Source organism: Pinus tabuliformis, chromosome 3_2, assembly GCF_031772625.1.
Source record: "Pinus tabuliformis cultivar Carrire ecotype Pingquan chromosome 3_2, CPIR1, whole genome shotgun sequence".
NCBI classification, from domain to species: domain Eukaryota; kingdom Viridiplantae; phylum Streptophyta; class Pinopsida; order Pinales; family Pinaceae; genus Pinus; species Pinus tabuliformis.
The window spans coordinates 491,138,363-491,210,451 of NC_142302.1; positions in this window are offsets into that span (position 1 = coordinate 491,138,363).

Consider the following 72,089-nt stretch of genomic DNA (forward strand, 5'->3'; position numbering starts at 1 on the left):
GATCCATTTCCAAACCTAGAGACTAATCTGGTTGCTATCGATCATGCTTCTCCATCCCAAGTGCTTATGCTATCCATCTCAAAACAACAAAATGATGCTTTGATATCAACAAGGAATAAATATTATGGGAATCAACCATCGTCAAACAACAAGGCTACAGATCAACCCATTAGTTCAACAACGACTTCACATGAAGTTGTTCCGCCCATCATTCCTGAATTAACAATAAAGCCACCAAAGGGAGTCATTCATAAATTGACATTTAATCCTTGTGCACGAGCTGCACATAATTATAATATAGTGGAAGATATGGCTCAATCGCCATCCGCTATGTCGACACTTGAAGTACTGCAAAATTTCCCCTCCCAAAAGCAGGCTTTGTTAGTAGCAATAGGTGGGATTGACCCAATAGATTCCAATCTTGTGGCCTTTAACCATAAAGGATATACACCTCAGTTACCAACCCAACTTGCTTTCCTTATATAGGTAAAAGCCCTCAATAAAACTGTTCATCGAATAATCATTGATGAGGGGGCATCTACCTATATTATGTCAATGAGTTGCAGGAAAACTTTGGGTTCACCACCCCTGTCGCGATCATCAATGACATTAAAGGCCTTTGATGGAAGAACATACATGCCATATAGGATTTTAAGTAACTTGCAAGTTGAACTGGGGGGCAAGACAATAGAGATTGAAGTCGAGGTCATTGATGGAAACCTTGATTACAATATCTTACTAGGAAGGCCCTGGATTTATGCTATGGCTGCTATTGTGTCTACATATTTTAGAAAGATGGCATTTCCCTTCCAATGCGGAATTACAATTGTTGACCAACTAGCCTTTTTTCCTAATAGTTCACAAGCTACTAGAAGCATTCCATTGATCCATGGAAACTCTTAATCACTTAAAAATGTCGGAGTAGGTCTCCTGAAAGACCCTTCCTTAATGGGTACTTTTGCCCTCCCTCCTCCACCTGGACTTGCGGAAGTGGCCACAGTGGAAACCTATAATATGATCTCTTCTACATCATCTAAGACTAAGAAGAACTCTGACCATTTTGAAAGTGTGGATTACTACGAGGTATTGCCCCCAAGCCCCATAGAATCTTTGTAGCAATCAATTTTCTGGGCCTAGACAGCAAACCCAAATCAACACTCAATGAGTGTTTGGATAGACAGGTCTCTAGAGTATGGTACCTCTTCCGATCCTTGGTCTCATATACATTCTAAAAATGAAGGAATCATCCATTCAATGATCATAGGAGAGATGCCGTGGGAAGATTACCACCATCGATCCCACCTTCAAGATAACAATGAAGATTATTCAAGCGACCTTAATCATCCTTCAGTTTTTGATTTTTTATCAAATACTGTAAATACAATGGATTCTGAGCGAAATCTGGCCAATATTGAAGAAACTATTGCCATTAATATCTCGAACAAAACCTAATGTTGTAGAGAATATTCACGTTGGCAAATCTTGTTCTACAACAGAACTAGAAATTTATTGCGCTCTCTTTCAGGAATTTAGAGATTTCTTTGCATGGTCATATGAAGAAATTCCAGGCATTGACTCGAGAATTGTTGAACATGAAATTGAAATGTATCTAGATGTCAAACCAGTACGACAACGGATTCGACTTGTCCATCCAAAGAAAGCTGTTGCCATTAAGGCAGAAGTTGAAAAACTTTTTCATGCCGGTTTCGTTTACCCTGTTCCTCTTATTGATTTGGTGTCAAACATTGTTACTGTAATGAAAAACAAGGAACAATTAGAGTGTGCGTCGATTATAGGGATGTAAATCAAGCATGTCCGAAGGACAACTATACTACACCCTTCATCGACCAGATAATTGATGAATGTGCTGGATGCGAAATGTTTTCATTCATGGATAGATTTTCCGGATACAATCAAATCAATATCCGCCCACAGGACCAGTCCAAGACTACATTTATATGTCTGTGGGGCACATTGACATATTGTAAATTACCTTTCAGTTTGAAGAACGTAGGGGCAACATTTCAGAGGGCAATGAACTATGCCTTCCATGACATCAAACACATCATTAAATCGTACCTCGACGATCTACCAACTCATTTGCGAAAGCGAAATAATCATCCGCAACATTTGAGAGCCATATTTCTACGTTGCCGACACTACAAGATATGACTCAATCCACACAACTGTGTGTTTTGTGTTAGTTCTGGTCAACTACTTGGTTTTGTAGTTTCTAACGATGAAATTCGACTTGACCCATTTAAGGTTCAGGAAATCCTTGACATGCCTCCACCTTCAAATTTACTTCAGATTTAGAGACTCCAAGGCAAAGCTAACTTTTTGAGGAGGTTCATTCCACATTATGCTGAAATCGCTAAAGGTTATATGCATCTTTTGAAAAAAGGAGTACCCTTCCATTGGGATCAGGTTGCACAAGCTTCCTTTGATGCTTTAAAAGATTCCCTGATAAAAGTGTCATTAATGTACGCTCCTAACTATAAAAAAGACTTTAACCTGTATCTCGCCGCTGTAGATATGACCATCGCCATGGTTTTAGTGCAAGAAGATAGTGGAATTGAACATCCAATATATTATTTAAGTCACAATCTTAATGATACAGAAAGCAAGTACTCTTATGTTGAAAAATTGGCTCTAGCAGCCGTTCAAGCAGTACAGAGATTTCGACACTACGTTCTCTTTCGCAAAACTAACATTGTGTCAGATTGTAACCCTATGACCTAAATTCTGTCGCGTCAATTGCTAAGGGGAAAATATTCCAAGTGGATAACAATTTTGTAAGAGTTTGATATGGAATTCACCAAATCCAAATCAAAGAAATCTCTCGTCTTTGCAGAGTTACTTTGTGACCTTCCCTCGTCATCAAACGATTTAACATCCAAAGCCTCAATCGTGGATGAGACTCTGTTTCTGATATCATCAAGTGATTCGTGGTATGGGGATATATTGGTATATCTCCAAACCCAAACTTTTAGGGCTAACACCTCTCGCTCTGAACAGCGACGTACTCGATACCAAGCCAAAGTCTACCTGATCATTGGCGATACGATTTACCGCCGTGTTGTTGATACCGTTCAACAAAGGTGCCTCACACATGATGAGGCTGAAAAAGTTTTGAATGATTTTCATTTAGGTGCTTGTGGGGGGCATCTATCTAGTTACGCTACCGTACAAAAGATCTTATGAGCAGGTTACTTCTGGCCCACCATATTTAGAGATTGCATAACTGCAGTCAGAAGTTGCCATGCTTGCCAGATTTTTGATCGCAAAACCAGATTACCACCTGCACCACTGCATCTAGTAGTTGCTGCTGGGCCATTCGCTAAATGGGGCATTGATTTCATGATATGTAACCCCACCTTGGCTGGGGGGCATGGGTATATTATAGTTGCTGTCAACTATTTTACAAAATGGGCTGAGGCAATGCCTACATTAAACAACATCGGAAAAACGACTGCTCTTTTCTTTTTTAATCATGTAGTTTATAGATTTGGTGTTCCACAGTCTATAGTCACAGATCATGGATCACATTTTCACAATTACATGATGATTGAATTGACTGCCAAATTAGGATTGTCCCACGACAGTTCTACTCCATATTATCCGTAGGCTAACGGACAAGTTGAGGCAATCAACAAAGTACTAAAGCGCATGTTGTAGAGAATGATTGGAGTCCACAAATGGAATTGGCATTTAATCCTATACTCAGCTCTATGGGCATATAGGAATTTGGTGAGAAATGCGACCGGATTTACGCCTTTTTAGTTGGTGTATGGTCTAGAAGCTGTCATGCCAATTCAGTGCGAAATCTCATCCCTCAAGCTTGCAATTGATCTGCTTCCTAAAACTTTTGAAGAAGAGGCTCGTTTCTTCAAACTAATCCACGTGGATGAAACCTGTCGTGATGCCATGTTGGCTAATGGAGCACATAAGAAACGTGTCAAGGTGCAATTTGACAAAAATGTCAAGCCTTGTGTCTTCTCAGAAGGTGACTTGGTCTTGCTTTACGATTAGGACTCCGACAACTTAGGAGCGGGTAAATTCGAACCATTATGGATGGGCCCCTATATTGTTAAATGGGTATTGACAAAAGGAGCCTAAAAGCTGGTCGATTATGATGGGATCCCACTATCACAGCCCTGAAATGGGTTGTATCTTAAACGTTACTATGCTTAATTAAGTGTAGCAAACTCATCGTGCATATGCTTTTATCGCATTTTTTGTGTTTTATTTTAGATTTGTCATTTTGTTAGGTAATCTGCTTCGCATTTTGTTGCAGATGTAAAACTTTTTGGAAACATTTGTTGGGTACATCGACAGAGCTAGTCACAGTACACAGAACCTATCTTCTATGGCCTGGGCCATTTTGCTCCAAGCAACGAGTTAGTGAGTTTCAGGGGGATATGTATTGGCTGATCGACGAACAACATCACTGAGTATAACGCGTTGATTGAACTTCTCTCTGATGCCGTTTCACATGGCATACACCGACTCGTTGTCAGGCTAGATTCACAACTCGCCATTCTACAACTTATTGGCATTTATTCTGTTCAGAACCCAGCTATTTATCGCATGTTCCTAAGAGTCAGGATTTTAGAAAGACAGTTTGATTCCATTCAATATCAACACATTTCCAGAAACTTAAACACATTGACTGATTCATTAGCAAACTATGTGTTAGATAGACATTTGCAGCATTTGTAAAGAAAGCATTTCACATTAAAATTTGCATTAGGATTGCATAACTTAACCGAAATAAAACTTCGAAAAATAAAAAATATATAACTGTTTATAGTTTTTACAAAATGTTTTGTGTTTAAGACAAAATCGGTCATGTGACCAAGAAACTGAAAAAATAAATGCAAAAAAGCATCCTAGACTAATGATGCTGGTGATAACATGTCACTACCTGTGCGATCATGCACAAGAGCCTGGTCCAACAACTCGGCACACTAGTAGTATGGCGCTGTAAGCTCAAAGGTAACTCATCAGTCCTGACATCCTGAATATCAAGAGTGAGGCCCTTGATATGATCCTGCAACACTACCAGGGTCTCCAATATGCCCAAATCCCAAAGGACGACCCTCCCTACAACCTCTCGTGCTGGAGCATCAGCTGCCGCCCATGGGCGTGCTGCTGGTCGCACTAGCCCAATATTTACACACACATATGAGTTTGATTAGTCTTGATAACATTAAAAAACACAAAAACATTATAAAATTGATAAGCAAATATGTAGTCGAATCATTTTACCTATGGCACTCCATTGTTCGCCCGCTGGTAACGCTAAATCTGGGTCGCCTCGGAAATCCATCTCGACATATGGATACTCTGCAAAGACCATCTCCTGATGGTCGAACCACTCGAAAAAGGCATCAGAGAAGGAAATCTGTGACTGACCAGCATGTCTGGCCATAAGATCAACCCATCTCTGCATCCGTGGTTCCCTCGGTGCTGAAAATCCCAGTGAAATGTTCTGAGGCTGCATCTGTGGAATCCTCTCCAAAGCAAAAGCAGTCAATATGGAACCATAGCCAAAATTATTGGATCTTCCATTCTTTACTTTAGAGAGCTGTTCTTTTATGGCAGGAAGTACCGCCTTGCACCAGTTGAACACCTTCGGTTCTAGGTATTCCAGGGAGTACTGCATGTAAGATATGTTTGCCAAGTGTAAAGCCGCGCTACCAACAAATATAGCAAAGGTAAATAAAATGGTCCTCAAGGGTCGATCAGTGACATCTCGGATATTGATCTTGCCATCTCTGCTGGACTGAGATCCATCTCTACAGAACTAATGAATGTAATCTTTCACAGATTCACCTCCACGGGCGGATCCTAATAGTGAAAGAGGGGCACCACACCTCGATAACCCCCTCAGAAAGTAAATATCCTCGACTGTCAATGGAATAGATTTACCTTTGATTTGGAATACCTGGTCGATCAGATCCCAAGCATCGAGAAAATATTGCAACAAACTGATGTGTTGCCTCATGCTGGATATGCAGAAGAACTTTAGCAAGCCACAGTTTCGTAATACAACAAATGTGCCCTGGTTATGTAAGGCAATCATGTCCTCTTCTTCATGTTCATATTCACGCCATGTGACGACCATATTGATCCAACAAATATCTGAAACACAGACAAAATATGAGTTAGGATCCAAATTTGAGCAAAAATAGGCAAAAATTTGATGAAAAATCACTGTGTAAAGTTGCCTTCTACGCCCATCGCACCCTACCTTTGAGCAAGGTGGGATGCATACTGACTGGCCTATTGGTAGCTCAGTATGAATCACACCTTTCGATATAGGCTAGGTGCGATGATTGGGGAACGAGATATTTGAACCCCAGTGGCCCAGAAAAATGGAAAAACTAGCTCAGAATCAAGAAAAGATGGAATGAAAATGAAGAGCTCAAGGTTAGCTCCTACCTGGTCCTGATGGTGCAGAGAATAGTCCACCAGATCTCCCGAAATCAACTGATGAAATTTGAGGGGGAAAACCACTCCAGAGCTCCAAAATCCCAAATTTGAAATGAAATGATGAAAATGAAAGGTAAAACTACTTTTTATGTTTACTATTCACGTACTTCAAGTAAAATGTTAGTTTTAATTCATTTTTCATGCATATATATGTATTTCTAATCAATTTGTTGGAGTGATTGAACAGGTTAAACAACCGCCGAAAAGATCTCATGTGCTAAACAGTGAATTGAACATCTTTGACCACTTGACTGAGCATATGTTGTCACATGGTTCAAGCTCGTTAAAAAATAAACCTACCACTGAGCATAGTTTCTGCAAGGTTCAAGCTCATTAAAAAATGAACCTGCCTCCACTGAGCATATGTTGTCGCATGGTTCAATCTCGTTAAAAAGTAAACTTACCACTGAGCATAGTTTCCGCAAGGTTCAAGATCGTTAAAAAATGAACTCGCCTCCAGTAAATAACCTCTCTGATTGCCATGCTATCAGCCTTTTGAGCCTTGGTTGTGTACCACCCATCACCTCCATCCTTTTGGCCGATCATACACTTCCACTTGGTTGTTTACCATTTTTAGGAACAACTGCGATGAATGGTCTTGTTAGCCAACCTCTTCTCATCACCATGTTTTAAGAAGTTCCAAACTTACCTTTAACCAGTTGCTACCCTAGACACCACTCGTTCCTAAAAAATGAGTCCTCTTTAAACCCTTTTTAGACTTGCTAAATATGAAAAGATTGTCAAGCAATTGGCCTTTCCATCTCGTTAAAGTGATGGGAAATGCCATCCCTCTTGTATATTTTAATCTTTTTTGGACCTATGGGATTATCTCACGAAAAAGTTCGAGCACTTCTCTTTTTCGGCTCGCTAAAGTGATAGAAAAGTCATCCCTTTTGTACTATTTTAATATTTTTCGGACCTAAGGGATTGTGCTATGAAAAATAACTTCTGAAGTTTCCTTTTCATTCCTTTTCAAACTCTCTAAACATGAAAAGGAACGAGTTATCATTGTCGTTAAAATCGTTAAAAAAATAGCAACAAACAGTAAACTTGTCCACCCGAGATGAGACAGAGTCCCCTTTTCGTCCCTTTTCGAACTCTCTAAACATGAAAAGGACCGAGTTGTCTTTGTCGTTAAACTCGTTAAAAAAATAGCGAAAAACTTGTCCACCTAGACGAGAATGAGTTTCACTGTCGCTAGACTCGCTAAAACATAGCGACAGGTTTGCCCGAAGGGAAAATTATAGAACATGCATATGTTATCCTCCTCAAGCTTGACAAAAATAAAGAGGTACTAGTCAGAATGACTGGGGAAAAAGGAATAAAACTTGAAAACTTTATGGTAGCAGGTCGCTCTTGAACATGACACTTTCACTCCATCACCATGATTGAGTCGGGTTGGGTTATTCTGTTCACCGGTCATTTCACCATTGGTCTTTCACACCATCCATTTTTGGGGTTAACGCTACCAATCCACCTCAATGTCGCCGATATGTTCAAGAGGAGTCATTCAGTCAAGAATTCACCATCCAGTTAACGTCTCATCCACTGCAATACCTTCAACCTCCATTTTTCATGACCGCTATTCTTGAACCTTGTGTCATCGATCGTTTTCACCTCCAGAAAATCATTTGCTTCGTTTCATGTCGTAGATGTGGGATACGTTAAGGCCCTCCTACGATGGGTCATTTCTTTTCGAGATCAGCTCATTAACCAGGAAGTTGACTTAGAAACAACCCTTTTAGTACTTTGAAGCTTGCATGCCTCAATGGCAAGTTTCTCACTTCCGGTGACAGGTTGACATCAATGGCCTTCGACCGAATGATTTTACGTGGTGTTCAACATCAGATCATATATTCACACCACGTGAATTGTACTGTAGTACCTTGAGGGTCATTATCATTATCAGTGATTCCTCTTGCGCCTGTTAACAGCTTACATTATTGGTTGGTAATCAGGCGATGCCTTTCCACGTTCGACTTCAAAAATTCTTTTCACATGGATTGACTTGTACATCGGGTGAAGATTGAACAAGTTTGAAGGCCCCAGATCTAGTTTCATCCATCCAGGCTGCGATATATTCAGGGATATAAAGACATCAAATGTACATAGAAGCTGCACAGATGGTCATCCATGCCAGGGACGATGACCCTACATATAAAGAATCACCAGTCCGCAACTGCAGACGATTATCTATTCTATGTACATGAAATGAATTTATAAAGCTGAGCATGGGAATGCCCACCTCAGCTAGATCATGAAAAATTATATTTTGATGATGTATTGTATTGTATCTTATACAGTTCACCTTCCAGTTTCGAAACCTCGGATCCTCATGATAAAGCATTTCACCGAACATCAAATATTTATGACTTCATGCTTTAGGGGGCAACTGTTATAGACATATTTGGGCACTTCAACCCCAATATTATATGTTGATAAACTAGGGCTCTTTAACCCCTAAAAGAGTTGTTTCATACCCTAAAATAACATGGTCATCTGATTACATCATTCCCCAAAAGTTCCACTTGAAAAACCATCCAGAATTGGCCTAAACTGGACCATACTGACTGCTCCACTATCAAGGTGCGATGCATACTAACTTCTACACTAGCCAGGTGTGATGCATACTGTTTGGGCCTTCTAATGGGTGCGATGAGCGAGGATGGACAAATGTCCAGGACAGTTTGCTAAGTGGATGCTCATAGAATCTTCTAGAAACTTCCCCTCTGACACTTGCCTCTCTGCATTCGCCCCAAAGATGAGTAAGAGATCTAAACTTCAGTTATCTCCCCTCTTGTGGAACCAAATGTAACAAGTGGAATGACACTAATCAAACCCCAGAGATGACTCACACCCTTGCACACATCTATAAATGGATCCCTCATCTAAGAGATCCAGAGGCTGGAATATTGTGAATTGCAAGTAAGTGCTGGTAGTTTGAGGAAAGAGCATTGTATTTTTGGTATTATCTTGCTATTTCATGAGGTGAAGAGAGCTTGATGTTGGGAGGATGATGCTGGATCAGACAACTAGGTTGTAATTCTCCCTTCTATATAATAAGTTTCTTTGAGTTTTCTTCCATATAACTGTGCAATTGTGAATGTTATTATTTGTGAGTGCCATTGTATGTTCATTATATTTCTGATTCCGTAATGATTATGATATATTAGATTAAGATGCTTTGATGGTTCTTTGTTATTGTGTTTCTACAGGTACTCTCCAAGTGGGATAATTACGGAGAGGAGTTGCAAGCTCTGTCAAGGGGGAGAGAGATCAAGCAAGGAGTTAAGCGAAAGATCCAGGTTGGTTCCTTTTGTTGTTCTCTTATCTATTATACATAGAAGAAATCATGAATTGCTTTAAACTGTTGTTTCTAGGGTAGCTGCCAAACCTAGAGGGCTAGTCGCTCAAAAAGACACTAGTTTTCCCAGAAACAGGGAGACCCCTCTAGGCTGTAATCCTTTTATCCTTAGGAATCCGAGTTGGCCGCCTTGAAAATGTGATACACCAAATACAACATTCGGGGAGATTACCTACTCGTACTTCTTGGTTCGCCAGGAGGTATTCTGCAGTTCACGGTTGCTTGGTAATCCTGTTTACGTAGATCATCCAGAACAGTCATTTGATATTTTTGACTCATTAAATTTAAAATATCATTAGATCACTTGTCCTTTCAAGCTTGTTTTCAATTGAAAGGGATAGAGTCATCTTTTTTTCTTTCTCGAATCTTAAAAAATGAAAGAGCACCAGTCTTTTATGTGTCTTAATAATTGATTTCCTACGATCCAAAAACATCCTGTTAGTCTTTTTTGAGACCAAATCATGAGTTTCCTTTAAAAGAAAATTTTAAAGCCTTGAAGTTAATTTTTCTGTCGACTAAGACAAGGTCAACGTGGCTGAACCATCTGGTTCATCCAGTTCCTTTTCCTCTCCTCCATCTGAAATATTGTCTGAGGAGCCATTTCCTAAGTTACCAGAGTCACTTGAGGACCAAGGTGTTGAACTTAGAATTGTTCTGAGCATTCAACCTTTGTCATCTCATCCTCTGCCTACTTTCGATACTGGGTCATCTGTTGATCTTGGTCCATAATCTTCGAACAATCCCATTCAAACTCCTGAGAACTCGCCGATCACTGATGGTCAGCTTGGACTGGTTATCTACCCTCTGAATCCTCTATTTGACCCTATTGTGATATCACCGTAGCATCCTTACAGTCCGTATGACCAGCCAGGTGTTCCTTTGGAAATATCCCCTCGTACTTCTTCGACCATTTGCCATCGTTTGTTTCCAAACATGGAACCCAAAGGCGATGCTCCAGTCACCTCTCCAGATGAGTCCAAAGTTTATACTCCACACACTATTGAGGGGGAAGAATTACCTTTTCTTCCTAATGGTTTCCCCTATTCAGGGGGCATTACCACCAATTTTCCACCCAACTATGTGTCTTTGGCACAGTTTGTTTCAGGTACACCTAGTTCCTCATCACTTTACCATAACCTTGTTTGGGCATCAGGTGCCATGCCTACTTCAGCTCTGTTCGTTACGAACACGACTTCCCAACAGGTTGTTACCCCAGTCCCTGTGCAACCCACCATTCCAAATACCCTTGTATCGTCAATCCCAGTTACTCGTTAGGCACAAACGACAATTTCAAAGAATGTCTCTGTCAATTCCTGCATCCCTCTACTCAGTGGCCAATCTGTGCCACCGCCTCGGGGGCAGAACCTAAATGTTTCTATGGTGTCAGGTGCCATTAATGTGAGCAGCTCACAAGCTCACATGCTTGGTATAAACCAACCTTCTTCTGGTATTATTCATAACCCTACCAATCTTACTGGATCAAGCAATGTCCAGTACCAACAGGTTCAGAATCCCATTAGTCCGTCTGGATCGAGAAATGTTCAGTATCAACAGCCCTATGGGGCTTAGGTACAATACCAAAACCCTTACGTCCCATATGGTTCTCAAGGAATGGTTAATCAACCTTACACCCTCCAATCTAGGCAGTACATCTAGCCTGGCTATGGCTAGGTTCAGTTTGGAAATTTCCTGGGAATTGTTCAAGTACCCTTGTAGCAGCAAGGATAACCTCTACAACAACAAGGGCAACCTTTGTTACCGCAAGGGAAAATGATCCCACAGTAAGGTCAACTTCAACAACCGAAAGGTAAACCCTTGCAATAGTTGCAGAAAACCGCGCAACAGAAAATGAAATATGCTCCGCACACCTCTCAATCCATGTCCTCACAGGCCAACCTCTGCAGCCCCAGGGACAAATTTTTCAACCGCAAGGTCTACCCTTGCAATAAAAAAACCAAATAGGGCAGCAACAACCCTTGTATACATATCAATAAGGTCAACCCTTGCAGGGGCAGGGTCAAGGTCAAGTCTTGTAGCAATAGGCTCAAAATCTTCATGTCATAGGTCAACAGGTTCAGAATCCTGCTAGCCAAGGGCATCAAGTACAAAATCCCTATGTCCAAGGGCAACAAGTGTATCAACCTTATGCCTAAGGACAACAGGTCCAAAACCCTCTTGTTCAGGGACAAAAGGTTCATCACCCGTATGTTCAAGGACAACAGGTCCAATATCAATATGTCCAAGGTCAACAGCCGGAACAACATTTTAACCTGTACATTTCTTATCAACAACCTATGGCTGGATAGTTCCAAGGTATTCAAGATCAAAATCCTCCCCGCGGTCAAGGTAATCCGCAATGGGGCAACCTCAGATGCCATATGGAAAAAATCCCCCACTGTAGGGCCAAGATCCTTACCAACAGAAATGGGCTCCTCTGTATGGACCCACTTATCGACCTCCCATGCCTTTTAACACCCAATTTCCATTCTTGGCTACACTCAAATTTCCAGACGTATCTTGCCTTATGATTGATCCAATCCTTCATTCGCCGTACTAGCCTCCTGTGCCGTCCAAGATACCAAGTGATTGTCAGAAGTTTGATGGGAAAGCTAAATAATATCCTCAGGCCCGTGTGATGACATATCACCTCTAGTGCTTGTTGAACTCGTATGTTGACGATTCCATTCATATTCGTATTTTCCAACGAACCCTCACGGGTGCTGAAGCTAAGTGGTAAATCGAGCTACCTCGAAGTACTTACCATGACTTTAACTCTTTAGCCATGGCTTTCTTCACGCATTTACAAATGTCGGTTCGCTATGAAACTAGCACCTATTTTCTCACATCGCTTAAGCAAGATACTGTGACACACATCTCTGATCACATCCATGAATGGAGACGTAGTCATCGCCTGATCAAATTTGAGATTGTTGATCAGTTTCTCACTGAATGGTTCACCAAATCATTCGTGGCCCCAATTTCTTGCGATATAGATATGGGTGGATGCGTCATTGAAGAGTAGGTCATCGCTCATGCCCAATACTTGGATCTAGTTTACTCTTAGTCTGGCACTCTGTACGAGTTATTACCCAATGCTCCGTGGCCATCATCCAATCTCGCAACATCAAAGTCACAAGCTGTACCTCCTGTTGATGGAGTTATTGGTTCAATATCCCATACCCCCGCTAAATCTTCTTCCAAACAGAATTTCGTCTCAAATGTTGTTCCTAATAGTTCATCCCAGAATCTGCTTGGCCCTGGTAAAACCTCAGAGGCCCATGCTATCCAGTCTACCATAGTGGAAAAATCCTCGAAAAGAAAGAAGAAAGGCAAAGGCAAGGGTAAAGATGATGCCGTGAAACAGGGTCCTCCCGAATCATCTGCTGGTGAATCTTCGCAACAGAAACCTACGTATCCCTGCCTCGTTTGCAAGGAAGATCACTACACTAAGGATTGTCCCCAACAATCTGAACTCAATTTCTTGCTCAAAGGGACCTCGATGTCCTCAAAGAGCCATTTCCGTCTCAACAGACTCAAATAGTATACCAACCCCAATCTACTTCATCTGGATCTCAAGTGTTCATGATGAGTACACCTATTGATGTGGCTACTGGATCGAAAGACTATCAAACTCTTGCTTCAACAACTAGGAAAGAGAAAGAAGCAGCACCTTCTTCTTCTACCCCTAGTTCTGGCCCTCTTCATATTGAGTGCCCTAACCCTAATTCCACTATGCGGCCACCCTCTCGAGGTGTGCTGCGGAAATCCTCGAGTTGTTCAGCACTATAATATTGTTGAGGATTTGGCTCAGGCACTGTTAGCCATGTTGGCTCTCGAGGTACTCCAAAGCTTCCCATCACAGTGGAAATCTTTGTTTTTAGCTATCAGGGGCATCAATCCCACTGATTACAATTTGATATGTTTTGATCTAGAGAACCATGTTCCGCATCTCCCTCATCAGATTGCCTTTCTTATTCATGTAATCATCAATGAGAAGACCATCCACCGGATTGTCATCGATGAAGGTTCTTCCACCTGCATCATGTCAACCGCATGTTGGAAGGCTATTGGTTCTCCTGCTTCGAACAAATCTCCAATCACTCTGGAAGCTTTCGATGGGTGTGATTTGCGACCCTTCGGTGTCTTACGTAACCTTGCCATCACCTTGGAAGCAAGACAATGCAAGTCGAAGTAGAAATTGTTGACACCAATCTCAATTATAATCTTCTACTCAGCCGAAGTTGGACCCATGCCATGCATGCCGTGGCCTCCTCTTTATTTCGCGTGATTCTTTTCCCCATCAAGGGAAGATTGTCACTGTCAACCAACTGTCTTTCTTTTCCTCTTCCTCCTCAGATGGCAATGTTCCATATGTTAACCACACTGGTGCTCCCTATGAGAGTGTGGGGGCAGGTCTTTTCAAATATTCTGCCTTGATGGTAATTTTTCCACTCCCACCTCCTCATGTTGCCTCTGTCAACATGATGTTGGTCAAATCTGATTCTTGGGTCATACCTTCACTAGATCGTGTTGATACCTGCGGTGAGGTTATGCCACTTAGTCCCACCGAAGTCAATTACGTGGAAATTATTTCAGCTTCAAGTTCTACATCCTCTGATTCTTTTATGTCGAAGACCTCTCTTGATACATACTCTCAACCCCGTGGCTTGGCACTTTGGAATCGCTTGATCCCTTAGCTGAGACCTTCCTTGCTGATAAAGGTATCATTGAAGTCATGTCTCTTGAGGAACCACCTTAGATCGATACTCATCACCGCTCCTCATTCCTACCTCATCCGACGGTCATGTCTACTGCTCTCAAAGTGTTCTCTTCTCCATTGTTTATTGATGTGTCAGTTTATCCTGACATGATCAAGATATTTCAACTAAGGGCACCCTTATCCCTTCATGGATTTAGTTTTTTTCTCCCTCCTCGAGTTTTTATCGATTGCCCATTATTGCAATGGGGTTTCCATCTGACTCGTAACCCTCCCTCACCTACGGGGCATGGGGGCAAAGCCTTATATGAGCTCTACTCCATTATTTGGCTGAGTCGATGCTTACACATCATGGCAATGGTTAAACTTCGGTGTCCTTCTTTGTTGATCGAATACCTGAGTTCCAGCATGGACTCCTACCTCAAGAAGTACTATGCTTAGGTAATCTTGCATGGTTACTTGTGTACATTAGTGTGTCATTCATTTTTGTGCAGTGTGGTTTTGTGTGGTAGTTGTCAAAAAACTTTCCTGTTTACTATGATTTTCTTGCTTTGCAGATGTATACGACTCCTCACATTGGTTTCGCTGATGGTGCTTGCCGTAGTACCCGAAATCTATCATCCATGGCATGGGATATTTATGATCCTAACACTGAGTTGATTGACCTTCAAGGTATCTATCTGCATCGCACAACTAACAACATTGTTGAATACAGTGCAGTCATTGAACTATTGTCAAAAGCCATCACTCTGGACATCAGAGAGTTGGTTGTCAACCTGGATTCACAACTTGTCATCTTTCAACTCTGTGATGCAGGCAAGTTCCATCTATGGATAGAGGCAACCCATCTAGCCCTAGAGTGGGTCTAGTCACAACAAAGACAATACCAAAGCAAATTTCCTTAGAAAGTTGATGTCATGAAGGCCTATCTTCAGATCCTCATTTGATGAAGCTCTCGTTGTGTTGCTCCAGCTCTCATTCTTCTAGTCACTTTGTACCTGAAAACAACATGCAGAGAACAACAACGAACATAATAGAATACGACAAAAATGATCTACTTAAAGGGTCAAGGAGCTTCAAGCTATCAATATGAAATTCGACATAAGATATAGGAAATAAACTGTTGATTTGTATTAATATAAACTGAAGTAAAACTTACAACCAAGCCTTGACATCGTAAGTCTCCTTGAAGGGTCCTGTCAGCATGTCTCCACAAGCATTCACTCATGAACTGTCTCCCAAGAGGATGAATGACTCTCTCTCCTACCCAAAAGGCAAAATTATGATGCTAGAAAACTCATACAATCAAGCCAAATCCACACAAAGCTATCTGAAGCTAAGTTACATAAGAGGCTACTTCCGCACTCAAGCAAAACTCTCTACTTTTTCTATTGGACTCTTGGACTCTAAAGCTAGTTGATCTCAGCCATGGAGGAGCTATTTAGAGGAGGAGGAGCTTCCATAAGAGATGGGAGAAAGAGCTTATCCCTTTCAGGGGTTGCACAAAAGGTGGAACAACCATCCCAAAGGGGAGAGGTGAGATCATCTGATCTAACAACCAACCCTAGGATCACCCATGAAGTTGTTACACTTCGAAGCTTCGACAGTTTGTTTAAAAAATTCGCCAAAAGTGGCTCATCGCGAGTGCAACACAGAGACAGGGTGACGATGTCGGTAGGGCTAGTTCAATCTTGGCCATCTTCACGGGTGGAACAACTGCTGACCCACGACGAGCTAAAAACATAGGTAAAAAAGGGTCTGCTCCAGGAGTAGTGAACAAAGGTATTCTTCCTAAGATGAAAAGGAAGACATTGACACATAATTTTCAACATGACACAAGGTAGATGTCAATAACACGGACTGAGAATGTTTGGGATCAGGGAATGCAGGGTCGGTGACAAATTACTATGTAACATATGCCCCCTAAAGCATGAATGCCAAGAGGGTGGGAAGGGTGAAATGCTTTATGAATCTATAATTGAAACATAACACCATCGCGGAGAACCTACAAACACAAGTGTAACTGATATCCCTGATACATGAGTATATAGTGAAAGGAAATACATGTGCATAAGGCATGGGTGCAACCATCCATAAATAGTCTGTGGTATGGATGCAACCACCCAATCAAAAGGACCATATAAAAGACTCAGGTATGGTCGCAACCATCCAATCAAAAGAGTCATGTATTCAATCATGAACCAATCCACGCAACCTGGACTTGTGTAATTTGAGCCCAGGGTATTGAATCTCAACTTGACCAAGGTACAGATTCTAATATGCGAATAGATGTGCTAAAGTCGAGCATACTAGAAAATAGCTTGATTACCGGTCAATGATGTAAACCGTTAACAAGTGCGAGAGAGACCACCAGTAATGTTAATGGTTCTCAAGGTGCTGCTAGTACAATCCATGAAGTGTGAAGAATGAGCTGAATTCGGACACCCGTGTGTTAGGGCCTAAATCTACTTTAGGCTGAGAAAGGCAGGATCTAGGGTAACATCAAACCACGCTTAACCTGGTAGCTAGCCCTACCAGGTCGGGAGAGGGCTCTGTCCTTGTCAATCTCAGGAAAATATGATCAATGAGGTTTGAGATGACTGATGTAAAGAATGATTTTAGGCTAGGTATGTGCTCAAAGGAGTTTGATTGAATTTAATTTTGGTTTGCTGGCTCAAATGTGAAAGGCAGATTTGGGTCTGGGGAATGGACATAGTCTTGCAGGGGTTTCTGTGGGGCGAGGTAGGCAAATGGTTTATTAATTTAAATTGAATGATATGGAGAGTCTTAAGATTGGTGAGGAGTTGGAGAGGGCATGAAAGTCTCAGGGATCCTCTTCAAACAGTTGAAAACATGAATAACTAAACAAACCCTAGGTAGAGCACTGCAACATCAGTGAATTCTACCTTTATCCTTGTTTCATTTAGTTAAGCTGAAAAGAGAGAGATGATGGCATACATAAACACATCTAAATTTGCATTACATAAGGAAAACAATACCAAATCAAGTTGCCACAAGAATCCCACAAAGTACTGCAAACCCTGGTCTATTCCTTTGCCAAACTGCAGAGATGAATGTACAACCTTTACCAATGACTGAAATACTACTAGATATAGGAAAAAAACAACTCATGCTAGGCTTTAGGGTTGAATTCATGAGTTTAGGAGCTGTTTCAATAAGATCTAAACTAAGAACTGAAAAGTAGGCAGTGGAACAACTTGCCTCTAAAACCTAGGAGACTGATTCATTCAGTTTCAAACTACCTTTTCATGATGTATCTACCTCCATGAGTGAAATTTCAACATTTTTACATAAAAGTCCATCAATTTACATCAAATTACATCATGAGTTTGACTATGAGAGAGAGAAAAGTCAAACTGAGAAAAAAACTAGGTGAAAAACAAATTTTTTTGGCAAAAAAGTCAATTTTCTATCCTGTGCGCCGCGCCTCTATCCCTGTGCATAACGCCTTTTGCAGCTGATTTTTGAGGCCTTACCGTGCACAAAATTTTCTCCAAGTGGGCTTGTTCAAAAGGTCTATCTGTCTAATTTCTAGAACAGGTGGAATTTCTGAATTTGGTGTCCATTTTCCTCTCCAAAAGTGAGTTCTCCCAACACTGCTTCCTGTGTGGCCAAAAAGGGGCAGAAAAGGCATTTTTGAGGTGTTTTTGACCCTTTTGGAAGCTCAAAACTTGACAAAATTTCTTGGCCATTTGTGGGCATTCATATTTTTGCTTGAGGAATTCAAAAATGCTGAGTTTTTCTCCAAAGGAGGTCCCTAGAAAAAGTGTGCGCCAAGTGGCGTAGCGCACCAAGTAGAAAAATCTATGTTTTGCTCCAAAAATTCAAAATTGACAAAAAGTGTGCCAAATTTCTTGAAATTTGGGCTGAGTGACCTACATAAAGTGCTATGTTGGGCTAAGGAAGCCTCAACCAAAATCTTGAGCTTGTCTTGCTCTTTCTTCCTCCTCAAAGTTTTCCTCAACTTGGCCTTCAAGGTCCTTATTCTTGCTTTGCAAACTATGTTTCTTGCCAAATAATGAAAAGCCATGTGCCGCAACATGTCCTTCTCCTTGTTAGCCTTGTCCAACAGCCTCTCCAAGTGCATGTTCATCTTCTCCAACCAAGACTCCTTGTCATTCTCTATCTCTTGTTCAATGGAAGTCAAAGTGACATGGTCCTCTTCGTCATTTTGCTTCTTCAGTTTCAACATTTCTAGCTCCATTAGGCTTTGCTTATCCTCCAACTATTTGTTCTCTTTCTTGTTCATCATCTATATTATCCTCGTGCATCTTCTCTTTGCCTTTGCTTTGCTGCTTATCATAGTCATATTCACTGTCTCTTTCCATTGTTTTCCCTTGGTTTTGAAAAATGTGATTATATATGAATGGTTTGTGGATAATAGTATGGAATAGGATGGAGGAATGGAATGGGCAGAGTGTATGGGGAAGGGAGTGTGGAAATGTATGTGTGAACAAGGTTTAGGGAGTGAGTAGGATAAGTGTGTAGGGTTTTAGGGAGAGTGTGTAGGGTTTGGTGATGTGAGTAGGGCTTGTAGGGTTTTTAGGGAGTGATATGGTTTGGGGATGCAAATTAGGGTTTGGGAAGTAGTGGGAATTTGTTAGGGTTTTAAGGTTTTGGGGATGGGGAGGTAGGATGAGTGTGAATGAGAGAGGGAAAGGGAAATAGAATGAGTGAAATGTAGTGTGAGGAATGTGAAAATGATTGCAGGGGAGTAACAACAAGAATGAAAACTTTGCAAACCCTAAACAGTTTTTTGCAATATGACTGTGCAACAAACTAGGGTTTTATCTTGCACCTATTAAAACACCATCAATGATGATCAAATCTCTTGCAATGGCACTTAGGGATGTTTTACTTGTAGAATGGTATTGGCAAAGTTTTGGAGCTTGGCAAGATTGATTGGGAAAAATTTGGGCTTGGAGGGAGGTGCACCACGTCGAGACACAGGTGCGCCGCGCTCAATAGGTGCACCATGCTAGTTGAATTTTCTTTATGATTTCTGAGCTCCTGTGCACCGCGCCTCAACCCAGGTGGCCGCACCAAGGAATAAGTGCGTAGTGCCTTTTTGTAGACCAGTTTTGGAGGCCTTCCCGGTGTCCAAATTGGGCGCAAGATAGCTCGTTGGAAATATTATTGAGTATACTTTCCAAAAAAACTTGAATTTTTCAATTTGGATTTAATTTGACCTGTAAAAAGTCAAATATCCCAAGACTGGTCAAAATGTGCAAAATGAGGCTGCTTAAAGGCAGAGTGCTATTGCAGTCAACTTTTGAAGGTCTTCCTCAACCCCAAATTGAGCTCATGATATCTCATTGGAAATTTCTTTATGTATAGTTATCATTTGACTCATCAGGCAAGTCATTTGGCCAATCAAGCTAGGAGAAATCTTGATTTTCCCAAGGTCACTTCAAAGGTGCATCAATTCTCCTGAGGCAACTGTATTTTTGACATTTCTCTAAAACCATGACACCTGTGTAAAAAGTGAAGGAGGTTTTTCTTCCTTGGCCTATTATGGACAAAAAATTCTCTCGGTTTTTCCAAATTCATATTTTTTTTCTCAGAAACATTATTGGGGTAAAACCTATCCCGACGTGTGGAATAGGGGATTTGTTGAAATGAAGTGAAATGAAGGGGATAAGGGGCTTCTAAATTCTTGAGAAAATTTTAGGAAGTAGGGAGGGATTTTAGGAAGCGGTGGAAAGTGGAATTTCGAGGATTGAGTGAAGGGAAGGGGTCCAAAAGGGCAAAACATAGGCCTAGCCTAGAAAATTGTCAAATTGTAGCAAGAAACTAGGGTTTGTGAAAAAATGAGGAATTTGAGGGATATCAGTGATGGGAAGTGTTTAATAAGGTACATTAAGGATAGGGGAAGGTGTACGAACATCAGGATACAAGTTTTGCTGATGATTTGACCATCCAAGAGAAATTACCTTCAAACCCTAGGAGAGGGAAATGAACCTTACCTAGGCACAACTGAAGCATGAACAAGGTGTAAAATGACCCATTGGAACCTGACATGATGATGAAAACCCTATGAATGATGGTACACTCAACTGAATGGTGACATGGACCGAAATTTGGACAACTTTGAAAGGAGTGAAAACAAACCCTAGACCTAATACTTAGTGACCAAATTTTGCTGAAGACTCACTGAAATGACAAAATGTGACATTGACACCTTAAAATCACTTTGTAAGAGCATGTTTGATCACTGGAGGAAGGTTTCAAAGACTGAAACTAACACCGTGAAATCACCCAATCGAAGGCCAATAATGAAAGCTTGTCATTGAATGAGAAGAACTTGGCATTAAGGCATGCAAGCTCCAAGGTACTAGAAAGGAGTCTCTAGATCAACTTCCCGGATAATGAGCTAAAGTCGACAGGAAGCGATCAGTCGAAGGAGGGCCATAATGTTTCCCACATCATCTATACGAGACAAAGGAACAAGATGAATGTGGATGAGACAAAGAATTTGAGGAAGGTGTGTAAGGATACAAACTACAGAAGGATTAAGCTCTTGAACATATCGGCGACACAACACCGGAGTTTGGCAGCATTTTGGTACCAAGGGATCAAAGGTCATGATGATGCAACAAGGATCAGATGGAATGAGGCAAAACGAATAAACCAAAACCCAGAAAGCCAATGATAAAGTGATGATATCCTAACCCGACACGAAGCAGAAAGAGTGTCGATGTTCAAGAGTGAAAAGCTGCCGTAATAATTAATACTGTTGGAAATACCGAGAGGGGGGGTGAATCAATATTTCTTTTTCAACTATTGTTTTACTAGTTAGAACATTTATATTCAGAACACAAGATGAACAACAAGAATAAATGATTTTATTAATATAATCTTTGCAGTAAAATAGATACAATATAAATATGGTTGTAATCAGTTGCCAAGCACCAACTTGGACTTTTGAGAGGCTCCAACCTCCAGAGCTCCAACTCTGTTTTGCCAAGGAAACAATCTTGGACTTAGGAGCACCAACTCCCAAGGACTTCAATCCTTCCAACTCCTGAGACACCAGTCCCAAGGACACCAATCCTTCCTACTTCTGAGGCACCACTCCCAAGGACTCCAATCCTTCCTACATCTGAGGCATTAATCCCAAGGACTCCAATCCTTCCTACTTCTGAGGCACCAACCCCAAGGGTTCCAACCCAATCTTGTCAAGGCATGTTTGATAGTAATGTTTTGCTCTCAGAGTTCTTCTTTACTGAGTTCTATCTGTTTACACCTTCACTATAGTCTCCATGCTCAACATCAATGACAACCAGTCTTCTTATGAAGGAGTCTTTAAAAGTCTTCATACTGTCCACATAGAGTCTCCAATAGCCTTCATGATCTCTGATAATGTCTCCACATAGATTTTAGTGAGACTACTATTAGCTGCACTAAACTCTGCATAAGAACCAACTTTTTGTTCAAGCATCTGTTCTTACTGTCATAGTAAGTGCTTCAGCGTGACTGCTTCTCTTCTGACTACTTCTCCCCTTCGAATGCTTCCTGTCCTGTTGGTCCTTCGACCCTTTTCTGTTTTGCTGGACCCTACAGCTGCCTCTGTTTCCTCCAACTTTTTCAATAACATTCAACTTTGCTTGTTCTCTGTTTTTGTATCTTCCTAATGCCTCTGACCGTCGGTTTCCTTTTTCTGCTGGCTCTTTGGCTTCCTCCTCAATCGCTGTAGTTTCCTCTGCCTCGCTTGATCTTGCGGCTTCCCTCCTTGGTCACTGTAGTTTCCTCTGCCTATTCGAATTAGCCACTGCTTCACGGACACGTTAATACAGAAGAGCAGGCCGTATTATAAAGGAAATGATGCTTATAAACCCTTATCAGAGAGAGTCCTTTTTTCCTTTAGTAACATTCATACACAGGAATTTGCTGTTAATGGAGAGACTGTACCAATCAGGGCGGACCCACATGCCACGTCACAATCGCAATCACAATCGGCTTTGTTCAGGTCTACTAAACTATCAGAACCGTTATTTATGTATTTTTGGCCTTCAAACCCCGCACAATACAATTATTTGAAATACACAGGAATATATGGAAAAACGACTGAAACGCTAAAGGGCGGACTTCAAAAATTATTACACCCGCATCTATAACTGTATCGGGTCCGCTACATATATCATAATCGGTAGTCGCAGCTTCCCGATTGTCGATGGCCAATTCACCCGCGGATGCGATATGATATTAAAACAAAATGCAATGTTGCATCGGGTCCCCAACATTCATCGCAATCGGCGCTTGCGGGAGTGACAACCCTTTATGTATTGTGATATGCAATTGCCAATAGGGCGGATGCGAGATGATATTAAATCATATTGCAGTGTTTCAGGTGGTGGTTCATAGTAGAACCCCCCGGTTACAATATCGTCGATATATACATATTCCACCTCTATACTCTGATATATACATATTTCTCCGCTACGATAGTGTAAATTGCATATATATGTTATATGCTGCTCCACCTCTACCTTTAACTCTTCCACACACACACACACACACACACACACACACACGCACACACACACACACACACATATACATATATTACTCCCGATGAGACTCCTTGGCATATATTACTCCCGATATGGCTGATATGCCTTTGATAGCTCTATTTTTCTCCTCTGATGGCTCTGTTTGCTCCTCTAATAGCTCTGTTTTCTCCTCTCTATTTTGCTCCTATTAGTGTCGGTATCTTCATACCTCCATCAGTGATCAAATTTCTCTTTTTGCATGCATATTAGGTGTCCCATCTGATCATCTGCATTCCATTAGGTCATGGATCAACTGATGGTAGTGGTTCATTGTTAATTTCCCTCATGGCATTTACTTGCTGGCCTGTTTTCACATGTTTAGGTCATTTACTGTCATTTTGTGTCATTTCATTTGCAAAAGCTAGTTTTAGGGTTTTAAGTCTCGCTAGGTCTAGGGTTTGCCACCATGGTTATCCAAAAATCAATAAAATGTCTGCAGGAACATGAGGAGGTTTCATAAGTTCATAAGATCATAAATTCACTGATGATATGCTAAATAAATGGTTTTTACCTCAAAACTCTGTTTTGAGGTGAAAACAAAGTTTTTTTATTTCTATGTACAAATTTTATGTAATTTAAAGTGTTTTCTATATGTAATAAGTTCCAGCTACTGCCCTTGGTCACCTTGCCAACTCCAACCACTACAAGAAACAAAAACATCAATGCATTAGTTCATCAAGTGATCAAGAAAAGTCAAATTTCAAATGAAAAATAGAGTTTTTAAAGAAAAGTGACTAAGACATTAGGAAAGTGGGTTTGGTAAATGAAAAATTAAAGCAAGGAGATATAAAAGCTCATCTATGGTTTGAAGTCTTCATTTGTTGTGAGTGAATGAGTTTAGAGGCAAAAATCACGTTTTTTGGAGAAAGAGACAAAAATTGAGCAAAATCCTGAACTTTCTCCAGTGCTGCGCACCTGGGATTTGGCGCTGCGCATCTGGCGCAGGTTTTACACTGTAATATATTCGGGTGCTGTGCATACCAAGTGCACTGTGCACTTGAGAGGCAGCGCTACACACCTGTCTGTTGAGCTTCAAAATGAATTTCATCACCTTCCTCTACCTCAAATTTCACAATTGGCCTCTCAAAAAGTAAGTGAAGCTTCTTATCCTGTCTAGCAAGGAATTTTTCATCAGTGGTGGTGATTTGTATGTCAAAAACCTTAAACCCTAGCTGTCTCTAAATTTCCTGCTAAAATTTGCAAAGGGTATTGTGTTCTATTGTTTCTATTCCCTTGAGTTATTTCCCTACACCCTTTTCCCTTAAACTAATTTCCCTAAATCACTTTTCCCTTTTCCTTTCCCAATATCATTAGCACTCACCTCCCAAATCCCACTCCCTATTACCAAACCCTAACCCCATACATTCCCAAAACCCTAATTCCCATTTCCTATTCCCTCATTACATCCATTCCATCATCAAAACCCTCATCTACAGTAATAATATCAGTGATTCCCTCATTTCCCAAAAGAAAAACAACAGTCATTTCCTACGTACATTATTCACCCTCATACTTTAAAAATCTCTTCATACTCATCAGTTTTCACTCCAAATTCACAAGCATGGAGACAGACTTAGCCTATGAAAGGGATGATGAAACTGTTAGTGATTCTTCCCAAGAAGCTCATGTACCAAGAAAACCACATAAAGGAGGGAAAATCATCTGGGAGGAGCCCACCACTCTCACAGAATTACTTGCTTGCCCTCTTCCAGTAACTTGTTTTAAACATCAATCTTGTTATCAGTTTTGTGAAATGGTAGAAAGGGTGAAGTATCATCATGAGCTGGATAGGTTGTTTGTTCTTCATTTTCACAATGACCAAGTGAACCTTGCTAGTGTCTCTTTCACCTTGACACTTGAAACCATTGCAACAGCAACAAGCATCCCTAATGTAGGTGAATAGTGGAATAAAGGGCAGCATGTGGGTAGAGAGCATTATGAGCCTTACATCAAGGCTGGTTATTAGAGGCAAATCACCAGGGTTTTTCCTTTAAAATACTTGCAAGACACTTATGCTCCTCTCATGAAACTCATTATCAAGTATTTCACCTGTGAAGGGAGGTTTTCTCGTCTCTATACCTACCATGTTAGATTGTTGATGCATTTCACAAGAGTGAGGATGATTAACCTCCCATACTTTATCTGCAGGAATATTGAGAAGATGGATCTATATGTGCAAAAGAAACCTTTTCCTCAGTAGTTCAAAACATTTACCACATCTCACTGATTAAAATTGTTGTCTTGCATCAACTAAGCTTGATGAACATATCATGGGATACCTTCATTGCACATGAGATTTTCAAAGGCCCTCAAGTGATTCCATCAGTACTTCAAGAGGAAGGAGGGCCTTCAAGACAGCCAGATGTTCATGAGATTGAAACTACAGCTGTGCCAGTGTTTGTCACTTATGAAAAAGGCACCAGGAGACTTTTTGCTGCTGCCAAACGAGTACTATCTTCACTAGGGGTGGAAGGGGTCTCGTTTTTTTCACCGGATCATAGGCAAATGCTATCTTCACCAGGGGTGAAAGGGGCTTTGCCTTCTTCTTCAGCTGAACAAGTACAGGACAAAGATAAAGGAAAGCAACATGTGCATGATGAAGGCACTACTGAAGGGCAAGAAAGAGATTTTGTCTTGGTTGAGGAGGATGACATTGATTTGGGCCCTCAAAGCTCAAGACTTAAAGATATGATCATCAAAGAAAAGGAGGCAGAAATCCAAGCCTTGTCACTTGACCTTGAGAGGGAAAAATGGATCATTAGCTTTCTTGAGCAAGAGAACAAACAACTAGAGGACAAACAAGCTATTATGGAGTTGCAAACAATTAGAGAAAATAGGCAAGCAGTAAAAAAAAGAAAAATAAAAAAGACACCCCTTGAGCAAGAAATTGAGGCTAACCGGGAATCATGGTTAGAGAGGACAAAAATCCACCTGGAGAAATTGCTTGATAAAGCTAGAAAAAAGAAGAAAATGTTGTGCCATATGGCCTATCACTACTTAACCCAGAATAAAATTTGCAAAACAAGGGTGAAGAGGTTAAAGACGAAACTAAAGAGAGCTTTGAGAAGAAAAAAGGAGCAAGACAAGCTCAAGATCTTGGCTGAAGCATCATTGGCCCAACATAGCACATAAAAAGGATGACTCATGCCAAATTTCAAGAAATTTGGTGAAGTTTTTGTCATTTTTGAAAGTTTTGAAGCAAAAAATAGGTTTTTTAGTAGGTGCGTAGCGCCACTGGCGCTGCGCTTTTGATGGGGACCTCCATTTGCAAAAAAGTTTACATTTTTGGAATCAACATGAAAAGTTTTGCATGCTCAGAAATGGCTGAGAAATTTTGACAAGTCCTGGACCTCCAAAAGGGCCAAAAACACCCAAAAAGTTCCATCTCTGACACTTTTTTGCCACACAGGAAGCAATGTTGGGAGATTCCATTTTTGGAGGGGCAAATGGACTCCAAATCAAAAAATTAAAGTTGTCCCAGAAAGTAGACTCACCAAGATTTCCAATGAGATATTCTGCACTTGATTTGGACATCAGGAGTCCTTCCAAAATTGGTCTTGAAAAAGCACTGTGCATATGATCAGTGGCACTGCGCATAGGAGAAAAATTTGCCAGTTTTGCTTGTTTGTTTAGAATTTCGCTTAGTTTGCTGCCAGTTTGACTTTTTCTTCTCTCTTTGGTAAATTGATGATGTAATATGATTTAATTTGATGTAATATGATGTAAATATGATGAAAAATGACTTGAGGGGGTAGATACATCAGTTAGAATTGGTTTGAGGATGAATGAATCAATTTCCATAATTTTAGGGGCAAGCTGTTCCACTGCCTATTTTGTAGTTCCTAGTTTAGATGTTGTTGAAATAGCTCCTTGACTCATGGATTCGACCCTTGATGGCTAGCATAGGTGGTTTTATGCCCATATCTTGTACTTAGTCATTTGTCAAGGTTGGACTCTTGTGGATGCATTGAGCATTATTGTAAATCACTTCTGCAGTTTGGCAAGGAAATGAACTAGGGTTTTGTAGCATTTTGTGGGATTCTTGTGGTAATGTGTCTTGGCATTGTTTTTTTCCTCTATGATTTAGTTTCTCTTATGTGTATACGTTCCAACATCAATTTCTTTCTTCATAACTAAATGAATCAATTGAATTAGGTATAATCCATTGATATTCAGTGCTCTGCCTAGAGGATACATTTAGTTTTTAATGTTTTTTGTTGTTTGAAGTGGACTCATGAACCTTGCATGCCCTCTCCAACTCCTCACCAGTATTTAGACTCACCATCACATTCATTTCAAAGTTCTAAAACACTTGCCTACCTCACCCCACAGAAACCTCTACAAATCTGAGTTGATTTCCCGGACCCAAAGCTGCCTTCCTCATCTGATCCAGCAACCAACCATTAAAATCAATCAAATTCCTTTGAGCATATACCTAGCCTAAAATTAGTTTCCATATCAGTCATCTCTAGCGTTATTTGCCGTATTTTCTTTGAGATTGACAAGGAGAGAGCCCTCTCCTGACCTGGTAGGGCTAGCTACCAGGGTAAGCGTGGTTTGATGTTACCCTAAACCTGCCTTTCTCAGCCTGAGGTAGAGTTTAGGCTATAAAAACTCCTCTGATAGCTCTATTTACTCCTCCGATAACTTTATTTGCTCCTCTGATAGCTCTGTTTGCTCCTCTAATAGCTCTGTTTGCTCCTCCGATATGTTCTTCTTTGGCATATATATATGACATATATATATGGCTCCTCCTGTAGCTCCGATAGCTCTGTTTTGCCTCCTCTGGCATGTTAACTCCTCTTTTGATGATTTCTTCCTCTCGGTTCTTCTTGGGCATGTATTACATGCAATGCTCCTCCGATGTGGCTCCTCTTGCTCCAATGTCTTCCTTTTGCTTTGCAATGACCTCCTCTAATGGCTTCTGCCTTTTCCGATATGCCTCTCTTGCTATAATATTCTGCAATACTCTTAAGCATAAGTGATAGCTTTGATATGCCTCCTTTGTTAACTCCTCCATTAATAGACTCTTACTCATGGCTTGGATATCATGATGGCCTTGCTCCTGTCTCTTCATGGATTTGTTCTACTTCCCCTTCATGGATCATCTAGTATCTAGAATATTTCCATATTGACATCAATGAAAACCTAGGTCAACAATCTCCCCCTTTGTAATTGATGGCAATATTCTTCTTCTCTCCCCCTTTGACATCAATGGAAAAGGAGTGCTCTGGGACTCCCCCTGTCATAGTGCTCTTCTTTTTACTCAGATAGAAGGATTGATGCTTTATCATCAATTAGCACATTATTCCCTCTTCATGTGTCAAAACTACTTTATCATGGCTTCAACAATACTTAAAGATGCTCTACCTCAATGCTTTCAATCATATTGCAAATAGCCATACACCAAGTGTCCAAGTCTAGGTTTTTATGCTTCAATCCATGTTGTTATCTCTATAGTCAGAATTGAGAGGCCTTCATAGTCCAAATCAAGAGAAAATGCCACTGAAATTTTCTTTCTTGCCATATTTCTTCAGATCCGAGTTCCTTTGTGTTTCTATGATTCTCCTTAAGTCACTGCCATCCAGTGTTCAACATCATTGCATTTGGATGAAATGGTGAGAGGTTGTGCGTCACTGTTTTTGTATTTTCTAAGTGACCAGTACCAGTTTAAGTTATATTTGATTACATGACATTCTCCTTTCTGTGAGCCATCTTTTCCTTGTGTTCTTGTACACATCTCAACAAGTTATTTCCCTAGCGGATTTAGATATCCAATCTGTGACTGTCTTTTAAATTCATTTTGCTGATTTGCATCTTCTTACAATGCTTCAGTTTTGTTATATGCTACCAGTTTCTCTTACTTCAAACTCCATTCCAGATGTATATGTTTGTTTGAAGATTGCCTCTATTAATGTCCATAATTTACCTGTTCTCACATTAAATCCCTGATTCAAGACATTTAACATTTGTAATATCAGCACCATAGTTATTTGCCATATTTCTCTAGCATTAGATGACCTTCTCTGTTGCTCCAAATACTACTTAGTGATTAAGTGGAAAGTATCTTTAACAACAGTCTAAATAATGGTTACAAGATCATGTTCTTCAATGGAGTACTCATGAGAAGTTATCTTTATCAAAGAATGATTGTTAATATAGCTCAACAAGGATTTCATAAGGACCCTTTCACTAATATCTTCTACAATAAAGATTAAGAATCATAGGCTCCCCCTAATTGTATGCATCATCTCTTTTGGCAGAGTCTTCCCATCAAATGCTTAGATTGTCAAAATTCAGGCCAATGACCTGTGTTGTTGGTTGGAGAGTTCAAGGGACTTTCAGATTGTATTTTCTTCCTTCTCCATACTTGTGTAACTTTCTTCTTTTGCATGATTCTACCTTGTGTAAGAACCCAAGTTAAGTTACAATCACGTGCCATATGGCCAATGTTATGACACTTGAAGCATTCTACATTGTTCATGAATAAGAATTCATGATTTCTTCCTGCAAAATTGTTTCTTGGAGATTGTTGGGGACCATAATATCTATCTTTATGAGATGGTTGGGGATGATAACATCTATCTTTATGATATGCTTTACAATCTTTTTCCATGTGACCAAAGTTTGTACAAGAATAACAATAACCAAAAAATGAACTTTGGTACCTGGGAGATGGAGATTTCCTTGATGTACTTCTGAAGCCTTTCTGCCTTGAGATCCTTTGATGATAATCACTGCCTCTCACATCTTCGACATCATCTACATTTCTTCTTGGAGGAGGATTTCTTCTATTGTAGCCTTGATTTTTCTCCTTGCCTTCGCTGGAACTAGGAGCATCACCATTTCTTTCTGGCTTCTTCACATCCCTTTTGTTTGAAGCATTATCATTCTTGTTTAAAGATTCACCTGCATACTTGAGACCTGATTTATCAAATGGACTTCTTTGATAGCTGAGCATGTCATCCAAGGCTTGAGAGCTCTTCAAGATTTTGTTCATCCCTTAAACCTTTTTTCTGAGGAAGACAATCACTTCTTCCAATCTTTCACACTCATTATTTTTCTTAGCAAGTTGTTTCTCAGTTTCTTCCTTGATACGAGTAGCTTCATCTGCTTCTATTTTAAGGGAGATGACATATGACTTCATTTTGAAGATTTCTTCATCCTTTGATTTTAGTTGACATGTCATGGTGTTTCTTTCCTTTCCTGCTTCATCAACCTGTCCTTCTATGACTTCCAATGCTTCCATTGTCTTCTAAACTCCTTGTGCCTATTTCCTTGCTTCTTGTAGTTGAGATTTGAGAGAGGAGACCTCTACCTTGTACTGACCAATCTCCTTCAATTTTGTTCAAGCTCTTGTGCCCTTGTTCAAGTTGTATTGACAAGGTATCTTCCCGTTTCTTTTCTTTATCCAATTGATTTGTCATGGATATGACTTCTTCATGATGCTTTTGCTTTGATGAAATTCCTTCCTAAGCTTAGCAAGCTCTTCATCCCTTTCTTGTACTTGAAGCTTGATAAGGTCAACTATATCCCTTATTTGATCTTGGTCACCAGCTAGTGCTATCTTGTTAAGTTCCTCTTTTTCCTTTTTCAAATTTTCAATCTCTTCCATGGCATCCATAAGTTGAGCGAGGATATCTTCTACAAAATCTTTTTCATTCTCTTCATATTCTAGGTCTGCTTTAGCCTTGATGTCATCATTCTCATTTTCAGCTTCTATGATGGGTTTTGGATTTCCTTCTTGATTTCCATCATCTTCTTAACTGATGGTCATGGTCAATGCTCCTTTTGAGTGAAGGTCATGAAGTTTGTCCCATATACCCTTTGATGATGAATATTTTCCTAGATTTTTCTTTATAGAATCAGGCAGCCCATTCAAGATTGCCTTCATTGCTTTTGCATTGTACTCCTTGGATTCTCCATCCATCCTGCTATCAACAATCACTGATTTCCAGATTTCAATGCCTTGAGTTTGTAAGAAATTTCTCATTCTTGCTTCCCATATATTAAAGTTCCCATTGAACAATGGAGCCTCCTCAAATTGATTGTCTTCTATTTTAGTGGTAGAGGGAGACACATCCTTAGGAGAATTGGAGACTTTCTTCCTTGACTTCGCCATTTGTGTTCTAAAGATCAACCTTCAAGCTATTAGGATTTGAATGAAGGTACCAACTCTGATACCAATGGTTGGAAATACTGAGAGGGGGGATGAATCAGTTTTTAATGGGGTTGACACAATAAAAGAACTATCCTCAAGACCCTTGTTTCATTTTTTAACGAGCTTGACACAAGACAAAAAACTATGCTCACACCCTTGGTTCATTTTTTAATGAGGTTGACACAAGAAACGGAACTATCCTCATCACTCCTTGGTTTCATTTTTTAACGAGGTTGACACAAGAAAAGAACTGTCCTCATCACAGCTATTCATGGACAATATGAGAACATGGCTCCCAAGAGATCCTCACTAGATGGAAGAACCACACTCTGGGATGAATACATGTTATTTGGTACCAAATATAGATCAGGTTCCAATGCCCTAGTACATAATGTACTATACCCTCTGTGTGATCATCAGTAGATGTGGAGACGGAATGGGTAGCCACATAATTGACATGTGGTAGGGAGGGTATTGCTTGCAAACAAGAACCAATAGGGGATGATGGTTGCAAAGGAGGTGCCTGGTGACCAATGAACGACAGTTGATCAGTAGTCACAATTATTCCTTCATGCGGAAAACAAACCACATGGAAAAACAAAGAAACAAGAGCTCCCATGACATAAACATAGTCACCCCCAAGGAGAAGATTTAAATCTAACGGACCTTGGACTACCATCACGTATATGTAGAAGGTCTTGCCTCCCAAAGCAATAGGGAACTATAGAAGGATCCCTAAGGGTTCACTGGTTCCTCTATTGAAAGATAACATATTCTGGGTGATAGGCACAAGCTGTGGGGAGCCCAAACCTTACCAAGTAGTAGAAGACATCATGCTAACAGATGCACCTTCATCTAATATAGTGCCAGGTACTACCATATTATAGGCTTGTACTATGATCTAGAAAGGCACATAAGATGGGAGGCGATAAGCAGTCAAGTGACTCCAATCGAAGGAAATGACAGAACTACTTGGTGGGGGTATCATATGATTTCCCCCATGCTATGCAGGAATAGAAGAAGGACTCTCTTGAACAGTTGGGACAGGAAGGTCACTCTTTGATTCATGAGAATCTGAGGAGATGAGAAGAACATGAGAAGTATGATCACCACTCTCTTCTGGAACAGAGTGAGCAACTGGTGGTGAAACCAAGTCGACACTCTCTTTGACCAATGGTTGGTCAGGAACAGACACAAGAGAGTTAGGCTCAGGAAGAGTAGGATGGGCAAGAGATGAATCCAAGTCAATCTCTTTACCAACCGAGGGAGGGTTAGAAGAAAGCCTATGATAACTAATAGGGAGTTGGGGTTGAGAGGCTGTAAGGTTTTCCAAAACTTTGGAAGCTTTATCCATAAGAGGACAAAGGTGAAGGAGATGTTCTCCTTCACATAACCTATAGGGAAATCTAATATTCCCTTTCTTCTTACCCTCGCTAGCCAATAGTGTAGCATCGACATGATCTCCAGAGATCAATGGGGATGGTCGATCTAGATTTTGAGACCATTCCTCTAAGACTCTGGGAATGCCAGGACAGTGTCGGAGGAGATGGTCACCCTTACACAAACTGAAAGGTAATTTTGCCTTCTGTGGAGGATCAAAAGGTTTGCAAATAGGAGGTGCATTTGGATTAATAGCCGCACGGTCGACCCCTTGCTTAGGTGACTTATTATTCTTCTTCTTATCCTATTGGTTACTAGATTTGAAACTTTCACTAGGAAAAGTAGAAGTGGAAGGTGAAGAAATAGGGGAAGAAGGCGAGGGGTCCACCTTAGAATCATCATGCCATGATTCGAATGAAGGAGATGGCGGGGAAGGAGTTGAGACACTCGAGATCACTGAGTTTGAAAATAACTAGATAGGTAAACCAATGGTTAACCCAGGAAGGGACAACGTTGCCATATAAGGAGCACTAGTGTTTACAAAAGAAGGAAAAGGACCAAGATTCCCTCTTGAGGGGAATCCTTGACTGGTAGACTCTGGAAATGTTGCCATTGGAATTGGCCCTAAAGAATTACTAAGGAAGATCACTTTTACCAGGAATATTTTGTGGGAAGTTAATTTTAGAACACTAAAACAAAACTGTTGAATTTAGGTTTTTGTGATCCATATCAAATTTGAGAGAAGATTCTTCGACGAAAATCACATCGGGATGCTTTTGTCGACAAAAGAATCCCGATGTGATTTTCGCCGAAGAATCTTCTCTCAAATAAACAAAACTTTTCCTTTTCATGTTTTAAGAGTCGAGAAAAGTACGAAAGGTGACTCTATCGGTTTCGATTGGAAACGAGATCGAAAGGAAAGTGCTCAGATGATCCTTTTACTTTTAGAGAGTTGAAAAGGAACGAAAGTGACTGCTCTGGAACTCTAGGCAAAAGGTTTACCAGGCAAGCGTGAACTGCAGAATACCTCCTGACAAACCAAGAAGTACGAGCAAACAATCTCCCCGAATGCTATGTTCCGTGTATAATGTCTGCAAGGCGGAAAACTCGACTTCCTATGGATGACAAGATTGCAACCTAGTGGGGTCTCCCATCATATACATGACGGTATAGGGAGCACAAGTCCATACTAGCACTTATCGAATCACAGAAGGAGGAATCACCCAACCTTAGTGAAAACAACAACCACTAGGTTTAAAGATGTCGGAAAACATCTCTAGCCTAGACCTCTAGATGTAAGTGTTAATTTTCAATGCTTTCTTAGGTTAATTCAATAGATTTTAACAGTTAATCTTGAATTAGATCTTAGTTTCAAGGCCCTACTGAATGTATCTTCAATAACTCCTAGAATGCAACTAAATGAGAAAAGAGACCATTTCTTTTCAATGAACAACTAACTAAAGAAAAGTGAGAAGTTCATTCCAAAGATAGAAAAGCAACAAGCAAGCAATTGAAAGAATGGTACTTTTCATCATTTCTCAAGAAAACCAATCAAGAGGAAAGAGTTATGCTCCTATCTTTCACTAACGTGCAAGCAACCTAATTAGGAAAATGAAAAAACACATCCTTCGCTTTTCAACTTCTAAATGTCAAGAATTTACTAATGCAAAAGATTGTTCTCATTTCCTAATTCAAAATGAATGCGATATTTTGATTTTTCAAATAAATTACAAGCAACCAAATGAAAAACTCAAAACAATGCTAGTTTTAAGCCCTTTCCGAATGAAATCATTCGATAAGTAAAGAGAAACATTCTACTCTAAAACGAATCAAAGACTCAAAACGAAGAATATGTTTCTTTTTGCAAAAACTAGAAAGCTTTCTCATTGACCGGGAAGCAATGTGATCTATGCCAAAGTGATAGAAGGAAACCAAACAAACAAGACTTTGCAAGTTTGATAACCAAGCGTCTTGTACCAATCAGGAAGATAAAAGAAAAGTCAATAAGGAAAATCCTCAAACAAAGCAAGGGATCGTTCCAAACACAACTCAAAGGTCCAAACGAACAAATAACCCAAGAAAATATAATGCTTCAGGAAACCTTAAGGTAAATAGGTCACACAGCTCAAAAGGAGAAGTCTCAAGGGAATGAAACCCAGAGTCAAATATTCTAGCAATCAACAATTTGACACACAATAAATAGGCAGAAGACAAGCTAAAAAGGATAGGACACATTGGACAATCAGCAAACAAAACTTCAAAATTGCAACCTACAGGAATCTTCGCGAGTGTAAAACTGACAGCATGCACTAACAATGAAACGCCGCACCTCCCTAACTAGCCACTTTACGACATCATTGTAGAAGTACACCAGTTAACAACGCCGAGCTAATTTCAGAGCTCTTCGCGACTGTGTGGCGATTTAATCACACCAAACAATAGAAGGCACAAATAATCAGATAGCATAGGTGCAAATATCTTCATGACTGTCATAAAATAAACTGCGACGACCCTAAATCAAAGGAAAATTTTAAAAATTTAGCTGAGAAAAGGCCAAACCTATCACTTATGATAGAGGAAGACTACCAGGAGTAGTCAAACAACCCAAAATATGGAGAGTTATACCCAGAAAGTAAAGGAGACAATAAACAAGAAAAACAAAATCAAATCATGAGAGAAAAGACAAAGGTCCCCAATATGGTCACCAACTTGTGATGCAGACAAGTTCCCTCTATGGATAGAGGCAACCCCTCTAGCCCTAGAGTGGATCTAGTCACAACAAATACGATACCGAATCAAATTTCCTTATATAATTGATGTCATGAAGGCCTACCTTCATATCCTCATTTGGTGAAGTCCTCGTTGTGTTTCTCCAACTCTCGTTATTCTAATTAATTTGTACTTGAAAACAACATACAGAGAACAACAACGAACATAACAGAATACGACAAAAATGATCTACTTAAAGGGTCAAAGAAATTTAAGCTATCAATATGCAGTTCAACATAAGATATAGGAAATAAAATATTGATTTGCATTAATATAAATTGAATTAAAACTTACAACCAAGCCTTGACGTCGTAAGTCTCCTTGAAGGGTCGTGTCAGCATGTCTCCGCAAACATTCACTCATGAACTGTCTCACAAAAGGACGAATAACTCTCTCTCCTACCCAAAAGGCTGATGCTAGAACACTCTTACAATCAAGCCAACGCCACTCAAAACTATCCTAGGATAAGTTACATAAGAGGCTACTTCCACACTCTAGCAAAACTCTCTAATTTTACTATTGAACTCTTGAACTTTGAAGCTAGCTGATCTCGGCCATGGAGGAAGTCTTTATAGGAGGAGGATCTTCCATAAGAGATGGGAGAAAGAGCTTAACCCTTTGAGAGGTTGCAAAAAAGGTGGAACAACCATCCCAAAGGAGAGAGGCGAGCTCATCTAACCCGACAACCAACCCTAGGACCACCCATGAAGATGTTACACTTCGAAGCTTCGATAGTTTGTTTAAAAAACTCGCCAAAAGTAGCTCGTCACGAGTGCAACTCAGAGACAAAGTGACAACGTCGCTAGGGCTAGTTCAATACTGGCCATCTTCGCGGGTGGAACAACTGTTGACCCGCGACAACCCAAAAACATAGGTAAAAAAGGGTTTTCTCCAGGAGTAGTGAATTGAGGTATTGTTCCTACGATGGCAAGACATTGACACATAATTTGCAACATGACAAAAGGTAGATGTTAATAACACAGACCAGAAGTGTTCGGTATCAGGGAATGCGAGGTCGGTGACAAATTACTGTGTAACAAACTCAACGGGAAATATTCCGTTAGAAAACCTCAAATATTGAGAATGTATCACCGTATCCATTTATTGGAAAGACTTACATTACATATCATCATATTCCTAGATGCATGAATACATTGATAGATGCATTAGCTAATCATGTGTTGTATAGACATTTACGAAACATGTGAAAAGATAAAACAAACCATTTGTACCATAGTAGACAAGGAAATACAATATACATACATACATATATATATATATATATCTATATATATATATATATGGTGATAATGTTTGATACATCAGAACCCCTAAAAATAATATGTGTGTCTAAAAAAACATCAGCGGCTTGTAGGCCTCATATATCTGTGGTAGCAAGCCTCAAAAAAATAAGTGCTGGACCTAGGAATTAATCAGCATGGTGATCATGGTAGCATGATATGGCTCGTGCAACACAAATTAGAAATCGATGGATCCGATCCGAGACTCCCATCGTGTGTCTTTGGTACTGACAAGGAATGTCTCCTACCCAAGCATAATCCGGGATACCACGAGTCAACCCCTCAAGGTTCCTCATGACCTCCTCCTCGTTGTCACTCCCTTCCTGATAAGGAGTGACCACATCGATAGGGCGAGGGGCATACTTGGCTATTGGGGACATCCCAGTACGCTGCTCTAGTCCAACGTCTACATTAACAAGAGAAATTTTATAAGCACATATATACCAAAAACAATTAAAAAAATCTGAAAATTTAAAATTTGATTTTTTACCTTCATCATCGAAGTCCTCTCCATCTGGTAAGGGCATACATGGATCTCCACGGAAATCGGTGGCACTATATGGCCAATCATCCACGACGATTTTCTGTCGTCGTAGCGATGAAAAGAATGCAGTACAGTATGACATGTGCTGACCCCCAATTATCCTGGGCATCAAATGACTCCAACGAGCCATCCATGGATCGCGTGGAATAGGAGGATCTACCCCATTAATATGATACTGGAACAATGGTACCCATTCTAAGAAGAAGGTCGTAAGCACACATCCGAAGCAAAATTTCTTCAGATTCCCCACCTTAGCTTTGGATAGCTGGCGTTTGATGTTGGTCTTCATGGCGTCTACCCAATTGAAGACCGTAGGAGCTATACAGTTGATAGCATAAAGGAACTTTGACTTGTTGGTGTCGTGTTCCGCTTGGGACCTCACCGCTCTATTAATAGTCAACAGAAGCACTCTCAGTGTCAGACCCCGAACACTGGAAATCTCTATCTTCCTACTTTTGGATTTCAAGGCCTCAGGGCAATGTTTGGCAAGAAATGAAGATATGCTTGCCCTAATCGGTCGTGACCCGTACAAGTTCACTGGTTCCCCTCTGCGGGACAATCTAGTGATGAAGTATATATTTGAAGTTTCCAACTCCAGCTCTTGGTCAACAATGACAAATATCTCTTGATTAATGTCCCAAAGACTAATCAGGTACCGAAGCAACTCGGGCTGGGCCTGCATCCCTAGCGTGAGAAAGAATTTGAGGAGCCTACAAGCCCTCAAAGCTTCCAGGAAATTTGGGTCATTCATTGCCTAGGTGTCAACATCCTCATGTTCCTGTTCTTTCCATTCCACCATTTTCAACGATTCTTTCCTGAAAAAGCCATTAATTTGAGTCAACAATCATGCTTGGCCCATAAAATTTGAGTTTAAATAGTGATTTTTTTGAGGAAATAGGGTTTTCCCTATTCACGGTGCCAGTGCGCCTATTTTCAAAACAGTTGCACTGAACGACGCAGCTAGCTTTGTTAATCACCCTTGGTCGGTGCCATTTTGTGCTCAAAAAGTTTTTCAAAAACCCCTCAAAAAACAAAAAAAATGGTTAAACACAAAAATAAAGGACATGAAAATGGAGCTCATGGCTTTATCTTTTACCTGGAACTAGCGGCTTGTCGATTGACCTCCCGGATCTCCCGTAATATGCTCTGGAACAATTAGGGCAAAAGTGAGTAAAAAGTTTTCACAGCAAGGTAAAATAGTAAATGGTAAAAATATATTTACTTTTTTTTTATTCAAGATTCTGTGATCCATAATGAATTAAACAAAGTCTTTCGGTAGAAATCACACGAGAGAATTTTTTTGGCTGACGCGTTGAACCACACTTGTTGGTACGAAATGCGTCAGCCAAAAAAATTCTCTCATGTGATTTCTACCGAAAGACTTTGTTTAATATTTACTTTTCTTCCTTTTATTCATTTTTTCATCAAAATATAGTTTTTGTAAATATTTTAACTTGTTTTTGCCTCACGAATTGGATAATACACTTTACCTTTTTGCATAGCGATAAGCGATGGATGTTCGACGATGATGACAAGTCACGTTTTAGCTCTTTTCTCGACTCGTTAAGCTCATATGAAAAGATTTCCGAGTATTTTTCTCTTTTGACTCATAAAAGAGAATAAAATGGGAGGTATGCTTTCAGCTCTTTTCCGACCCTTTAAAAGTGAAAAGATGGCCGAGCCCTTGTCATTTTGAACTTGTTAATGTATGCGAAATGTCGTGTGCCCAGTATAAGTTTACACTTTTTTTGGGCTGGGAGGCACTATTTGTGAAAATGGTACTCCTTGACTGAAATGGTCAAGAGGTTCTCTCAAGTATTGTTTTCTACCCTATTGGGCTTGAGAGACACAAATGTACAAAAATGGACCATGTGGAGTTTTCTTTTCCGTGTCTTTTTCAAACTCTCTAAACATGAAAAAGATACCAAGTTTCACTTTTATCAGACTCGTTAAAATATTAAACAACATTGGATTCGTCACCATGAATAACATGAGCTTCTCCTTCCTAGGGCTCATTAAACTTACTAGGTCGAATTTATTCGAAGGATGACCAAATTTTTTACAATAATAACACTGTCCAAGAAATATAGTTTGGTACCTGTTATAATAGCCATGATTTGATTAAACCTTCTTCCTTGGAGTTTCTCTTTCTTCATTCTTTGGATTTGAGTCGGGCCTTTGATGAGATGGTTTTTTTCTTTTGGATTTCTTCAAAGTACATCGGTATAGCTTCTTGTATTATCCTTGGCACTTGATGAAAAACCGATCTCAGACTTGTCACTTTGAGATTTCTGAGTGTTGAGAATGTGATCAAGTTTTTGAGAACTTTTCCAAATTCTTTTGATTTGTTCCACTTCCTTTTTTAGGGATACTATTTCATCTTCATGTCTTTCACATATAATGTCCTCCCTTCTTTTAGATTCCTCTTTGTTCGTTTTAAGAGAGATAACCTTCTTTCATAACTCATCATTTTCTTCAATGGTACTTATCGGTAATTCATTTGTATATTCCTCATTTTCCTGTCTTGGTTCATCATCTTCAGCGAATGCCATAAATAGTACTTCCAGCATAGTCATTCTCTTCATCTGATTCATCATTACTTTCTTTGTGATGGAACATATATTTGGATTATTTCTTCTTGATTACCACATATTCATCCTCATCAGATTCATCTTTTTTAGAGAGGAAAATCTTCTTAGTAGGTCCTTTCTTGTTGTATATCCTTCCATTCTCATTATCACCGTCATGCTTATGAGGAAATTTTGCAGCGTAATGACCTATTCTTCCACAGTTGAAACAAATAAGAGGATGATTACCTTTTAGCTTGGATCCTTTCTTTAGTCTTCATAAAATTGCGCCAATTCGGATTCAACATCGGTGTCATCACTGCTGGTATTCCATCCTTTTCCCTTTTTTGATTTTGAGGCCTTGAATGCTGCATCTTTGGAACTTGGGATTCCTTTTCTCATCTCATAGGCAGTGAGGATTCCATGAATTTCATCCATTTTGAGAGTGTCTAGTTCCTTCATTTCTTCTATTGCACTTATCTTGGAGTCAAATCTGTCTAGGAGAGATCTTAATACCCTTTTGAACAACAGTTCTTTCTTCAATCTTTTCTCCCAATCCTTTAAGAGAGTTGACTACTTCGGCTACTCGAGGAAGTATGATGCAATATCTTCTTCATCATCCATTTTCAGACTTTCAAACTGTCTCCTATGAGTTTGAAGCTTTGCCTTCTTAACCTTGGAGTCCCCATCATATAAGCTAACCATTTGATCCCATACTTCTTTGGATGAGTCACAATTCAAGACTTTCGTAAACTCAAAATTAGTAATTCCACTGGTAATGGAATTTAATGCTTTGGCGTTGGCAATGTACACTTTCCTTTCATATTGATCAGTAGGAAGATTCAGAGGGGCATTGTACCCATTCAGAACAGCGTTCCAAATTTCAGGTCCAAGGGACATTAATTAGTAAGGCATTCTTTTTTTCCAAAAACCAAAATTAGTACCATCGAACAAGGGAAGCCTTCCTATTGTCATTTCTTGATTCATCATTGTAACTAAGAATCCTTCTTCCATCTGTTAGGTTGATTCTGAAGAAGTCGACTCTAATACCAATTGTTGGAAATACTGAGAGGGGGTTGAATAAGTATTTCTTTTCAATTTTTATTATTACCAATTTAGATTCCTTACAATTTTAATCAAAGAAATGATTTTATTAAATATAGAAACAGATTGAATACAATATCTGATGAGTTTTGCCAAACACCAACTTGGACTTTGACAAGGCTCCAACCTATAGGGCTACAACCCTATCTTACCAAGGTACCAACCTTGAATTTAGGAGCACCAACTCCAAGCACACCAATCCTTCCAATTCTAAGGCACCAACCCCAAGGGCTCCGACCCTATAGATTTATTCTGTCAAAAAATGTTTGATTGTAATATACTGCTTCCAAGGAATTCTTTACAAAATCTTGTCCTTGTAGTCTTTGCAACAGGTCACTTGTCTGCACTATGGCTTCACTTCGGGTCCGAACCTTCCAAGATGAATCAGTTCAAAAGATTGTCCTCCCGCTCTGTCTTTTGCTTCCTTCTTCACTCAGCCTTTGGCTTCTGCTACACCTTCGTCGTCTGCTAGACCTTCGACTTCTCAACCTTCGTCTTTCTCTATCTCTTCAAGTTCACGAGTTGTGAACTTATTTAATTCTTCTCTGTGTCGATTCCTAATCACTCCTTAAGGTGAGGTTTTATAACTTGTATTTATACGGGTTTCCCCAATACTCAAAAGACACGTTCATTTGAAAGGAGAGGTCGACTTATGGATATTCATCCAATTACTCATAAGCTTGTTTTATTTACGAAAGATTTTATAGGAGAGACCGTACCCAAAGAGGTCACACATCAATGTCATCAATCGCAATCACAACTTTAGAAGGTCCCGCAATCGCAACTCTTAACATCACCGATGTAACATGGCTGATATTCATATTGCCGATGAAATGGACGTGATATAATATTAAACCATCATCAAGAGATCTGTTGGGTCCATAGCTAATATCACAATCGGGGGTCGGGTTCACAAGACTTATCGCAATCAGTGGTCAGGTTCACAAGTCTTATCGAAATCAGCGATCTGCTAGTGATAACCCTTATGATTTGCATAACTTCCCCGATACCTGGATGCAATATTAAATAAAGGCATATTCTATGGAGATATCGGGTCTATGTATTATATCACAATCGGCGTTTTGACATCCCTTTGAAACTTGTGATTCCTGCAGATGTGATATTTCATTAATTCATGCTATAATGGTGCAACGGGTCCACAATGTTATCGCAATCGGAGGTTTGAGCAATGTTTACATAACTTAATATAATAAAACCACCGATAAGATTTTTTCCAATATTATATAGTGTCACTTCCTCCGATATGGCTCTTACTCTTGGCATATGTGATTGATTTGCATTGTCTTGGCTCGTCGCTCCTATGGTTTCTCTTTAATCCTATGACTTCCGATACACTGCTCCGATAGCTCTTCTTCCAATTAGCTCTTCTCTGCTCCAATAGCTCTTCTTCCAATTAGCTCTTCTGTGCTCTGATAGCTCTTCTTTGATGGCTTCCAATGAGCTCTTCCTGCTCCTGTTGCTTCACGGATCTGCTTTTCTTGGCTTCACATCATTATTTGTTGTCCAGAAGATTGTCATATTGACATCAATGACAAAAATTATATTATATAAAATTTCAAGTATTAAAATATGAGATTCCAACTTAATATTGGTTGGAGTAAAATTTACACATGAAATATTGTTTCATCACTTCAAAACATTATCATTGTGTTGTCAAGGCATTGCAGGTGAATTCACCAACTATGAGGACTTGACCATCAATCTCTGTGTGTGTCTTATGTGGGATATTGGCTCTACAAGTACCACTAGACTAATTCTCTTCTCTCTCTCTCTTTAATTTTCATTTTGTCGCTCTAGTGTTATTGTTCTCCTCTTTCTTCAATTCTTGCTTCTTACCATCAATACTGAGTTCCTTTTCTGAAAAATAAAGAAGATACAATGCAGAGTATAAGACATGAAAGACAATGAACACTGGAATATAAAATAAAGCAGACTATAAAGGATTTATATGATATATACCTTAACATCAACAATATTTTCAATGCCATTTTTCCCCATAAAAGCAAGAAACTCGAACAAGTTTTCTTCAGTTGGGAAATAGTGGCCATTATGTGGCCAGATGACCTATATAAACAAAGCAAATAAAACATCACCATAGAAAATAAAACCTTAGTAAACTTAGTATTCAACCTTCAAGAAATGTTAGGCACAATCATGCCAAATAAGTTACATGCTAAAAAGCTCAAGTTGTAGATTACTTATACAGTGTGGGAGTGCAAACAAAATGAAATGAAATGAAGTAAAAAGGATTCAATAATAGGATAGCCTTGTATACATATATATAATTGATAATGTAGAAGGCTAAGTGAATAAGTCCAAGGCTGGAGGTCGATGATGTCAAGAATGCCCAAGTCTGATGAGCATTTCTTTAGATAAGAACTACTATTTGGGTCCATTATCACATATGAATAAGCCAACTAGTTTATATCAAATTATTAATGTTTTTCTTATATTTATGGATCACTACAATATAAGTGGATAAATTGCAAAGACAATTCCATTCCCATTGTGTTCCTGACCTGTGGTACAATATATTAGTTGTGATTTGGAGAAAATTTCCAACATCGAAAATATGTAGCAATCACCACTAGTAATCCCCCAAATAGGATTATTTTGGAATGTAACTTTCAGATTCTAGTTGCTATATGATTCTTGAATGGAAAATCCACACTGAATTCCAACACCAAACTTCCAATTTGAGGGAACACCTGTGGCCATCCTCAATCACTCAAACTCAAAACATCAATGATCATTATAATGAAAAGATAAAATAAGAGTAGTTTTGATCTGTTTTGTATATTTACATGCAAAACACCAATAGTTTTCCCATATTTACCATACTTGTAATTTCCAAGATATAACACATTGATTGATATTTTACAACAAATACTTGATTCAATATAAACAAGAATTTAACATATTACAATAATACCACCAATGTTTGATCCTCAATTAGTTCAAACTAGTTAGCACAAAAACTTCAAGAAAGAGCAACAAGTAGAAATAACAAATCCATCAATTAATAATCAATCAAAAAAGGATAAGATTTTTGCTGAAGCTTGATAAAAAACTATAAATTATATTGATAATCCACTACAACTAGTGGTCTTATTCAAAGAGAAATACTACCTGGAGAACTCATCTTCCAAATTCTTTGCTCTATCCATGAAGCTTTATGTTATCCTCAAAACAGAATTCGCATTCAATATTTTAGGTTTCTGAAGCTTCCCAAAGGCCTTGCCAAATGAAGCTGTGAATGTCATTGATTTTCATAAAATGCTTCTTGTACTGAAATTAAAAAAAAATAAAAAATAAAAAATAAAATAAAATAAAATAAAAAATAATAGTTTGACCATGTGATAGATAATTCAAGCAAGTAAAAAACTGTGTACAATATTTCTTAGAAGACTTCATGTTAAAAGGAAAACTTGCATATTTCGGATAGAAAAATAATCTTAATAGAGATGGTCAATATTACAAAACAATAGAGTGGATATAAAACTACAGGTAGAACTAACAAAATCCTAATTGTAATATAGTTGATTGATTATTCTAAGTGAAGCCAACTAAATACATGTAAGTTTTCATTTTCATCTGTCTTTCCCATATCTTTATTAAATGTGGAAGCTAACTTGCATGCATCTTGCAAGGTTGTTTTAGCAAGAGTATATGTTTCATTCTCATATTCCACACTTTATTTTCCATGAACAATTGCAATAGGTATTGGAGGAATTAGTTGCTACATCAGCTGAGTTGTCAACTTTCATTTTCTCAATTTCTGTTTTCCTGCATGTGCATTATTTGAGTTTTCCTTAGTGGAGTTTTAGATAAGAAAACAATAGGTCTGAAAAGAAAACATTCATCATGCAAAACAATGACTAATTATATGATGCCAACCCATATTTCTTTATTGTTGGAAGAAAACCAGTCAACTACGCTCAACTGACATCATTAAAGTTATCCAAAACCAACTTGGTGGACATTTGAAGTTCTGCTACATGAACTTGTTCCTTTGTGTGGATAAATTTCTCTTTGTGTGTGGCAAGGGATATTAACTTTTCTGAGAGTGATGACTTATACTTACCATCATATTTTACCGTTTCCAACTGATTTTTTAGCATCTTGACAGATAATCCTTTTTGTTGCATCTCAATTGTGTATGATCTCATTGCCCCTAACATATATGACCTATACATGAGGCTACTGGTACAAATAATATAACACATACCCAAAAATATGAAGGGAATTAATGATTATATATGTCTATGGATCAATGCTATAACTTGTAGGAGCAGTTGGTTGTTGCCTAGAGATCTTTGGGAATGCCCTAAGAGAATGAAGCTAGGACTGGTCAATGATCCAAAATTGGACCCACTATTTTTTTTTTCTTTACAAGTAGCCATGATGAATGTTCTTAACCCTTATTTTTATTATGTAACAAGGTGTGAATTTGTATTAGTAATTCTCCTTAGTGGAGATACTTATTGGTGATATTTTCCAACATTCAACACATTCCCTTTATTCATTATATTTCCATTTTTCTTCTTTTATTCCATTGTGTATGCTCCCATCCGCAACTATAATACATAACTAAAAGATTTCCATGAATTCATTCTCCTATAAATTCGTATGCTCTAGGCCCAAGGTGATTAATATGATATTGTTTGCAAGAAATATGAATAGTATATTGCAATAAACAAGCACAAATGTGGTCATAATCTAGCAAGCCAACCAAAACAAAAAATAAGAAAATATCAAACATGGTTGAGAGAGATGGAGATGAATATATCAAAAAGTGATATTTATTTGTATCATAATTCAAATCACCCTGCATAGATCTATCTTAACCCTAGATCTGTCAAGCACCAAGACAGACAAAATCCTTTGAAGTGTGAACCTTTCCTTAAGTTTTTGCACTCTAAAAAATGTTTGCACCTTGAATCTCAACACATGATAGATACACGGTTAATACGAATCTACACTAGTTTATATTTTATTGATAATACATCAACTTTATATATTTATGGTTTTTGGCATACTAGAGATGTAGATTATAGAATGCACCTCTCGATGCAATGTCAAATGTCAATATATTTAGTTGAAAAGATGCAAAGAGAAGATATTCTCTAATGGTTTCATTACAAGTCTAATATCATAGAAACTGGAGAAATAAAGAGAATAAAAGAAACTAAAGATAGACAAATCAATTAAGAAAGTTTTTAGCAGGAGAATTTGTTGATATCTTAAGCCATGTTCACTCTAACCCAACCATAAGACAAACAAGTGACTCAAAGGGATTTTAGAGACAATAGTCCTAAAATAGTTTAGAAAATATTCAAGAAAAATAAAGGTGAGCAAGCAAAAGAGTTAAATTTATGTCAAAACACAACAGAAAGAATATAAAGTGGCCTTAATTAGCCAATCGCATGTGCATCCCCTGTTCTTCATAAACTATAACCAATGTAATATCCCATCCATGAATTCACATTACCAAAAACAGTCATGCATTTGAGTAGGCACCTTCACACCTCTGGTCTATAATGTCTTGCCTACCACTACATGCACCAAATTTCTCTGATAGGGTCATTCATAAACCCTCTATGCTTGGCAATGAAGTATTATTTCACTGTTCAGGTCAACGGGCAATTAATTTGTCCTCAAGATTCATTTTCAATGTGCTTTTCCCCACCCAAATGACACAAATTTGAAAGGGATGGCACTGGGTAAAAGTCCTAGGTGCAAGCTCTTGGTGGAATCAGCTAAAATAGCTTCTCATGGTTCCCCCATCAATCCAGTAAAATTCAGTCAATTTTTGTAAAATAGTACATCACTAGCAACAAAATTTAGTCTTAGGGGGTATTTTTCCATGTTGATTAGTGGTAGACAATATTGTTTTGTCTCCAAGTAAAAAATGCAATAACCAGTTACAACACATAAACATCATAATTCAAATGTGACATATCTCCTACCATATACAAACTTTTACATGAAATAGGGCACTCACCTATTTGATTGTAGACAACGAATATGCACCTAGAACTGTAGCATTTGATGAGCGTACATGTAGGGATATACACCATGAGATGTTCAAAACCACCACATCCAATTGTGTTATCCCAATGTATACCCTCTTAAATGATGCAATTTTGTGTTTATTAATTTCTATTAATTGTATCAACATATCCGTCATGATTGTCCAATGTTAATCACTATTATGTTAAGCTAAATATCAGAATGCAACCTTCACTAATATGCACTTCAACAGAGCAGTTTACAATGTATCATCCAATATACATTACAAGGAGATAATGCCATTAATACATATCAAAATCCTTGTGGAAATATATGTCACTTAAATTTTTATTTTAAGTTAGCTTGCAATTAAAACGATATCACAAAGACAATAGGGAAACACAAAACACACAAGTACCTCTAAGCAATGTTAGTGCCTAAATGAGGGATAATATGTTACAATTATAGAAAAAATTAAAATCTTTTCCTTAACCTGATGAGAAGACAAAGGCATATCTCTCATGTAGTTGATTGTAGGGGCAGATATGTCATGAAGGTCCTCCTATGATAAATACTATTGTGCTACACTAAATATCAGAACACCATATTCACTAATGTGCATTTTTAATAGAGCAATTTTCAATGTATCATTCAATATGCATTACAAGGAGATAGTGGCACTCATGCTAAACAAAATCCTCAAAAAGGGATATGCCATATTAATTTTAATTTAAAAAACTTGTTGTGAAGAAGACACCAGAAAGTCAACAAAATACTCAAAACAGAATATGCTACTTTTTCTTTTAATTAATTTTCTTACAGACATCACAAATACAAGAAAGAACCATAAAGAGGACAAGCACCCCTAAGCAATTTTAGTGCCTAAACAAAGAAATACACATTGCAATTTGAGTAGTAAAGATTAAAATACATACCTGACAAATCTAATGTGAACACCAAGACTACGATGAGATGCAGAACAATCCAAGAAAATGAAAATCCCATAAGTGACCAATGCCCATGTGGGATTCCTTGTATTACATTCAAATCACATCTTCCATGAGTAAAAATCACATCAGGTCAGATGATATCTACAGGCAATCATAAATACCTATATAAATTTGGTCTTAATATACCCAAAGCACATTAAATTTTGTTTTGAACAATAAAAAAAAAATACACCCAATGAAATGTTTTTTGCTTTGGCCAAAATATTTTGTTCCCACTAAAGAAATAAATTAGCCATACAGAATTTGAAGAGAAAAAGCATCAGGAAATATGAATAAAACCTTGTTTTCGGGTTTGACGCAAAGATTTCTTAATACAATATTCTTGTCCATAAAACCCTTGGTAGCCATTGGTGAATGATGAAGGTAATGATAAATAAATTCCCAGAGTGCTCAAAGCGGAAAGATTGGAGTACTATGTCTTCGAGCAGAGAAATTCCTTCTTCATTTTAGCCCTCCTCAAGTATTGCTCAACTCTTCTATAACGATTTGTATATTTTTGGTAGCTGAAAATGTAAAGTGGTTTTTCAAATTATTCACAGTACGTATAACTTTATGAATAATATACCTTTCCTATGGTTCTTGCATAATACTTTGTAAATCCAGGTTATAGTTATGGATTTTCAAGAATTTAGGTAACATAGGGTTTTAGAATTTCCCCTGTAAAAATATAATTCAAACAATTTTACTGGGAAATTTTTTTTGCAAGATCCAGGCCAATTTTGGGATTTTCAAGAATTTAGGTAACATAGGGTTTTAGAATTTCCTCGGTAAAAATATAATTCAAACAATTTTACTAGGATTTTTTTTTACAAGATCTAGGCCAATTTTGGGCCATCCCCGCAAGTTTTTGGCCATCCTAGCTGTGACCTTGGTAGACGATGCCATTTTTTATTGGAAAACTAATTTAAATTGTTATGTGGTTTATATTCAAATTTGATGGCTATGGTTGGATAGTGTTGGCTTGAGGGGCTTGGACCCAGGTTTGGAGTTAGTTGCGCTAACCAACAAAACCCTACACTACCGGCCCTTTCGGAAACAACCCAAGTAACACAAGCTACAATCTCACCCGAGGCAATATTGGGGGATGCTAGAACCGGGTTTCTGCATCTAAAGGGCTATGTGATGTGTTTTCTACAAACTTAGGGTTTTATCTTAACCTTCGCGAACCCTAACCCTTGAAACCTAGAACTTACAGTAAATAATAATTAACAGATTTCTGTCCTTCGCCAATTGTGCTAAACATACGTAACATCACATAAATAAACAGATTTATGTTTTCATGAATCTATTAAGTATATTTCCTAATTAAATGCATTCAACATATCATAAATACAGTCATTTTAGAAATACATAGTTATACACATATACATAGATATCACTTCAAAATATGTCTTTATTACACTTCAGATTCTCAGTTACAAACTCTTTCCAACCCTGCGCACTCAGCTGTGGACTTACCAAGGTCTTTGTGCACACAGCTACAGGGGCCTACACACTCAGCTATGGACTTACCAATGTCTTCACGCACACAGCTGCAGGAGCCTTCCCCTTCACCCAAGTACATAATAGGTAATTTCAAATTCAACTCATGCACTTTCTATTTCTTACCTATGACTCTTCTATGACTTCCTTTTATATTCTTCTTCATTACAATACCATGGTTTGTGAACCATGGGCGGGTCTCAAAACAACTTGACTTTAACAAACTTAAGGGGCTTTGACCTTCCTAAGGTCCCTTTGGCTCCTATTGACCTGCTTTACTCACACTACTCTCCTCAAAATGTGGCGACTTTACAATATCTTTACAAACTTAACAAAACTTTTAACAAAATCTGACCTAGGGGACCCCATCCCAACGGGCCCCTAACACAAAGTTGTGACTCATCTTGAGTCACTCTATTCGTGTTGCCTCAACCTTTGCTTGCAGGCCACTAAATTCGATCTTCAAATCCCGAAGATTTGTTGTTCCCTACGCGATGGCCTGCCGAAATTCTTCGACCAAATTCTCCATCGTTGGACCCTCGACTACAAGGCCCATTGTCCTCTTTGTCTGCTGAAGGGATTTTAACTTGATTTGGACTTTCTGCAACAGTTGGCATGCTTCATTGGCCCATGGTTGCATCCTTGCAGAAATGATAAAAGTCTTTCGACACAACTCATCAGTCTAAGTCTGTATGAATTTCCCTTCTTGGAGTTTGGTGAACCTCTTCACAAGTGCTAAGATCTGCGCTGTCACCCTGATCTCATCAAACTGCAATTGCTTTTTGTGGATGTCATCTTCGATTGTCTACAAGTGTGCGTCCTGTTGAAAATAGCAACAAGAAATGCTAAAAATAGCACTACTATAAATAGCAGTTCAGGTACCAGTGTTGGAAATAGCAACAAGGAATGAAAAATGGAAGTGTTAAAAGTAGCATTGCTATAAATAGCATTTCAGGTTAGATTCCTATTTTAGTTAGTCCCTGAACTAAAATAGTGAAGTAAAATTCGAATTTGATCTTAGCATTTGTTTGTAAAATAATTAATTAATTCACATGAGTTAATTAGTTGCAGAAAATCAAACATGAAGTCTATGTGGGGACATGCAACAGTTTCTCCATTAATTGAGGAATTTATCCATCAGTTAAAGAGATAAGGATGAGTTGTAATATTAAGTTGTAATTAGTTGGCTCAGTTAACTGAGTCAAGTCCAGCTAGATTAATTCAAACAGTTTGTTGAATTAATTATGAGTTCAGTTAGTTAATGCTTGCATGCATGTAAGTGCTGCACTTTAGATAACTAAATATTCTCTCATAAATAACTCATGCATGTCAGTTTTGTCAAAGACCCAGTTGAGATCAGAGGAGGGATAGTGTACTATCAATTGGATGAATTTTTACTATAAAGGAAACTCATCCATGCATAAGGATTTATCTCCTTCAGGTTTGTGCAGTTATTTCTAAGCCAAGTGAGAAGTGTGAGGTGGGAATTCACATATGTGGAAGCATTGGACCCCAGGAAAAATTGCGCAAGGAAATAGGAGGCTTGGAGGGCAGAGGAGAAGGTTGTGAGAGCCTTTGACTATCTATGAGCAGTATTGTTTGATTGCAGAGAGAGCGGGATAGCTTGAGAGCTGATTCTTTTTGTAACATGAACAAGATTTCCACTTGTATGATAATACAGAGATTGGGGTTTTAGGTTGAGGCTTTCCTTGGGTTATTTCTTCTGTGTTATTTGTGATTGATTTCTCATTCTCAGTTATATGTGTTCTCTTGATCTTGCTTAATTCGATAAAGCTTCCGCAAAGTTTGTTGTAGAAGTAGATCTTGTATTTTTCTTTAGTCTATTGCATAATCTGTTGATCTACAGTGGGAATTTCTACATGGTATCGAAGCAAAGGTGATCAAGGTGAAGAACAATATACATGAAGGGAGAAGTTCAAAGTTTGTGGTTCCTGAATAATGAAATCGAGTTCTTATCACATCTCAATTTAACCTATGGCATTCAGCAGTTTAAGACTCGAGTATGCCCTTGATGGCAGCTCAAATTATATAGCCTGGAAGGATCACATGGAAGCAGTATTAGAGGATAACGGTCTAAAGGACTTCATTGATCAAGAAGTCCCCAAGGCGACTGATGCTACTCAGTTGGCAGAATGGAAGAAATGTGTGGCTAGAGCAAGGAGAATCCTTCTGGAGGGAGTTTGAGACCACAAAGTCTCAAGTCTCCATGGGAAGGGGACACCGTTTTCGATGTTGAAAACATTGCAAGATATATATCAGAATAGCAACGATCAAAGGAAGCTGGCGCTAAAAGACAAGCTTCGTAAGATCAAGTGTAGAAAGGGAAACACGATCTCTACATATCTGAACAAGCTCACCACCTGCAGGGATGAGCTTGGAAGTTTAGGGATCACGACCGTTGATGATGACATGGTGAGTCTTGCACTCCTTGGTCTTCCTAAGAGCTGGCATAGCTACCAAGACTTGGTTAATGGAAGAGAAAGAATGCCAAATTGGAACGACTTTGGTGGGATTTGGTGTAGGAGGAGATAAGAAGAATCACCAGAGATGGTTCTTCATCCAAAGAGGATGAAGAAAACTGCACCTTAGCGAGTAAGGTGAAGAAGGGGAAGGAGAAGGATTCTCATTCCAAATCAAGTTCTTCCCATGGTGGGAAGAAGTTTGACAAATCAAAAGTGTGATGCTTTCGTTGTCATGAGGTGGGCCATTTTGCTACAAATTGTCCACTAAATAAATCCAAGATGGGATCCAAGGAAGGATCTGAAGGTGAGGCATTGGCCTCATAGTTCGAGTTGGATTTCACCCTCTTCGCATGCATGGTTTCATCCATGGTGGGATGTGGTTGGTTTCTTGACAGTGGAGCTTCTTTCCACATGACCGACGACAAGAGTTTGTTTAGTACCTTGGAGGAGAAAGATCTCCAGATACTCATAGCGATGGGTAATGATGAAAATTATAGTGTCTCAAGTGTAGGCACAGTTGTTTTTTAGAGGGAGCATGGAGCTCGCATTACCTTTACCGATGTCAAGTATGTACCAAGACTGAGGAAAAATTTGGTGTCAATCGCAATGCTGGAAGAAAAAGGCTATGATGTTGTCTTCAGTAAGGGAAAGGTTTTCCTTCGACACATCACTACGAGACAGGTGAAGCATATCAGTTCATGATTCAAGAATCTATATGCTCTTGAGGTTCAAGATGCATGCAAAGCCTTCAGGAGCAAGGCAACTATTGGAGACTCAGTGGTTGAGAGGGAGAGTAGGTTACCTCTCAACATGCAGTGCCAGAAGAAGTCTCATACAATTGTGGAGGACCCACAATTGGTGAAACAGCTTCAGGAGGTTGTGGAGAAGCCACAACTAGAGAAGCTAAGAGGAGATCAAGTGGAGGCATCCATTCATCCAAAGACCTCCAGTAGGGGGAAATTTCGAGCCAAGTGGGCAGAGGGATCACATGCAGCCATACCTCCAGGTGGGAGGTGGGGCGATGTGGAGTGATTGTCCCACGAAGGCTGAAATAGGGGTTGGATCCTTGAGGTACCCAACCTTTTGGATTCAACTTTGCTATGGGAGCCCCGATGAGGAGTAGTAGGACTAGCTAAGTGGGTAGAGACAGATGCGGATGGAGCGGTAGAGAGAGCTACAGTGCAAGAGTCCCAAGACTGTGTAGAGCTAGCAAGCTGCAGAAATGCGAGAGGCATAGGAGTGTTGCACCAGTGCAGGATGGCACAAAGAGCTGTGCAACGGTGTGAGATGCATAGAGTGTTGCAGCAAATCAGAGGTCAGAGAGGGAGCACTTGTCAGCAAAAGAGGGAGCTTCAACATTAGAGTATGTTTCTAGCCCAATAGAGAGGTCAGTTGGGAGATTTTTTGTTTCTAGAGTTGCTGGAGCAACAACACTTGGGAGAAGTGTTTCATGTAGAACATTCCAAAGGTTTAGGATCGGGATCGAGTTGAATGCCTTTCTTGTTGAGAGGGAGTGTTGAAAATAGCAACAAGAAATGCTAAAAATAGAAGTGATAAAAATAGCACTATTATAAATAGTAGTTCAGGTACCAGTGTTGGACATAGCAACAAGGAATGAAAAATGGAAGTGCTAAAAATAGCATTGCTATAAATAGCATTTCGGGTTAGATTCCTATTTTAGTTAGTCCCTGAACTAAAATAGTGAAGTAAAATTTGAATGTGATCTTAGCAGCTGTTTGTAAAATAATTAATAATTCACCATGAGTTAATTAGTTGTAGAAAATCAAACATGAAGTCTATGTGGGGACATGCAATAGTTTCTCCCTTGATTGAGGAATTTATCCATTAGTTAAAGAGATAAGGATGAGTTGTAATATTGAGTTGTAATTAGTTGGATCAGTCAACTAAGTCAAGTCCAGTTAGATTAATTCAAATAGTTTGTTGAATTAATTGTGAGTTCAGTTACTTAATGCTTGCACTCTTGTAACTGCTGCACTTCAGATAACTAAATATTCTCTCATAAATAACTCATGCATGTTAGTTCTGTCAGAGACCCAGTTGAGATCAGAGGAGGGACAATTTACTATCAGTTGAATGAATTTTCCCTGTAAAGGAAACTCATCCATGTAGAAGGATTTATCTCCTTTAGGTTTGTGTAGTTATTTCTGAGCCAAGTGAGCAGTGTGAGGTGGGAATTCACACATGTGGAAACACTGGACCACAGGAAAAACTGCGCAAGCAAATAGGAGGCTTGGAGGCAGAGGAGAAGGTTGTGAGAGCCTTTGACTGTCTATGAGCAATATTATTTGACTGCAGAGAGAGAAGGATAGCTTGAGAGCTGATTCTTTTTGTAACTTGAACAAGATTTCCACTTGTATGATAATACAGAGATTGGGGTTTTAGGCTGAGGCTTTCCCCGGGTTATTTCTTCTGTGTTATGTGTGATTGATTTCTCATTCTTAGTTATATGTGTTCTCTTGATCTTGCTCAATTCGATTAAGCTTCCACAAAGTTTGTTGTAGAAGTAGATCTTGTATTTTGCTTTAGTCTATTGCATAATCTGTTGATATACAGTGGGAATTTCTACACGTCCTCCTGCGGCGAGGCCCACATTTCCATTTTCTACTCAAATAATTGGCTGCAGTCCTTGACTGCAGCGACCAGAGTTGTCATATTGGCTTTAATGGTAGCTTCGTGTTGCTCTCTGACCTCTGGAGGTGTGGTTTGTTGCAGCTTCACTTCAAGCTCTGAAATCTACAGTTGTAGCTCAAACCGCACCTTTCTGATTTCCTCCTTGGATTCCTTCACTACAGCAGCTAACTTATGAATTTTCTCCGCAAAGGCCGCCTCGGCTGGAATTTGGAGCTCAAGGAGATCGCTACACACTTGGGTAAGGGTTGTTTATTGCACTACATGACCTCGTCATGAGCCTGCAAGGCATGCACTTTCTTTGCAAACATTTGTTGATTATTAGTCTTTACTTCATAAATAATCAACAGAGCTCTTTTCTCCCTGACGTGGACCTCGTCTAAAATTCCTTGGTGCAACTCATGCAAGGTCTAGATAGGCAGTGTTGTAAGGTTGATACTCATGTTGGTCATATGCAGCAGCTTGGCCTAATCTTCTATTGTTTCAACATGCAGGAACCCTCTGGAAGCACCGCTACGCAAAGGTCTAAAGTCAGTTATGCCTTTGATTTCCCGCTCGCCTGACTCGTGCTTGCTTGACCTGCGCTCGCTTGTTCCGCACTTGCCTAGATCACTCCTGTCTAGACCTGCAATTCCTTCATGCCCTGTTTCACTTTCTCCAGTACCTGGTGGTATTGGTCCTTAATGTGGCCCATATGTTTTTAGTTGCAGAGCGGACATAATCATCTATCTCATCAAGGTCCCCCTCCGTGAGGACCAATAGTGTAGTACTCGTAGACTTATTAGACTTTGGCTTCTTGTGTGGTCTCGTCGAACTACACTTCTATCTCTTCCTCATCCTGAAGGGGGAATCTAATTCCTCTGATCTGACATAGGGGTATGTGCCCCCTTACTCTTCATCTACAATTTCGACCTCAACATCTATGTGCTCTGTATCTGGCTCTTCGAGGTCAATGGTGACCTGCATTGTTGCTGCCTGTGCATCTTTTTCCTTCTGTGCTTCCTTCTCTTTCTTAGAAGCCTTTTGTGCTTCTATCTCTTTCTTAGAAGCCTTTTGTGCTTCTTTCTCTTTCTTAGAAGCCTTTTGTGCTTCTTTCTCTTTCTTAGAAGCCTTTTGTGCTTCTTTCTCTTTGTTTTTCATGGCCTCTATTGCAGCTATTGTTTTCCTTGTTTCTACTTTAGTGGCCTTACTTGTTCTTGCGGCTTCGCCAGATGGGGTGAGCCGATCGCTTGGCCAATGGATGATGACCCCCATAATATTATCCTCCGTGACTAAATAGATTGTGAAAATTTTCTTTGAAGTCTGCTTAAATTTTATACTGCGCACGTAGACTGGGTGACAACTGTGGCCGTTGGTTGATCACCATCCACAATTCTGATTCAAACAGTACCCAAAACATCTTGTTTTGAATGATAAGGTTAGGGTCCTTATTCTCCCACAGTTAGGTGAATTTTGCAGTCTCGCACAAATCTAGATCCGACATTGGGAACTGGGAATCCTCGGGTGTCCTCCAAGCTACCAGCGCAATCAATAACAGTAACCACGCATAGTGGAATGCTTTTCCATCCTCCTGGGCTTCGCGACAATCATCCAAGAATTCTTGGTAGAGGTACTTTCCTAGTTAAATTGGACCCCCTAGTTGCATTGCATAGCTAAGGATACCACTAGTGTTGGCACTTCATCGACACGACACTTCTGCATTATTTTGCCTGCCAAAATCTGTGCAACAAACCGTACAGCTCCATCCAATATAGAGCTAATGGCGTAGCCTCGTGACTTCTTGACCAACCCTAAGTCATTCTTCATCTGATCCATGAGCTTTTTCTCCTGTGTCTTCCCTACAAAATCATCAGCGAGGTTCACGCCCTGATAAGGTAGTGATCCATTAATAAAAAAGATATTATAGACTATGTGTGAATTCGCTTATGTTACTTAGTGCAACGAATCGAAAAGATTGTGAATAACATAAACACATGAACAATTTGAAAACACATTTAAACACATGAACACAACCAAATTTAATAAAGGAGTTCACCAGACTTTCTGGCTATGTCTCCTGGTCCTTTCGCTTCTAGTGCTAACCTCTTTATTTTGCCTTGAAAATGTTGTTACAGGTATGACCTCGAAAACAAAGTCTCAAATCAGAAAATGGACATCACCACTGCGTCCAGCTTGAAATTTCGAGTCAAATGAGTATAAAATCGACCATATTTGGCCACAATGACTTCCAGACCCCCTGGAAAGTCAAAAACCACCTCTGTACCTGCAAAAACTGCCTCTGCCTGCAAGAAAACCACTCTCTGCAATCAAAAAAGCGCCCTGGTGGTTTTGGTTGGTTCGACACCTGCATAAACATAAATAAACTTTGGGTGGCTTGAATACCAAGCTCCACCGCTTGGTATGTTGGCTAGCGGACTTGTGTGAAAACGTTGTATATATATGTTTTGGGAGGTCGGAGGTTCGAAACCTCTGCCCTACCCTTCCATCATTGGTTGAGTTATATGTATTGACACATATTATATACAATGAATATGGTTTTTGGTGCACAGTTCTATTGCTAGATAATGTTAACGGTTATGGTTATAATAAATGTTAAGGGTCCGGCGGTCGTGGGGTTGACCCCGACCATCCGGCCCTTTTCCGGTCAGCAAATCCCGATTAACATAAATATAATATCCCCGCCTCGCTAAACAAGCGGCAACATAGCTCAACCGGTGAGCACAATCTGGTGAAGTCTTAGTAGTTCCAGGAGGTCAAGGGTTCGATCCTTCCTGACCCCCAAAATTTTGGGATTTCATGCCAACATTGGGCAAATCCGGGCTACCACGTGTCAGCACCAGATTGGCCCATGTGAACCAGTCAAAAACTGCCACATCACCAACCTCTGCTGACATCATCCTGGACATATGGCACATTCCCAGGATGACATGTGTCCTGCTAACATCACCTTGTGTTGTCTGTTAACCGTTGACTTTGACTATTTGACTTTGACTTTGACTTTTCCTCATTTTTCCCTAGTTTGACTTGAAACTTTGACTGGCCTTAACTTCTTCATCCGAACTCAAATTTATGCATCGTTTGCACTGTTGGAATCGTCTTGACGAGCACTTAGACTTGATCCCACTTTCATCTGCATTTGAAGACTTTTATCTGGAGGCAAAATAGGATCCATTTTGGATCACTCCTCCCCACTAGAAGCTTTTGGACCACCAAAAGTTGGTTTTAGTTATCGAGTAAGTGAGGATAAAGTTCCTTCACTTTTCCATTCTCTATCCATCGTGCTTTATTTGGATTTGTACCTTTGATTCCAACTCGAAGATACTCAACATTTCGCCTTTGCAAAGTCCTTATCCTCCTGTCAAGAACTGTGTCCTCTTATAGCTCATTGAGATACTTGGGCAAAAGTTCTTCAATGGAAGGTAGCTGACCTTTCTCTTCAGGATATTCAATCAACGAAGGTTCATACAATCACAATTTTCAACATTTACGACGAAATAGATCTGCATATAAGCTGGTAGATCTAGGCGGAAAGCATTTTCACCAATTTTATCAAGTATTTTGAAAGGACCATATCTAATTGGTTTCAACTTTTTACCTTCCCCTTGCAGTCTTTCTTTGCTAATGTACAACCAGACTTGATAACCAACTTGAAAACTATGCTCAACTCGATGCTTGTCATGTCACGCCTTATACTTTGGTTGGATTCTTTCCAGCTATTCTTGTACTACCTGGTGAATTTCCTGGATTTGTTCAATGAACTTGGTCACTTTTTCCACATCACTGTGTCCATCAACTGCTATGTCTTTACCAAAGACAAAATCCAAGGGAGATTTTGGTATAAAACCAAAACAAGTCTCAAAAGGATATCTCTAAGTAGAAGAATGTTTTGCATGGTTGTAAGCATGTTGCACATAACACAAATGCTCATCCCAAAGTTTGGGATGCTTGCTGCAATATCCTCGAAGCAACTGTATCACTGTCTTGTTGACCACTTCTATTTGACCATCTGTTTGCGGATGAAATGTCGTGCTATTCTTTAACTTTGTGTTCATTAACTCCGATAGACTTGACTAAAATTTTCCGACAAGTCGAGAATCTCGATTGATACAATAGAAGTGGGTAACTCAAAATGAACCCATACATTTTGAAAGAACAACTTTGCAGTTTGTTTAGTTGTGACCTGTTTATTACATGGTGTCAAAATACACATCTTACTGAACCTATCCACAACTACATACAAATAATCATGACCTTTTCTAGACTTTGGAAATCCCCTAACAAAATCCATGGAAACACTTTCCCAAGGACGAGAAGGAATTGGCAATGGAGTATACAAGCCTAATTTTCTATTACTTGGCTTGCTTTTAGCACACATAGTACATCCTTTAATATATCTAGAAACTGTCTCATTCATTTGTGGCCAATAGCAAAATCTTTGTAATTGTGCAACTGTTTTACTTACCCCAAAATGACCTGATATGAGAGAAGTATGTGCTTCTCGAATTATATTAACTCTTTCAATTTGTGGAATGCATAACTTTCCCAAATGATATAAGAGTTTGTCCTTTATGTAATAATCCAATTCTTCTACCTGCTTGCTATGACTTAAATTTGCATATACATCCTTAAAATCTTTGTCTTGAGCATATTGTTCAATGTAACTTTCATGAATTACTGAATATGCTTAAGTATTGTGGATGCATTTATAATTGGTCTTGATAACATGTCTGCAACCTTATTAGCCCCAAGAGTTCGCTCAATCGGTCAAGTCGGGGTCTCGCCAGATGGGAGGTCATAGGGTTAATTCCCGAAAGCTCTTGGGGTCAGGTCTTGCAGTAGGCCGAGGGGCGTCAGCCCAGATTTTTCCAGTGGATGTAGTGCCACCCGCTGACCGAAGGTGTCCATGAACCACGCAAAAAAAAAAAAAAAAAAAAATTGTCTGCAACCTTATTATGTATGCCCTTCTTATCTCTGATAACAAGATGAAATTGTTGTAGAAAACCCATCCACCTGTAATGTCGTGATTGTTGCAATTTAGTTTGTGAGTGTAAGTATTGTAGTGGTTGATGATCTGTATGTATGATTGTTTCTTTACCCATTATGTAATGTTTCCTCTTTTTAACACTTTGAACTAATGCATATAATTCCTTATCATATGTAGGATAGTTAGCTATTGTTGATTTGAATGTCTCAGAATGAAAGCAATAGGCTTTCTATGCTGCATCAACACTGACCCCATGGCATATTCACTTGTATCTGTCTCGATCTCAAATGGATGTTGAAGATATGGAAGTGCTAGTACTGGCGCTGTATTGAACCTTTCTTTCAATGTGTCGAAGGCTTTCTGCTGTTTTCCTCCCCACTAAAACACCTGTTTCACACTTGTCAAAGCATGTAAAGGAGTTGTAATCAAAGAAAATTTAGCAATAAACTTTCTCCAATATTGCGCTGCCCCTAAGAAACTTCTAACTTTTGTAGCAGTATTGGGTTTAGGCCAATTTACAATCACTTCGACCTTAAAGGGATTTATCTTCAATTCACCACCCCCTACAATATAACCCAAATAATTCAAAGATTTTCTGCCAAATTCACATTTTGATAGATTTACATAGAGATTTTCTCTTTTCAAAACATCTAAAACTTTCTTTACATGCTTTACATGTTCATCCCATGTTCTACTGAAAACAAGAATATCATCTAAATAGACTATTACAAAATCATCAATGAATGGTCTAAATACATCATTCATGATTCGCATGAATGTAGCTGGAGCGTTAGTTAAGCCAAAAGGCATAGCCATCCATTCATATAGTCCTTGCTTAGTTTTGAAAGCAGTCTTCCATACATCTTGTTCTACAACTCTGATATGATGGTAGCCACTTCACAAGTCCAATTTAGAGAAGTAAACTGCATCTTTTAACTGATCTAACAAATCATCAATACAAGGAATAGGATAACAATTCTTTATTGTGATTTTATTTAATGCTCTAAAGTCAATGCACATTCTCCATGAACCGTATTTCTTTCACACTGACACAATAGGTGATCCATACGATGATGTTCTTGGTCAAGTAAACCCTTGATCAAGCAACTTCTATACCTGCTTCTTTATCTCTGCATTCTCTAGTGTTGATAACCTGTACATTCCAATGTTAGGTAGTGGAGCATCTTGCTGCAAATAAATCTCATGTTCTATCTCTCGCTTGGGTGGAATCTCTTTAGGCTCTTGAAACAAAATATCATAATCGGAAACAATTTTAACTAATCTGCTTTCTGTTTAGGATTATAGCCTTGGAAAGCATCAGATTTATCAATATCCTTTGCTTTTACAATCATAAGTAAAAATTGTTTGCTTGCATTTACAATTTTTTTCATCTGTCCTAAATTTATGAGAGAGAAATTATCTTTGAGTTTATGAGCCCTTACAATATATTCAATTCCATCCTTAGTGAGTTGATACTTATTTTTAGTTCGATAGAAGATAGCATTTCTATCGTACAAGTATGGACTTTCTAATACAATTCCACATATGCCCAATGGGACTATGTCTAACTCAACCTCATCTACAAACTTTGACCCAACATCAAAACTAATTTTACATTGTTTCGTAACTTGTAGCTTTGTTTTATCACACATTGTTGGGCATGGAATCCCCCCACAGCTTGTTTTGGGACTCAAAGCCCAAGTTTTGGTCAAAAATGTATTGTAAGACTCCTCAAATTGCAGGCGCGGAGCGCGAAGTATAGGTTGAGTCATAGGGTTGTCCACCCTAAGTTTTGTGATGTAATGTAATGTCATGTCAGCCTACCCATGGTCCGCGGATCATGGAATTGTATAAATAGAGCGAGGCTCTAATTTGTAAAGATAACTAATTAGAGATAACAAGAGATGAATACGAATGGTTCGAGCATAGGGTAAGAGTCTAAGTGATTTGGGTGGTAGTAGTAGGAAGAGGCTCTGTAGCTGAGTGCGTAAAGGTCTAGTAGAGTCCACAGCTGAGTGCGCGGACCCCTGCAGTTGAGTGCACAAGGCAGTGTCAAGTCTGTAACCTTGAACGAAGAATAATAAATAGAAGTTGATTCCAATTTTTGTGCATCTACTTTTGTATTACGTTCTATGCATTTATACTGTTTTTCTTATCGCACACACTTATATGAATGTTGAATATATTGTTAAATATCACTAGACTTACACAGATAAGTTAAGTAATCAAAGAACAACAGGTTTATAGTAAGGAACATGGATAATAATATGGATCGCACCCCGAGTAGGGCTGTGCAAAGGCAACATCAGAGGTTGCGAGGGACTAATAGATGAGCATAGCGACGTGCATGCAAGGTCAAACCGCGGACCACCGGAGCTCATCGAACATCCCCAAGGTGCGAAAACCTGGTTCTAGCACCCTCCCATACTACTTCGGGTGAGACCTCAGTCTGCACTCCGTAGACTGTTGCCGAAAGGGCTAGTAGTACCGAGATTTGTTTGGCTAAATCACCTCTGAACCTGGGTCAGGCCCATACAAGCCAAAAAATGGTTCCGTAGTCAGGACCAGGATCTGCATAAGGGTTGTCTAATGTCGTGCCACTGGAATCCAACAAAGAAAAAAATTGAAGGGTGGTTGGACAAGAAGATTCACGAGTTTGCGTTGCAGGAAAACAAAAATCCACGAGTATCTAAGGAACTGTGGTTGGAGCGCTACTTGTATACAGAAATCCATGAAATTTTCTTTGCATCCTTTCCTTCTGAGCTGTATGAGTGGATCACAAACCTAGCAGATAGTAAGGGAAGGTGTAGGCTCGAGAAACCAATCGTGTGGACTCCAGAATTAGTGCGCAGACTAGAAGCGTTAAGAGATAAGATCATGCGAGCTGTGGACCATTGGCTCAACCGAATTATAGGAGGATTTATCACTGAGTTCGTGGTAGATATGACCGTTAGCTACAGTGAGGTAGAGTGACGTTTCCTCAAGGGACCACGAGGTAAGTATATTAAATATTTGAACACTTGGATTAAGATGCTATTGTGTGAAAAGCGGGTTATGCGAATAAATTAATGTTTGGCACTACGCGAAGTGGGAAGATCTACAGAAGTGAAAGTAGTGAAGAATTAGAACCAATCCCTTAATTTCCCCCTCACGAGAAAGCAAGGAAGAGCTCGCGAAAGTTTCTCCGAGAAGCATGGTCAGTCTGATAAGGCAGTGAATTCCACACTTACCACCTCCACCTACACCACCACTTGTCTCATCCTCCTCAACTCCATCTCCACCCACCCCACCTTCACCACCACCATAGTTCAATATGGCGAGTGCGATCAAACTACCGGTATTCAGAGGAGTAGGGAATGAAGATCCAGACCAATTCTGGTTCATGGTAAGGGCAGTATGGGAAGCACAAGGCGTCGTGGATGACAATATCAAGAAGGCTACATTGGTGAGCACGTTTCAGGATCGTGCATTAACATGGTACATCAAGCATTCTAATGACCATCCGAACACAAGAATCATAGAAATCCAGACCACACTGAATAGGGAATTTAGCAAGCCAAAGTTGAAAACACAATCAATCATTGGGTTTAAAGAGATCACGATGCTCCCGGGCAAGACCCCCTGGGATCTGGACCAAAGACTAAAGGGTATGATTCGTGAAGCCAACATGACACTGACAGATGGACAGCACCGTGCATGGTTTGTAGCGTCACTAACATTGCACTTAAGGACGGCGTTGTCACAGCAAAAACTTTCCACCCAGGCCAAAGCTTTGGAGATGGCAATGAGATTGCATGAGACCCCTATACAAGACCCTGGTCTCAGAGTCCAACAAATCCATGCACAACTGTAAAATCTATGTCTAGAGATGCAGAGTTTGAAATAGGACAAGGCACCTCGGCCAGAGGTGCGTGAGGAGGTATGGTGCATAAAATGCAAAGGCCAGGGGCATGACAAGGACCACCATCCAGTGTTCACTAATTACTTGGCAGGAGGAGGGCCGATGCCGTTAAGACCTGAGGCACAAGCAAGACCAAGTGTTGCGCCCGCATTATGGTGCGCGATCTATCAGATAGGAGGAAAACACACTACTGATAATTGTCATCTATTGTAGAAGTATACGCAGACGTCCAAACAATTGTTTTGTAATTTCTGCAGGTCAGTAGGCCATGATGAATGCACCTACAAAAGCTATGAACTAATGATGGATCATACTCCTTCCTACAAGGTGTAGACTGAAACACAAGCCCTCAACCCAAATGTAGGAATGGCGCATGCTGGATTTCAGGGGCGCGGTCGAGGTCGAGGTGGAATGGGACCAGGAAGGGGTCGCGGACAGCTAATTTGTTACAATTGTGGAGGGTCAGGGCACTATGCCCATGATTGTACAAACCTGACAAGGACATCATGTTTGTACTGTACTCAGTTTGATCATGAGGCAGAAGACTGCCCTACATTGATAGTGAGACTGCGCGAAAAAGGGGTACTTCAGCCCCCTCCGACTCAGAATTTGCAGATGATGAGGTCTGAGCCACACGAAGAAGACTCGAATGTAAACATGATGCTCAAGAGCAGTATGACCACTAGCGATGATAAAGGTAAGCAGTCAGAAGAAAGTGCGTGGGTTCGCAAGGCTCCTACAAAGGAACCCGAATTTGATTTAGAATGCATGAAGGAGACATTCATGGAAGCTAAGAAGAGCTTCACGGAGGCCTCCACTTCAGGTAGTAAGGATCAACTAGAACCAGGGATGGATCCTTCAATGCTCACTACCTTTCTAGAGACATGCATGAAACTGCTACGCGACAACAAGGCAGTAAAAGGACTACAGGAACTTATCACTAGGTGCACGGGGTCAGGAGAACCATGCATGGTCTAGAAACTTAGAAAGCATGCATTGCGCACAGGAAGGGAAATGAGGTTGACTGCGCAAATTAGCGAGTATGAAATGGATCAGGTAATCCTAGATCTTGGATTGGACGCGAATGTACTACCAAAAAAAACATGGGAATGCATGGGCAGACCTACGCTACAGTGGTCTCCTATTCAATTACGAATGGCAAACCAATAGAAGATTGTGTCCATGGGAAGATTGCAAGGGGTGATAGTAGATATTGAAGGTGCGAGCGCGTAGGCGGATTTTGAAGTGATAGAGATTGTCAATGACAGTAATCCCTATCCCACACTACTAGGAATAGACTGGGCCACTGATATGAACAGAGTCATAAATTTGAAGAAGCGCAAAATGATCTTTGGAAAAATTCACTATGCATAGTAGTACCGCGAGATCTAGCCGAAAGAGCACAATACATTGAACCGATGTGTGACGATGATAGTGATGATGATCTCAATTGTATTTACAAGATAACTGCGTGAGAAGAGGATTGGGTGAATCCGACCATAGATGGAAGGATTTCATGGGAGCGCGAAAGCTCCTGCACTTCAGATTCAGACGAAGAGATAGAGTGATGGCAGAATCGGCTGCACAAAGTAACAATGCTTAATTGCAACATGATGGTTAGATCACTACGCTACATGACAACAGAGGTAAGGGATCTGCCTACATATGATGGGTTGACAGCAGTGGATGAATTCCTGAACAAATTTGAAAGCGCAGTACCAAAACAGCAACGGTTCGATGCTCTGAAGTGGGCACTGCGCACAACGCCCGCACGATGGTGGGGTACGCATCAAGGAAGTTTTGAGGACTAGCATGGATGCAGAAGAATGATGCGCCTACGATTTGGGAAACCACATATATGGCTAGTAGACAAATATGACGAACGAGATGATCCATGCACACACCTCATGAAATGGACCAAGGTCTATGGGGAAGAGCCACAACCTGAATGGGTACATTTATTCTATCATACCCTGGATGTCATACCCATGAATTGGTATACTGAGACGGAGCTCCGCCATGGTACGAGTGAATGGGATGTCTTGTGTGAGGGATTTCTGTTAACTTTCACGTTTGAAGATCGTTGGTCAGATACTGTTGACGATGCGCTACAAGCAGTAAAAGAAACTACCTTCAAAATACCCCATGAAGCAATGGAAGTACTTCAGCCAGAATGGGTGACACATTGGAGTTGTGCGCTAGAGTGTTACAATGTAAATGTTGAGGAGGATGATGAGGACCCACGAAATATTAACATTTCAGAAACAAAAGGTTGTCGTGAGATTCGAGGACCATCACTTGAAGACCCCGACATCACTGCGCTGCTAAAGACAAAGCAGGTAAACATTGGAATGGAGGCGGAGCCGAAGTACGCAATGCTTGGGGACTATTGGGACGATGCCATGGTGGATAAGGTCGCTGAGTTACTCCGCGAATACCAAGACTTGTTCCCGACCAAAATTACAGACTTAAAAGGGATCATTGGCGACTTAGGGATGATGAAGATCACCCTGAAACCCGACACGAAGCTAGTTAAGCAGCGACCTTACCGCTTGAATCCGAAGTATAAAGAAAAGGTTTGTGATGAATTAGACAAAATGCTTGCAACCGAAATTATTGAACCAGTGGAAGAATCCGACTGGGTGAGTCCTATGGTAGTATAGGAGAAAAAACAGAAGGGCGAAATAAGAATATGCATGGACCTCAGGAAGCTGAACGATGCCTGTGTACACGATCCATTCTCGACACCATTCACAGATGAAGTACTGGAGAATGTTGGTGGTCAGGAAGCATACTCATTCATGGATGAGCTCTCAGGGTACGATCAAGATCAAGCCGGAAGATAGGAGAAAAACGATCTTCGCAACAGAATGGGGTTGCTTTCAATACACCATTATGCTATTTGGACTGAAGAATGTGCCAGCTATATTTTCGCGCATCGTTGTGGCTACATTCAAAGAATACATCCACAAGTTCTTGGAGGTCTATCTAGATGATTGGACTATCTTTGGATTAGTTAAGCACCATGTAGTAAGCTTACACTTGATGTTGGATACTTGCCGCCGACACCAGATTGCACTGAACCTTAAGAAGTGCACATTCCTCATTCCCTTTGGAAACCTGCTGGGACATGTGGTCTGCAAACAAGGACTGATGGTGGACCCTACAAAGATTGTCGTTATTCTAAATTTGGAAGCACCGCGAAGTGTTAAACAACTGCACACTACTTTGGGACACACTAGATACTATAGGAAGTTCATCAAAATTTATGCCCAAATAACAGCGCCAATGGAAAAGCTATTGAAAAAGGATGTTACATATAGCTGGAATGATGATGAATTGAAGAGTTTGGATGTCCTGAAGGGGAAACTAGCCTTCGCTCCAATCCTGGTCTTCCCAAAATGGGATGTGGAATTTCATGTACATGTTGATGCATCGTGTATTGCACTGGGAGTTGTACTCACACAGGAGGGCGCGGAGGGCGTGGATCACCCGATCGCGTTTGCAAGTCGGAGATTGTCCAAAGTAGAAAAGAACTATTCTACCATCGAGTGCGAGGGGTTGGTAATGTTGTACATGCTCCAAAAATACCAACACTATTTACTCGGAGGACATTTCAAGATGTATACCAACCATTCCGCGTTGAAATACCTGGTGAATAAGCCTGTGTTGGGGGGGTGCATATGCAGATGGCTCTTACTGTTTCAAGAATATGATTTTGAGGTCATAGTCAAGCTGGGATGCCTAAATGCAAGACCAGATCACTTGTCACGAATTGAGACGGGCGAGGAACCAATGAATTTGGAGGAGGGACTACCTGATGCACAGCTCTTTGCAGTGCGCGTCACGGACGAACACTTCGAAGATATAATCCATTTTCTAACAACAGGGATTGCATCGAAGGAATACTTAGTCCAACAGAAGAAGGAATTGGTGGTGTGTGTTGCAGACTTTTCTGTCATCGCGGGGAATGATCTGGATCTTGGGGGGAGGCCCCCAAGATCTAAAAGATTGAAATGGATCTTGTGGGGGAGGCCCCCAAGAACTGAAGAATTGAAATTGCCAGAATAAAAAGAAGAGAATGCCCAATAAAAAAAACCACAAAGAACATTTTTTTATTAAAATGGAGAATAACTGTAAGAGATACATCGTGGCGGACAAAGTGTCCTTTTACAAAATGAGACTTGTTACTTATAGTATTTTTCAGTTACAATACCACGGGTCAATTCCATGGGTGAATGAATACCATGGGTGGATGTCACAATACCATGGGTCAATTCCATGGGTGAATGAATACCATGGGTGGATGTCACAATACCATGGGCAAATACCATGGGTAGATGTCACTTACAATACCATGGGTGGATGCCACTTACAATACCATGGGTAAATTCCATCGGTGGATGAATAATATGGGTGGATGTATACCATGGGTTGATGCCATTTTCCATTCGGATCATTCCTCCCTCAAGAAGCAATGGTCCCCATTGCGTAAAGTTCCCTCCTGCAAAGCCTTTATTGAATATGAAGAGCCACTGAAGATAAGGGTTTTATGTGGTTTACCCATAACCATGATGAATGAAGATTCGAGGATAGAGATACCCTGTAATTCTTGTGACCAACTGTGATTCTGATAGTGTGCGGCCTAGAAAATGGACTTCTATGAAGTGTGGGTTTGTGGATGACCCATAACCATGATGAACGAAGATCTGAGGATAGAGATACCCAGTAATGCTTGTGACCAATTGTGATAATAACAGCGTGCGGCCTAGCAAATGGACTTCGATGACAAGGATTTTGTGTGGTTGAACCATAACCGTGATGTTGGTGGTTGATGAAGTAGCAGGTGCCTACATAGCCTGGGGTGGGAAGGCACATCTCCAAATAACCCAAGCTGAATGCTACTATGCTGAAACTGATGAATGTGAGGTAGGTGCCTACTAAAGTGGAGTGGGAGGGCACGTCTCCAATGGGAACCAGCTCTGAATGCTGCTCCAGAATTAAAAAGGGCATAACTCAGTCAATATAACTCAAAATATTTATTATAACCTATTTTTGGAAGCAAAAGGACCATTTTTCATCTTCCCATTTGTTGGAAATCCTTATCTGGACACTCTAGAATCTCAGATTCGCCCTGCAATTTTTCTGCCGTCACAAAATTTCTGAAAAAATAGTTGATTTTAAATGAGCGATATCTCCCACATCCGAACTCCAATTCGGCCGATTGTTTTTTTGAATTTTGGTATCTTTCACAAGGAATCTAGATCTGTTATTTGTTTTTATAGATATTGCACCAAATTTTTCAGATCTGATCTGCAAACTCGCCACCCAAAAAACATATTCCTGAAATTTGTTGAATATTGCTGCAAAATTTGAAACTGAAATATGCATAAAACCCTCATTCCCATGGAATCACAACCTACTCTGATACCAATGATCCGATCTTGGGGGGAAGCCCCCAAGATCTAAAAGAATGAAATGGATCTTGTGGGGGAGGCCCCCAAGAACTGAAGAATTGAAATTTCTAGAATAAAAAGAGGAGAATGCCCAATAAACAAAACCACAAAGAACATTTTTTATTAAAATGGAGAATAACTGTAAGAGCTACATCGTGCCGGACAAAGTGTCCTTTTACAAAATGAGACTTGTTACTTATAGTATTTTTCAGTTACAATACCACGGGTCAATTCCATGGGTGAATGAATACCATGGGTGGATGTCACAATACCATGGGTCAATTCCATGGGTGAATGAATACCATGGGTGGATGTCACAATACCATGGGCAAATACCATGGGTAGATGTCACTTACAATACCATGAGTGCATGCCGCTTACAATACCATGGGTAAATTCCATCAGTGGATGAATAATATGGGTGGATGTATACTATGGGTTGATGCCATTTTCCATTCGGATCAGGGAACCTCTACAAAATGGGCAACGATGAGATATTGTGAAGATATGTTTTGAATGAGGTCAAATCCTCATGGAAGCACATGGGGGCGTTGCAGGAGGACACTATGCAGGACGTGCGACCGCACAAAAGATTCTTCGTGCAGGGTTATGGTGGCCAACCCTGCACTGGGATTTGGAAGTGCACTGTAAGGCCTACGATATATGTCAAAGGACTGGAAAACCATCACGAAGGGACGAGATGAAATTAAATCCACAAATGACACTACGGTCATTTGAAAAATGGGTGATCAACTTCGTGGGACTGATCAAACCTCAGGGAAAGACATGTGCACACTACATCATCACCGCGACGGAGTGCCTGACACGATGGGTGGAAGTGCAGCCGGTCAAAGACTGCACGGTCGCTGTGACTGCGAAGTTTTCGTTCAAAAACTTGTTGACAAGATTTGGCTGTTCAAAAATATTAATGAGTGATCGCGGAACACATTTCCTGAATGAAACCATCAGTGCGTTCACAAAAGAGTTCCAAGTGTATCATCAGAAAAGTACAATGTACCACCCACAAGCTAATGGGATAGTAGAGGCATTCAACAAAATACTGGAGACTGCGTTGACCAAAGTATGTAACGCACAGTGAAACAACTGGGACCTGCGTGTACCTACCGTATTATGGGCTTACAAGACAACATGCAAGAAATTGACGGGACAGACACCTTTCCGGTTAGTCTATGGCATAGAAGCTGTCATGCCGATGGAATACATCGTACCTAGTTTGCGAATAGCAGTGCTCACAGGCATGATAGACCGCGAAGCTCTGGAAGAAAGGCTCACGCAATTAGAAGAACTTGAGGAAGAATGGTTTCTGGCTGGATTTCATCAACAGGTACAAAAGCAGCATGAAAAGGCTTGGCACGACCGCCATATCAAGTTGCGCACCTTCAAGGTAAATGACTTAGTGTTGTTGTATGACAGTAAGTTTGAAAAATTTCTGGGAAAATTCAGAATGCACTGGCTAGGACCATACGTGGTTAAGGAGGTCACAGACGGAGGCATGGTCCAGCTAGTCAAACTAAATGGAGAACCCTTCCCAGGCAAAGTAAACGGTAGCCGCTTGAATCCCTACATGAGTGGGCCGGCTATTTGAATAACTGGCCAAAGCACAATCTTCGCGACCTAAAGAGCTGAACAAGGGCACGGGACTATAAACACATGCAGCAGATGCCGGTACCAAGGTAAGGACACAATTCAGGCTTAGATGATTTAGAAGCAAGAATGTAGTAGGTACAACAGGCAGCAGCTCAGCGCGCTACCGACATTCAGGCCATTTGGGACCAGTTGGAGGGACTCCGTGCCAAGATCGCCGCACCGACAGAGTGACTCGAGGGCGAGTCAAGATTTTTGTGTTGGGAGCCTGTTGGGCATGGAATCCCCCCACAGCGTGTTTTGGGACTCAAAGCCCAAGTTTTGGTAAAAAATGTATTGTAATACTCCGCGAATTGCGAGCAAGGAGCGTGAAGTATAGGTTGACTCATAGGGTTGTCCGCCCTAAGTTTTGTAATGTAATGCAATGTCATGTCAGCCTACCCATGGTCCATAGACCATGGGATTGTATAAATAGAGCGAGGCTCTAAGTTGTAAAGATAACTAATTAGAGATAACAAGAGATGAATACGAATGGTTCGAGCATAGAGTAAGAGTCTAAGTGCTTTGGGTTGTAGTAGTAGGAAGAGGCTCTGCAGCTGAGTGCACAGAGGCCTAGTAGAGTCCGCAGTTGAGTGCGCGGACCCCTGCAGCTGAGTGCGCAGGGCGGTGTCAAGTTTGTAACCTTGAACGAAGAATAATAAAGAGAAGTTGATTCCAATTTTTGTGTATCTGCTTTTGTATTACATTCTATGCATTTATACTATTTTTCTTATTGCGTGCACTTATATGAATGTTGAATATACTATTAAATATCACTAGACTTACATAGATAAGTTAAGTAATCAGAGAACAACAAGTTAATAGTAAGGAACATGGATAATAATATGGATCGCACCCCGAGTAGGGTTGCGCGAAGGCAACATCAGAGGTTGTGAGGGACTAATAGATGCGCGTAGCGACGTGCGCGCAAAGTCAAACAGCGGACCACGAAGCTCATCAGACATCCCCAGGGTGCGGAAACCTGGTTCTAGCACCCTCCCATACTACTTCGGGTGATACCTCAGTCCACGCTCCATGGACTATTGCCGAAAGGGCCAGTAGTACCGGGATTTGTTTGGCTAAATCACCTCTAAACCTGGGTCAGGTCCATACGACCCAACACACACCCAACCTAATGGATATGGTTTTTTATGAGGTTTTGTTTCTAGACCCAACTTCTTTACAATTGCTTCAGAAATCAAATTAACTTGTGACCCACTATCAAATAAAGTATCAATTTTAGTATGCTTGGAAATGACTCTTATGTGAAATAGCTCATTTATTTTCCTCTCATCATTATCATTATCAACAGAATGCGAAGAAGTACTTGTAGATGCTTTAGAATATTTACCTTTTATACTTGTAGTTGTAACCGTTGTCTTGTCACCTGAATCTGATCCCAAGTCCTTTTGAATAGCAGCAACATTTTTTCACTCTTTACCCCCAAACTTCTTAGGCTTCAATTCTAG